General features: G+C 40.8%; 1 pseudogene; it reads right to left on the reverse strand.

The window, feature by feature from the left end:
- Positions 1 to 5,635: 5,635 nt before the first annotated feature.
- On the reverse strand, positions 5,636 to 57,517 carry LOC145879456 (uncharacterized; annotated as a pseudogene).
- Between the last annotated feature and the right edge of the window lie 14,572 nt (positions 57,518 to 72,089).

Raw genomic sequence — 72,089 nt, forward strand, 5'->3', positions numbered from 1 at the left:
ATCAAGGTGTGCATAATTATTAGGCAGCCTCATTACCTCAGGTAAAATGGGCCAAAAAAGAAATTTAACTGACACTGAAAAGCCAAAAATGTAAAATGCCTTTCAGACGGATGCGACACTCTTTAAATAGCTAAACTATTGAGGTGTGACCACCGGACATTCAAACATTTTGTTGCGAATAGTCAACTGGGGCGCAAAAAAACGCATGGGGAAGAAAAGGCGCAAATGAACTGCAAAAGACTAGAGAAGAATTAATCGTCAAACTACCCGGAACCCATTATCCTCCAGTGCCACCGTATTCCAGAACTGCAACCTACCTGGAGTGTTCAGAAGTACAAGGTGTCAAGTGCTCAGAGACATGGCCATGGTCAAGAAGACTGAAACAAGACCACCACTGAATAAGACTCACAAGTTGAAGCGTCAAGATTGGGCAAAGAAATACCTGAAGACAGATTTTTCAAAGGTTTTATGGACAGATGAAATGAAAGTGACTCTTGATGGACCAAATGGATGGGCCCGTGGCTGGATCAGTAATGGATACAGGGCACCACTTTGAGCCAGGTGCCAGCAAGGTGAAGGAGGGGTACTGGTATGGGCTGCTATCATTGAGGATGAGGTAGTTGGACCTTTTCGGGTTGAAGATGGACTGAAACTCAACTCCCAAACCTACTGCCAGTTTCTGGAAGATTCTTTCGTCAAACAGTGGTACAGGAAGAAGTCCTCAGCATTCTAGAAGGCCATGATCTTTATGCAGGACAATGCTCCATCACATGCATCCAAGTACTCCACTGCTTGGCTAGCGAGCAAGGGCCTCAAAGAGCCTGAATAATGACCTGCCCCCCTTCCTCACCTGACTTAAATCCTATTGAGAACTTGTGGGCCCTTCTCAAACGTGAGATTTACAGTGATGGAAGACAATATAACTTTTTGAACAGCATTTGAGAGGCTGTGGTTGCTACTTCAGTGAAAATTGCTTGTGAACAGATCAAGAAACTGACAGACCTCCATGGATGGAAGGCTCATGGCAGTTATTGAAAATAAGGGTGGGTATATTGGTCACTGAATATTTTTGAAAGGACAAAAATGTTATATAATTGTCAATTTGTGTTACTTATCTGTTACTTACTCTAAATATTGCGAATAAACAAGTGAGTTGAGAGATTATTTTTGTAATTTAGTTGCCTAATAATTCTGCACACTAATAGTTGCCAAATAATTGTGCACACTTATATATTTCCCTGAGAAAGACAAAACTCACTTTTCCTTTGTTAAACATTCAGGTTTGAGGTTCAATAACATTTTGGATTGACTGAGAACATTGTGTTTGTTCAACAATAAAATGAATCCCGAGGGATACAATTTGCCTAATAATTGTGCACGCAGTGTAATAGCTTGGCTAGGTGTGAAAAAAATCCCCCAATTTGTATCCCAGTTTAGGCTACTGATAGATGCTGCGTTCAGTCAGAGTTAAGTCCTATTGTAAAGTGTAGCCTAATGGCCAAAAACGCAATATATTCGAGGTGTTAGTCCTCTAATGTTTTACATTTCTAACTCAATATCACAGACCTACAAATCAACCCCTACAAATATTTCAATTTATTATAATCCACATAATTCAAACGAAATGAGCTGTAGCGAGAGAGAGATTCCGTATGCTAAAGACGATCCAAAAGAATGTCATTAACCCTGCATTATAGTGTAACTTATTTTGAACGAAAGCCACGAATTTGTGAGTCACTCATCCCTATGCTGAAGAATTTTGCTGTCCACGGTGCTGAAACACAAGTTTTGTGCGCCATTGAATTGGCGCCTGTTGCTGTGTGCATAATAAATTAACCAGCATATTGGTGTTGAGAACAATGCAGCGGAGGCAGCAGCGGAGTGAGGAGAGAGGAATCGCCAACTTAATTAGGTTTATAGTCAGTAGCCTAACTGTTTAACGTACCTGGCTTTATAAATTATCCATATACTGTATATCTACAGAAATAAGACAGATCCTGCTTATGTTGCCCGTTTGTGGTTTGTGGTAGCCTACTGATTCCGTGAGCAACCGCAAAATATTGGATAAATCAATTTCACAAATACGGCTGTTTTTAATCTGTGCTATAATAAAGGCTTAACCATTTTATTTTTGTTAGAACAGACTCTCTGATTTAACTTAATTTATTTAGTTGTTTACATTGTTCCAAATGGGCATGAAAATAATATTGCAATCTAACAGCACCAGCTCTCACACCTATACCCTCTTTTTTCTTTATATCTTTCTTGTTATCATTACAAATGTTATTATGATCTTCATTATAATAAGTAATATTATTATTAGTAGGCTTCTTATATTAGTAGCCTTGTATAACCAACATCAAGCTGTACGCCGAAGAGTGCATCCTGTTTAGTCCTAATACTGTAACTTGCTATGCATGAAGCCTCTTCAGTCATAAGAGTTCCACATAGTCCACAGATATTTAGGAGACCTGATGAGCTGTCCTAACATTTAACTGTCCTAACACCAGCACGTGTCTTGATTATAGAAAAAGGCAATGAGTCAGTGGTTTCTGCGCCATAGAGAGGCAATTGCTTTGTTAAGATATTTCTATATGATCAACCCATAAATAGTCTAGACCTAAATGCAACAGTATTTGTTGCCCTTTTGAAAATGATTTTACATGAGGCCTAATTCACATATAACCAGTAGGCTAATAAATAATCACATTTTTCTTTCAATTATTTTATGAACTATTATTTCATTAACTATTATTTAAAGGTATCCATTTGGAGTGCATGCAAAAGTAATTTAGAGTTGTTGAACTGGAATGACGAGTGTGTTGATATAACGGTAATATTATGAACATTCCGCTTTCAACCGGCATAATACTGTATGATTCAGTGCAATACCTATCACATCATTCAAAATATCAGAATTGGTTAAATTTACATTATGCATGCCAACGTATAAGGCAAGAATTAAGAGAAGGCAAAGTTATCGTGTCAGGCAAAAATTATAGTTATCAAATGTTATCATATGCACCCTGGTTGTCTGAAGCGTGTTGTAGAGTTCACAGCTGGCAATGCCTCATGAAGATTGGTTATTATATTGGTTACAACTCAAATGTCTTTCAAAGAGTCTTCTAATAACCTAATGAAAGCCTATAGCCGATGTAACGAAACAAGATATTTACAATCAATATCGTTTAGCTAATATTTGTTTTATTGAAACTTAAATAAACAATTCCCAAAATGAAATATAGGCTGCAAAAATCCTACGTTTTATTTAATTTGCAAAAATATTTCATTCATCACTTGAATGAAAAGCCTCAATTAGCCGACAAATAAAGCTAAAACAATGTAAGGCACAAGTATCGTATTTTTAGAAAATCAAATGTAATTTCACCATTGTATTTACCCATGTTCTCTTTCATGACCACCCACCAGCTGATTTTGTTGCCTGATGCAGGACTCGATAGCGCGAAAGGAGAGAGACTCTTGGACAGAAACATTCACACTCCCATTAATTTACAAAAGGATAGTCTGTTTGGCTAGGTGTGAATGCTATGGTCAATCATCTGAGCGAGGGAAGGAGCAGAGACTAATCTCTAGAAATAGATTTAGATTTGTGCCACTGCAGTTCTCAATGCACTAGCAAGCTGCAAGAATACTGATAATAGCTTGTCATTTTTTTTATATTTTGTTTAAAGCCTTCCCCAAACCATAACCCTAACCTTAACCACTAAACTATTAGCCTTTTGAGCTTTTTCTGTTTTAACCCTGTAACCAACACGGAATTAACCCTGTAAATATAAGGACACAAGGCGAGACCCAAATGCAGACAAAGGAAGCAGATGGTTGTGCTCCGATATTTATTAATCCAAAGGGTGGGCAAAAGGTAGGTCGGGGACAGGCGAGAGTTCATTAACAGTACCAGACGAAGGGCAGTCTCGAGGTCAGGACAGGCAGGGGTTCAGTAACCAGATCTGGGTCCAAACAGTACAAGGGGATAGGCATGCTTGAAGACAGAACAGGCAGAGTGGTCAGGCAGGCGGGTTCAGAGTCAGGACAGGCAAGGGTCGAAACCAGGGGGACTAGAACCAAAAGAGACCGGGAAAAAATAGGAGCAAGGAAAACCGCTGGTTGACTTGGCAAACAAGAATGACAGCAAACTGGCACAGCAAGACAGGGATATACACCGCGGATAATAAGCGACACCTGGAGGGGTGGGAGACAATCACAAGGACAGGTGAAACAGATCAGGGTGTGACAGTAAAGATAAGGAAATAAAGAAGGCGCTTTTTATGATTTATATGTATATATTTAATTATTTATTTTAGTTGCTGTGAGACTGGAATGTTACCGAATAGATAAAAGCACTAGAAAAAAAAATAATAATTAAAACTGGCGCATGCATTCGTGATTGGAATTGCTTCAGCCAACATGTTGCAGTTCATTTATTGTTTAATTATTCAAGGCTCCCTTTGTTATTTATTTTTATAAGTAAAATGCTTGAACTAAAATTGTCAGACCAAAGCTGTCAGTTCACCTGACACAAGACTAAAGTTTGACATTTCTAACTCATTATCACAGACCTGATTTGCCCTAATGTATCAACCCCCTACACATATGTAAATCTATTATATTCCTCATAATATCAAAATCTTTTAATAGGTAATGATTTATACACTGTATATCTAATAGAAATAAGGACATACAGTATTTGTTCATCAACATCTTTGTTATTATTAAAAAGACGAGATCGAGTAGATGTGCTGAAAGATGCCCTCTGGTGGTTCAAATGAGCATTAACGGCATGCACTGCAACTCAAGGCATACCACAGCATACCTCACACTATACTCCAGTATGACGCAACTTTTAAATGAGGAACCACTGTAGGTAAACCATGTGTTGCCTCAGATTAATTCATCAAAGAGGAAGAGAGGTGAGAGAGTCGCTGTCAGAAACATCGGGAATCAGATTTATTTCACTCCTGTTCCTATATTGTGGAATTAATATGCAGTTATCTAAAACAAATTCTCAATGCATGAGTTAACACGCTCTATTGTGTATACTGATCTCATCTCTGGAATCAAAAAAACATTTCTTTGCTCTCTCATGCCTTCTAGTTTAATGTGACTTTTATTTATTTTTCCTCAGTTCTTTAATTGACACCGTTGTTCAGTGAAGGAAGCCCATTTGATGTGTTGTGGCCTTCAGAGCTTTCAGCAGACACTGGGAGTTATCAGCTCTGCATTCAGCCTGATGTTTTCTGGCCAGACAGCATTACTGCATTTAGCATAACATTTCATATTGGACAGCAACTGTGCATTTAGTATAGTGTTTTCAGATCAGACAGCGGCATTTAGTATAGTACCGGTATACTTGAATAGCATAGTGTTTTCTGTGTGCTCTCTTCTAAACCTGATAGAGGAACTCAGCCCTAATTCATAAGTCAAATGTTCATCGCTTTAGTGCCTGTAACCCCGGACTAAACAACGGTAGAAATTGGCAAACCCCAGAAAATGTTGCAGCTGCGCTCTGGATGTTGGTTGAGGCAAATCCACCACCGCTCTCACCTTGTCAGGTTCCATCTGAATATTTCCTGCAGTGATGACGTATCCTAGGAAAGAGATGGTGGAGCGATGGAACTCACATTTCTCCGGCCTTTACGAAAAGCTGATTCTCCAGGAGATGCTGGAGGACCTGTCGGACATGGAGGACATGCTCCTGAACTGACCGGGAATAGATGAGGATGTCGTTGAGGTAGACAAACACAAATCGGTTCAACATGTCTCGGAGCACATCATTGACCAGGCCCTGGAACACTGTAGGAGCGTTGGTCAGTCCAAACTGCATCACCAGGTACTCGTAGTGCCAACTAGCTGTGTTAAAGGCAGTCTTCCGTTCATCTTCTTCCCGTATCCAAACCAGATGGTAGGCGTTATGAAGGTCCAACCTGGAGAAGATGATCGCCCCCTGGAGATGCTCAAAAGCTGATGAGATGAGTGGTAGTAACTGGTAGTAACTGGTAGTAACCAGTTTAAATCGGGTATGTTTTTTATCCGGCCGTGCAAATACTGCCCCCTAGCCCCAACAGGTTTTAATAATGAATGCAAATTAGTTAAAGTTAAGACGTTGTCAGCTATATGATATGGTCATTATTTGAACTACGCCAATAGACGTAGTCTAAACCAGCATTTTGTCTTGGAATCTTTCGTTGTTTAGTACACTAGCATACTCACGCTGTTTAGCACATGGCCTAATGTGAATCCTTAAAGAGATGGTTGAGGCTAAGGCTTAAGAGTGTGTGAATGCTACTGGATGGGTGTAGAAAAAGAAGAGCTCTCCAGTAGATGTACCAAAACATTCAAGTCCCATTTTCTCAAAAGAGGGATTATACTGGTTTATCAACTTCCAAAGCACAATTCCTTTCCTATTGTTCCTCAACTGTAGTGTATGATATACAATTTTCTAGCTCTGAGTCTCTACTTTTATCCATTGTAAAAGACACAATTTCAAATGTTGCTACATGATACAAAATTGAGCCAGTTGGTATGCTACGATAAATATTACCACACTACACATGCATTTGATTCAAACACATCACGTCTGGTACCAAAAGGCTCCTTAACCTCTCTGGGAAATGTGGGACACTAGCGAACCACCCGCGGGACAAACTATTCAACAGCCAGTGAAATAGCAGGGCACCTAATTCAAAACAACAAAAATCTCATAATTCAAATTCCTCAAACATACAACTATTATATCCCATTTTAAAGATACACTTCTCGTTAACCTGTTAGGGCTAGGGGGCAGCATTTGCACGTCTGGATAAAAAAAATGTACCCGATTTAATCTGGTTACTAATCCTACCCAGTAACTAGAATATGCATATACTTATTATATATGGATAGAAAACACTCTAAAGTTTCTAAAACTGTTTGAATGGTGTCTGTGAGTATAACAGAACTCATTTGGCAGGCAAAACCCTGAGACATTTTCTGACAGGAAGTGGATACCTGATGTGTTGTATTGACTTTAAACCTATCCCATTGAAAAACACAGGGGCTGAGGAATATTTTGGCACTTCCTATTGCTTCCACTAGATGTCACCAGCCTTCACAAAGTGTTTTGAGTCTTCTGGAGGGAGATCTGACCGAACAAGAGCCTTGGAACGATGATGTCCCATTAGACACCTGGCGCGCGAGTTCATGTTGGGTACCCTTGTTCCAATACGTTATAAAAGAGTATGCATTCGTCCACCTTGAATATTATTCATGTTCTGGTTAAAAAAGGCCCTAATGATTTATGCTATACAACGTTTGACATGTTTGAACGAACGTAAATATATTTTTTCCCCTCGTTCATGACGAGAAGTCCGGCTGGCTTAGATCATGTGCTAACAAGACGGAGATTTTTGGACATAAATGATGAGCTTTTTTGAACAAAACTACATTCGTTATGGACCTGTGATACCTGGAAGTGACATCTGATGAAGAGAATCAAAGGTAATGGATTATTTACATAGTATTTTCGATTTTAGATCTCCCCAACATGACGTCTAGTCTGTATCGCAACGCGTATTTTTCTGGGCGCAGTGCTCAGATTATTGCAAAGTGTGATTTCCCAGTAAGGTTATTTTTAAATCTGGCAAGTTGATTGCGTTCAAGAGATGTAAATCTATAATTCTTTAAATGACAATATAATATTTTACCAATGTTTTCTAATTTTAATTATTTAATTTGTGACGCTGACTTGACTGCCGGTTATTGGAGGGAAACGATTTCCTCAACATCAATGCCATAGTAAAACGCTGTTTTTGGATATAAATATGAACTTGATAGAACTAAAAATGCATGCATTGTCTAACATAATGTCCTGGGAGTGTCATCTGATGGAGATTGTAAAAGGTTAGTGCATCATTTTAGCTGGTTTTATGGTTTTGGTGACCCTGTCTTTGACTTGACAAAACATTACACACAACTCTTGTAAATGTACTGTCCTAACATACTCTAAATTTATGCTTTCGCCGTAAAACCTTTTTGAAATCGTAAAATGTGGTTAGATTAAGGAGATGTTTATCTTTCAAAGGGTGTAAAATAGTTGTATGTTTGAAAAATTTGAATTTTGACATTTATTTGGATTCAAATTTGCCGCTCTTGAAATGCACCTGCTGTTGATGGAGTGCACCACGGGTGGCACGCTAGCGTCCCACCTAGCCCATAGAGGTTAATCCAACCACATTGTCCGATTTCAAAAAGGCTTTACGGCGAAAGCATAACATTAGATTATGTTAGGACAGCGCCGAGACATGAAAAACCACACAGCCATTTTCCAAGCAAGGAGAGGCGTCACAAAAAACAGAAATACAGCTAAAATGAATCACTAACCTTTGATGATCTTCATCAGATGGCACTCATAGGACTTCATGTTACACAATACATGTATGTTTTGCTAGATAAAGTTCACATTTATATCCCAAAACCCCATTTTACATTGGCGTATAATGTTCAGAAATGTTTTGCCCCCCAAAACCTCCGGTGAATGAGCACATCAATTTACAGAAATACTCATCATAAACGTTGATAAAATATTAAACTGTTATTCAAAGAATTACAGATACACTTCTCATTAATGCAACTGCTGTGTCAGATTTAAAAAAAAAAACGTTACAGCGAAAGCACACTGCAATAATCTGAGTACAGCACTCAGACAACAACAACAAGCAATACAGATACCCGCCATTTTGGAGTCAACTAAAATCATAAATAGCATTATAAATATTCACTTACCTTTGATGATCTTCATCAGAATGCACTCCCAGGAATCCCAGTTTCACAATAAATGTTTGTGTTGTTCGATAAATTCCATCATTTATGTCCAAATACCTCCTTTTTGTTTGCGCGTTTATTCCACTACTCCAAATGCAGGAAGCGTGCGCAAAATGTCACGACGAAAAGTCAAAAAAAGTTATATTTACGTTCGTAGAAACATGTCAAACGATGTATAGCATCAATCTTTAGGATGTTTTTATCATAAATCTAAAGTAATATTCCAACCGGACAATTCCAATGTCTTCAGAAAAGAAAAGGAACACAGCTAACTCTCACGGGAGTGCGCGCCACTGAACTCATGTCATTCTCTCAGTCATCTGACTCCATATGCTCTTATTCTCTCCCCAGTCACAGTGGAAGCATGAAACAACGTTCTAAAGACTGTTGACATCTAGTGGAATCCTTAGGAAGTGCAAAATGACCCCACAGACACTGTATACTCGATAGGGAATCACTTGAAAAACTTCAAACCACTTCCTGGTTGGATTTTTTTCTCAGGTTTTTGCCTGCCATATGAGTTCTGTTATACTCACAGACATCATTCAAACAGTTTTAGAAACTTAAGAGTGTTTTCGATCCAAATCTAATAATATGCATATCCTACCTTCTGGGCCCGAGTAGCAGGCAGTTTAATTTGGGCACGTTATTCATCTGAATTTCCGAATACTGCCCCCTGTCACCAAGAAGTTAACAGCGTCTACCCCCAAGCCCCCAAGTTAATCAAATGGCTACCTGGACTATTTGCATTGACCCCTTTTATTTTATTCGTATTTATTTAAAACTCTTGCACAGGCTCGATGTACACTCACTGGACACTAACCACACTAACACATTGTTAGAGGGTGCGTGACTGACTGCAGGGAAGTCAGGCGCAGGAGAGCAAAACTGGGTAAAAACCGGAGCAGTTTAATAAGAAAAACCAACGGCACCCAGAACAACAATATATAGGTACAAAATCACCCGTCACGAACCAGTCAAAGTGCACAAACACTTTACAACAAACAATTTCACACACAGACATGGGGGGAACAGAGGGTTATATACATGACAAATAATGAGGGAATGTAAACCAGGTGTGTGGGAAAACAAGACAAAACAAATGGAAAATGAAAGGTGGATCGGCGATGGCTAGAAAACCGGTGACGTCGACCGCCGAACTCCGCCCAAACAAGGAGAGGAACCGACTTCGGCGGAAGTCGTGACACACATACTACACTGACACACACACATAGTCTTGTATAACTAAACTTGTGGGGATACACAATTCAGTCCCATTCAAAATCCTATTTTCCCTAACTCTTACCCTAAACCTAATATTTACCCAATTAACCCCAACCTTAACCCAAGCTGCTAACCCTAAACCTACAACTAATCCTAGCTCCTAAACCTAATTCTAACCTTAACGCTAAACCCCCTAGAAAAAGAATTTGACCTTGTGGGTCAGTTAGTAAAATTGTTGATGGTTTACTACTTTTGTGGGTCCAAGAAGTATAGTTAAACAGGTACACACTTTGTGTTACGTTATGGTAGTCTATCGTATCCGATGATTACTTGCACTTTGAGATAACGGTGAATACTTTGGTGACTGTAGGGTCCAATCCGAGATCCACAAACTTTATTGCAGATGGGGCATGTGCAGTCTGTGTTGGCGAGGGCAGTCAAGGTTGAACAGTGCATTCGGAAAGTATTCAGACCCTTTGACTTTTTCCACATTTTGTTATGTTACAGCCTTATTCTAAAATGGATTACATTTGTTATTTTCCTCATCTACATACAATACCCCATAATGAGAAAGCAATAAAAGGTTTTTAGACATTTTTGCAAATGTATTAAAAAAAACGGAAATATCACAATTACAAGTATTCAGACCCTATACTCAGTACTTTGTTGAAGCATGTTTGGCAGTAATTACTGCGCCTTCCTGGCTATGACACTACAAGCTTGGCACACCTGTATTTGGGGATATCTCCCATTCTTCTCTGTAGATCCTCTCAAGCTCTGTCAGGTTAGATGGGGAGCTTCACTGCACAGCTATTTTCAGGTCTCTCCAGCGATGTTAGATTGGGTACAAGTCCCGGCTCTGGCTGGGCCACTCAAGGACATCAGAAACTTGTCCCGAAGCCACTCCTGCCTTGTCTTGGCTGTGTGCTTAAGGTCGTTGTTCTGTTGGAAGGTGAAACTTCGTCCTAGTCTGAGGTCCTGAGCGCTCTGGAGAAGGTTTTCCTCATGGATCTCTCTGTACTTTGCTCCATTCGTCTGTTTTTTTGTATTGGATGCGTCTCAATCCACCGCATTCACCTATGTAACAATTCTGCATCTGCTGTGAAAGGTGACAGAGCTAGAACAGTGTTTGTCAGACCATGAGACATCCCAAAAAATGGTATTCTCACAAAATCGTCTGTAGCGTCCGAATGGATTGGCATAAAACTATTATGACCCCTGTTAAAGGAATTTTGTATCCTAATGATAATAATTAACAATCATTAAACTTTGACTAATCCCCAAGGTTTGTAAGACAATGGGTTAATAATTAGACAAAGACTCAGCATCTGCAAATGTTCATTCGGCTTTATTCAGAGAACGTTCTGAGGTCCAAATAACAAAACATCATTATATACCATGCTCCTCATTTGCGCACACTCCTCCACACAAACCGTAGTTAACCTACACACATACATACACACAAATATTAGATGTATGTTTCACTCCCCGGATTTCTCACAACCGGTAATCAGTATCCAGCGCTGCCCGTTACTTTCCCCCGAGATTAGAGAAATCTTGGAGGTACCTCCCGGTTTTCTCCAAAGTCTCTCCAAGTTTCTAGGTCGGGTAAAACAGAGGTCTACTGTTCTCTTATCTCCCCGCTAAAACACCCCTTCTTAAAACACACACGTCTACAGCTCCCTTAGTCCCACTAAATACACACACACATTTCTCTCCCTCTCTAGCCTCTACTAGACTTTATGTGCCTGTCAATTGATACTTTAATTATTCATTATTCATGCTACATTAACTACTAATTAATAATGGAACACTAGTCACTTTAATAATGTTTACATATTTTGCATTACTCATCTCATATGTGTATATATACTCATCTCATCTCATATGCATATACTGTATTCTATTCTATTCTACTGTATTTTAGTCTATGCTGTGCCGACATTGCTCATCCAAATATTTATATATTTTTAATTCCATTCGTTTACTTTAGATTTGTGTGTATTGTTGTGAAATTGTTAGATATTACTTGTTAGATATTACTGCACTGTTGGAGCTAGAAACACAATTATTTTGCTACACTCACAATAACATCTGCTAAATGTGTATGTGACGAATACAATTTGGTTTGATTTGATTTGTTTTACTAATTTTAGCTTTTCATTTAGTGGAATTCGCTGCAGACTTTTCTAGAATTTCACAGCCACAATGCATTAGAAGAGGGGTGCTGCGAGTTTTGATAGCTAGAGCTCTTCAAGTACACAACAAAACAACTTGGAAGATGATGTGTAGTGTCTTAGCTCTTATTACTTATTTATATAATAAGAGACTCTGAATACAAGGAATTTAACTGGAGCTTCACATTTACTAAAATGAGTTAGTACCAGAATAACACAGAACAACACTGCGCATGACCAAGGGTGCTCCATTCTTAAAGGGGACATCAGTAATTAACAGAACATAAAATTCCTTCTCTTATGCAATCAGTTACTTTTACCAAACCACAACTGAAGCATTTCCCAGAACTTGTTGTAGTTATTTTGCATCTTTTTATTTGAACTTGAACAGTTAGTTTTTGTTTGTTTGGTTATCCAGTCTGTCTGGTGGCCGCTGCCGTCGTTCTGGGTAGCGCCTTGGATTGTCTGGAGGCTCCTGAACATCCTCAGTGTGTCCTTGCTCCATTATAGCTGCGGCTATAGCAGCACCTTCATCAACATGTTCTCAGCTTTCAGCCTGGGGTCTCTTTACTGCCCCACCGTCCTCTACAGTTCTGGCCATTTGGAATGGGCATCAACTATAACAAGAAACATGTGCTTTTCAAAGGGACCAGCGTAGTCCACATTCTCTGCCGTGGCTCTGTGGGCCATTCCCATGGGTGGACTGGGACAGAAGCAGGCATGTGAAGGGTTTCCAAACATCCGCTACAGTTCTTCGCCATGTTTTCTATCTGTTGATCCAGACCGGGCCACCAGAGGTGGCTCCTTGCGAGCAGCGTCATTTTGACAATTCCAACATGACCTTTATGTAGTTGCTGCAAAACCTGATGTATCATGACTCTCATTCCCCACATCAAACATCCTTGGTAGAGTCAGCTCCTTTCTGCCTGTCGCTGGCCATCCTGACATGGTGTAGGTGTATATTTTTGACAAGGTCACATGTTTCCTTGTCTCCCGTTTGATAACTGTGCTTGTGACAGGTAGTGCCTCGAGCTGAGCGGTATGGAAAATGTCCACTGCATCCACACTCCTTTGTCTTTATCTTGTACATGGCAGTCTGGATAATCCATCTGCATTTGTGTGGAGAGACGACGGCTTAAACTCAATGTCGTACATATGACTGGCAAGGAACAAGGCGTATCGCTGTAACCTGGCTGCTGTCATTGCCTTAATGCGTTTCTTTGGACTGAAAATGGAAAGCAACGGCTGGTAACCAGTGTGAAACGCTTGCCATATAGGTATGCGTGGAATTTCTTGACGCCCCACACTAGCGCCAGGGCTTCTTTGTTGATTTGTGAGTATTTTTTCTCTGCATTATTCAATGTTTGTGACGCAAATGCAACTGGCGTCTCTGACCCATCTTTCAGTGTGTGTGAAAGGAATGCCCTTAACCTCTTGGGGCTAGGTGGGACGCTAGCGTGCCACCCGTGGTGCACTCCATCAACAGCAGGTGCATTTCAAGAGCGGCAAATTTGAATCCAAATAAATGTCAAAATTCAAATTTTTCAAAAATACAACTATTTTACACCATTTGAAAGATAAACATCTCCTTAATCTAACCACGTTTTACGATTTCAAAAAGGTTTTACGGCGAAAGCATAAATTTAGAGTATGTTAGGACAGTACATTTACAAGAGTTGTGTGTAATGTTTTGTCAAGTCAAAGACAGGGTCACCAAAACCATAAAACCAGCTAAAATGATGCACTAACCTTTTACAATCTCCATCAGATGACACTCCTAGGACATTATGTTAGACAATGCATGCATTTTTAGTTCTATCAAGTTCATATTTATATCCAAAAACAGCGTTTTACTATGGCATTGATGTTGAGGAAATCGTTTCCCTCCAATAACCGGCAGTCAAGTCAGCGTCACAAATTAAATAATTAAAATTAGAAAACATTGGTAAAATATTATATTGTCATTTAAAGAATTATAGATTTACATCTCTTGAACGCAATCAACTTGCCAGATTTAAAAATAACCTTACTGGGAAATCACACTTTGCAATAATCTGAGCACTGCGCCCAGAAAAATACGCGTTGCGATACAGACTAGACGTCATGTTGGGGAGATCTAAAATCGAAAATACTATGTAAATAATCCATTACCTTTGATTCTCTTCATCAGATGTCACTTCCAGGTATCACAGGTCCATAACGAATGTAGTTTTGTTCAAAAAAGCTCATCATTTATGTCCAAAAATCTCCGTCTCGTTAGCACATGATGTAAGCCAGCCGGACTTCTCGTCATGAACGAGGGGAAAAAATATATTTCCGTTCGTTCAAACATGTCAAACGTTGTATAGCATAAATCATTAGGGCCTTTTTTAACCAGAACATGAATAATATTCAAGGTGGACGAATGCATACTCTTTTATAACGTATTGGAACGAGGGTACCCAACATGAACTCGCGCGCCAGGTGTCTAATGGGACATCATCATTCCATGGCTCTTGTTCGGTCAGATCTCCCTCCAGAAGACTCAAAACACTTTGTAAAGGCTGGTGACATCTAGTGGAAGCAATAGGAAGTGCCAAAATATTCCTAAACCCCTGTGTTTTTCAATGGGATAGGTTTAAAGTCAATACAACACATCAGGTATCCACTTCCTGTCAGAAAATGTCTCAGGGTTTTGCCTGCCAAATGAGTTCTGTTATACTCACAGACACCATTCAAACAGTTTTGGAAACTTTAGAGTGTTTTCTATCCATATATAATAAGTATATGCATATTCTAGTTACTGGGTAGGATTAGTAACCAGATTAAATCGGGTACATTTTTTTTATCCAGACGTGCAAATGCTGCCCCCTAGACCCAACAGGTTAACCTCTTACATCTAGACGTTCCGCTAGCGGAAAACCTGCTCCAATATCCAATGATAGGCGTGGCGCGAATTACAAATTCCTCAAAAATACAAAAACTTCAATTCTTCAAACATATGACTATTTTACACCATTTTAAAGACAAGACTCTCATTAATCTAACCACACTGTCCGATTTCAAAAAGGCTTTACAACGAAAGCAAAACATTAGATTATGTCAGCAGAGTACCAAGCCAGAAATAATCAGACACCCATTTTTCAAGCTAGCATATAATGTCACAAAAACCCAGAAGACAGCTAAATGCAGCACTCACCTTTGATGATCTTCATCAGATGACAACCCTAGGACATTATGTTATACAATACATGCATGTTTTGTTCAATCAAGTTCATATTTATATCAAAAACCAGCTTTTTACATTAGCATGTGACGTTCAGAACTAGCATACTTCCGGGGAATTCGCTAACATTTTACTAAATTACTCACGATAAACGTTCACAAAAAGCATAACAATTATTTTAAGAATTATAGATACAGACCTCCTCTATGCACTCGATATGTCCGATTTTAAAATAGCTTTTTGGTGAAAGCACATTTTGCAATATTCTAAGTACATAGCCCAGGCATCACGGGCTAGCTATTTAGACACCCGGCAAGTTTAGCACTCACCATAATCATATTTACTATTATAAAAGTTTGATTACCTTTTGTTGTCTTCGTCAGAATGCACACCCAGGACTGCTACTTCAATAACAAATGTTGGTTTGGTCCAAAATAATGCATCGTTATATCCGTATAGCGGCGTTTTGTTCGTGCGTTCCAGACACTATCCGAAATAGTAAAGAAGTGTCGCGCGCATGGCGCAATTTGTGACAATAAAATTCTAAATATTCCATTACCGTACTTCGAAGCATGTCAACCGCTGTTTAAAATCAATTTTTACGCCATTTTTCTCGTAGAAAAGCGATAATATTATATATTATATATATATATGTATATATATATAATATAATATATATATTATATATATATATATATATATATATATATATATATACATATTTATATATATATATTATATATATATACCCTCGACAACTACTATGATTATTATTATTTGACCATGCTGGTCATTTATGAACATTTTAACATTTTAACATCTTGACCATGTTCTGTTATAATATCCACCCTGCACAGCCAGAAGAGGACTGGCCACCCCTCATAGCCTGGTTCCTCTCTAGGTTTCTTCCTAGGTTTTTGGCCTTTCTAGGGAGTTTTTCCTAGGGAGTTTTTCCTAGCCACCGTGCTTCTTTCACATGCTTTGCTTGCTGTTTGGGGTTTTAGGCTGGGTTTCTGTACAGCACTTTGAGATATCAGCTGATGTACGAAGGGCTATATAAATACATTTGATTTGATTTGATATGTTTGAAAAATTGACGTTTTGGGATTTTTGAGGATTTGTAATTAGCGCCATGCCCTATCATTGGATATTGGAGCGGTGTTCCGCTAGCGGAACATCTAGATGTAAGATTAATTCTTAGGGCTAGGGGTCCCGCCAGCGGGACAACTTCCGGTGAAACTGGAGTGTGTGCAATTAAAAAAGATAATCATAAATATACTGCTCATAAAAATAAAGGGAACACTTAAACAACACATCCTAGATCTGAATGAAAGAAATAATCTTATTAAATACTTTTTTCTTTACATAGTTGAATGCGCTGACAACAAAATCACACAAAAATAATCAATGGAAATCCAATTCATCAACCCATGGAGGTCGGGATTTGGAGTCACACTCAAAATTAAAGTGGAAAACCACACTACAGGCTGATCCAACTTTGATGTAATGTCTTTAACCTCTTACATCTAGACGTTCCGCAAGCGGAACACCTGCTCCAATATCCAATGATGGGCGTGGCGCGAAATACAAACTCCTCTAAAATCCGAAAACTTAAATTTTTCAAACATATGACTATTTTACAGCATTTTAAAGACAAGACTCTCGTTAATCTAACCACACTGTCCGATTTCAAAAAGGCTTTACAGCGAAAGCAAAGCATTAGATTATGTCAGCAGAGTACCCAGCCAGAAATAATCAGACACCCATTTTTCAAGCTAGCATATAATGTCACAAAAAACAAAACCACAGCTAAATGCAGCACTAACCTTTGATGATCTTCATCAGATGACAACCCTAGGACATTATGTTCTACAATGCATGCATGTTTTGTTCAATCACAGCAAAAACATGCCATGCATTGTTTGAGGACGGCGCGCCATATCAAAATATTTTTCCACTGGCACAGGTTTCATACATTCACATACGATAAAATATTCACTTTCTTTTCGAAAATATTCCTCTGATTTGTCATCCAAAGGGTCCCAGCTATAACATGTAGTGTCGTTTTGTTAGATAACATCCTTTTTATATCCCAAAAAGTCAGTTTAGTTGGCGCCATCGATTTGAGTAATCCACTCGTTCAACTTGCAGGGAAAGGAATCTGGAAATCTACCCCTAAACTTTGTTTCAACAAGTCAAAATATGTTTCTATTTACTCCTCAGATACCCTAAAACGTAATAAAACTGTACTATTTCTTTCAGAAAAAAAGTATGTTCAATAGGAAACCAATTTTTGCGGGTGTGTAATGTCTTCATGGTGCACGTAAACACAAATTTCCAAGACTGTGTCCCTGTACTAAAACTGATATTTTTTATTCGCTTTTGAACTTACAAGCCTGAAACCTTGAACATAGACTGCTGACAACCTGTGGAAGCCATAGGAATTGCACACAGGGAGCTAATTTTCAATATGACCTTTCTCTTGCCTTTGAAAGAGGATGTTTTCTCTCAAAAAAGAAAAATCTGGTTTCTTTTACTTTGGATTTTCTCCTACCATATCTATTGTATTATATTCTCCTACATTATTTTAACATTTCTACAAACTTCAAAGTGTTTTCCTTCCAATGGTACCGATTATACACATATCCTGGCTTCAGGGCCTGCGCTACTGGCAGTTTACTTTGTGCATGTCATTAAGGCAGGAAGTGGAGAAAAAATATTATTATTTACAAGGACAGTCTACTCCTTCCTCCCCATTGGGGAATTGAACCACGGTCTTCCGCGTGCCCCCACCAACACGGGGATTCTTTAGCTAAATAGCCAAGTACTGTAGCCTACTCCCGACCGTCACGTTGTACAGTGCTATATTTTCTGTTCCATCCTAACGAAACCCAGAGGGTTTTTCATGAATAGAAACAGCATAATAATCAAATTAAAAAGCAAAATTCTTAAAATTAGTCCCATGTACTGTGTTTTTACAAAAAAAGGTTTTTAATTATCTAGTACAGGCACTATTGAAGATATGAAATGCTTCTTCAAGATTTCCTCTGGTGGTCAAACTAGCGCTAATGGTACCAGTGGTTGGCACTTGCAGAGGCTTGCGGAAGTATTCACCATCCTTGGCATTTTTCCTATTTTGTTGCCTTACAACCTGGAATTAAAATAGATTTTTTGGTGGGGTTTGTATCATTTGATTTACACAACAACCTTGAAGATGCAAAATATTTTTTCTTGTAAAACAAACAAGAAATAAAACAAAAAACATTTTAAAACTTGAGCGTGCATAACTATTCACCCCCCTAAAGTCAATACTTTGTAGAGCCACCTTTTGCAGCAATTACACCTGCAAGTCTCTTGGGGTATGTCTCTATAAGCTTGGCACGTCTAGCCACTGGGATTTTTGCCCATTGTTCAAGGCAAAACTGCTCCAGATCCTTCAAGTTGGATGAGTTCCGCTGGTTTACAGCAATCTTTCAGTCATACCACAGATTTACAATTGGATTGAGGTCTGGGCTTTGACTAGGGTATTCCAAGACATTTAAATGTTTTCCCTTAAACCACTCGAGTGTTACTTTAGCAGTATGCTTAGGGTCATTGTCCTGCTGGAAGGTGAACCTCTGTCCCAGTCTCAAATCTCTGGAAGACTGAAACAGGTTTCCCTCAAGAATTTCCCTGTATTTAGTGCCATCCATCATTCCTTGAATTCTGACCAGTTTCCGAGTCCCTGCCGATGGAAAAACATCCACACAGCATGATGCTACCACCACCATGCTTCACTGTGCGGATGGTATTCTCGGGGTGATGTGAGGTGTTGGGTTTGTGCCAGACATAGCATTTTCCTTAATGGCCAAAAAGCCCAATTTTAGTCTCATCTGACCAGAGTACCTTTTTCCATATGTTTGGGTAGTCTCCCACATGCCTTCTGGTGAACACCAAACGTGTTAGCTAATTTTTTTCTTAAAGCAATGGCTTTTTTCTGGCCACTCTTCCGTAAAGCCTGGCTCTGTGGAGTGTACGGCTTAAAGTGTCCTATGGACAGATACTCCAATCTCCACTGTGGAGCTTTGCAGCTGCTTCAGGGTTATCTTTGGTCTCTTTGTTGCCTCTGATTAATGCCTTCCTTGCCTGGCACGTGAGTTTTGGTGGGCTGCCCTATCTTGACAGGTTTGTTGTGATGCCATATTTTTTCATTTTTTTAATAATGGATTTAATGGTGCTCCGTGGGATGTTCAAAGTTTCAGATATTTTTTATAACCCAACCCTGATCGGTGCTTCTCCACAACTTTGTCCCTGACCTGTCTGGAGAGCTCTTTGGTCTTCATAGTGCCACTTGCTTGTTGGTGCCCCTTGCTTAGTGGTGTTGCAGACTCTGGGGCCTTTCAGAACAGGTGTATATATACTGAGATCATGTGACAGATCATATGACACTTAGATTGCACACAGGTGGAGTTTATTTAACCTCTTGACAGCGCATTTTGAAAAAGATTTGTCCCCATTTTAAACGGCATACTACTCAAACTCAGAAGCTAGGATATGCATATAATTAATACTTGTGGATAGAAAACACCCTAAAGTTTCTAAAACTGTTTGAATGGTGTCTGTGAGTATAACAGAACTCATATGGCAGTCAAAACCCGAGACAGATCGAAACAGGAAGTGGAATTCTGAAATGCGGACTCAACTTCATCACGTTGCCTATTAATCACACCGTGAGCTATGGTTCATTGAGCACTTCCTATTGCTTCCACTAGATGTCCCCAGTCTTTACAAAGTGATTTGAGTCTCCTACTGTGAAAACTGACAGAATGACACGCTGTGGAACGTAGTCACACGGAGAGGGCCATCACCATTATGACGCCGGTGCCCCTGGCTACCCTCCCCTTTCGAAACGTTTATAAAGACAATGCAATCGTCCCCCTTGAATCTTATTGGAGCTCTGGTTGAAAAAGGCCCTAAAGATTTATGTTATACAACGTTTGACATGTTTGAACGAACCTAAATAAGAAAAAAATGAATTTTGTTGAAAGAATAGTCCCGCGGCCACGGAGGTTTTGGTGCAGCCTTCAGAACGCGCTAACAACAACAAGCTAATGGAACATAAAGGATGAACTTTTTCGAACGAAAATACATTTGTTGTGGACCTGGGATTCCTGGAAGTGCCTAAGGATGAAGATAATCAAAGGTAAGGGATTATTGACAATAGTATACAAGACTAGATTTGATATGCGATTGTTCCAAGATGGCGCTGACCTGTATTGCTAGCCTATTTTTCTGAGTATCGCATCCCCTTTTATCGCAAAGTGTGATTACCCAGTAAAGTTATTTTTAAATCTGGCATTACAGGTGCTTTCAAGAGATATTCATCTATAAATCTTAGAATGACAATATTACATTTTAAAAATGTTTTCGAATAGTAATTTAGTAAATTGTAGCGCTGTTTCATCGGATGCATTTGAGGGAAAATAGTTAGTCAACGTTACGCACCGATGTAAAATGTTGTTTTTATATATAAATATGAACTTTATCGAACAAAAGAATGCATGTATTGTGTAACATGATGTCCTAGTTGTGTCATCTGATGAAGATTGTCAAAGGTTACTGCTGCATTTAGCTGTTTTTTGGTTATTTGTGATGCATGTGGTTGGTCGGAAAATGGCTATGTGGCTACTTTTACGATATACTCCTCTAACATAATCTAATGTTTTGCTTTTGCTGTAAAGCCTTTTTGAAATCGGACAACGTGGTTCGATTCAGGAGAGGTGTATCTATAAAACGATATAATTTGAAAAAAAAAATGAAAAAAAAATAATTACATTTTGTTATGCTAATGGCGATAGGATTTTTCGCTGGATGTCCGTCCCGTATGCCGCACAGGGGTTAACCTCTATGGGCTAGGTGGGACGCAAGTGTCCCACCCGTGGTGCACTCCATCAACAGCAGGTGCATTTCAAGAGCGGCAAATTTGAATCCAAATAAATGTCAAAATTCAAATTTTTCAAACATACAACTATTTTACACCCTTTGAAAGATAAACATCTCCTTAATCTAACCACGTTTTACGATTTCAAAAAGGTTTTACGGCGAAAGCATAAATTTAGAGTATGTTAGGACAGTACATTTACAAGAGTTGTGTGTAATGTTGTGCCAATTCAAAGACAGGCGTCACCAAAACCATAAAATCAGCTAAAATGATGCACTAACCTTTTACAATCTCCAACAGATGACACTCCTAGGACATTGTGTTAGACAATGCATGCATTTTTAGTTCTATCAAGTTCATATTTATATCCAAAAACAGCGTTTTACTGTGGCGTTGATGTTCAGGAAATCGTTTCCCTCCAATAACCGGCATTCAAGTCAGCACCACAAATTAAATAATTAAAATTAGAAAACATTGGTAAAATATTATATTGTCATTTAAAGAATTATAGATTTACATCTCTTGAACGCAATCAACTTGCCAGATTTAAAAATAACCTTACTGGGAAATCACACTTTGCAATAATCTGAGCACTGCGCCCAGAAAAATACGCGTTGCGATACAGACTAGCCGCCATGTTGGGGAGATCTAAAATCGAAAATACTATGTAAATAATCCATTACCTTTGATTCTCTTCATCAGATGTCACTTCCTGGTATCACAGGTCCATAACGAATGTAGTTTTGTTCAAAAAAGCTCATCATTTATGTCCAAAAATCTCCGTCTTGTTACTAAGCCCGCCGGACTTCACTTCATGGACGAGGGGAAAAAATATATTTACGTTCGTTCAAACATGTCAAACGTTGTATAGCATAAATCATTAGGGCCTTTTTTAACCAGAACATGAATAATATTCAAGGTGGACGAATGCATTCTCTTTTATAACGTATTGGAACGAGGGTACCCAACATGAACTCGCGCGCCAGGTGTCTAATGGGACATCATCGTTCCATGGCTCTTGTTCGGTCAGATCTCCCTCCAGAAGACTCAAAACACTTTGTAAAGGCTGGTGACATCTAGTGGAAGCAATAGGAAGTGCCAAAATATTCCTCAGCCCCTGTGTTTTTCAATGGCATAGGTTTAAAGGTAATACAACACATCAGATATCCACTTCCTGTCAGAATCTGTCTCAGGTTTTTGCCTGCCAAATTAGTTCTGTTATACTCACAGACACCATTCAAACAGTTTTAGAAACTTTAGGGTGTTTTCTATCCATATATAATAAGTATATGCATATTCTAGTTACTGGGTAGGATTAGTAACCAGATTAAATCGGGTACATATTTTTTATCCAGCCGTGCAAATACTGCCCCCTAGCCCTAACAGGATAATGCAACTGCTGTGTCAGATTTCAAAAAAGCTTTACGGCGAAAGCACACTTTGCAATAATCTGAGTACAGCGCTCAGTCATCAAAACAAGCCATACATATACCCGCCATGTTGTGGAGTCAACAAAAGTCAGAAATAGCATTATAAATATTCACTTACCTTTGATGATCTTCATCGGAATGCACTCCCAGGAATCCCAGTTCCACAATAAATGTTCAGGTTTTTTCAATAAAGTCCATATTTATTTCCAAATACCTCCTTTTTGTTCGCGCGTTTAGTCCAGCATTCCAAATTCACAAGAGTGCGCGTTTAGTCCAGACGAAAAGTCAAAATAGTTACATTACAGTTCGTAGAAACATGTCAAACGATGTATATAATCAATCTTTAGGATGTTATCATAAATCTTAAATAATATTCCAACCGGACAATTCCTTTGTCTTCATAAAGGAAAGAGAAGGGATCTCGTGCTCATGCCCACGCGCATGACTGAGTAGATGGCATTTTGCCAGACACCTGATTCCAATAGCTCTCATTCTCTTCCCATTCACAGTAGAAGCCTGAAACAATGTTCTAAAGACTGTTGACATCTAGTGGAAGCCTTAGGAAGCGCAATATGACGCCACAGACACTGTATATTGGATAGGCAATCACTTAAAAAACTACAAACCTCAGATTTCCCACTTCCTGGTTGGATTTTTTCTCAGGTTTTTGCCTGCCATATGAGTTCTGTTATACTCACAGACATCATTCAGTTTTAGAAACAGTTTTAGAAACTTCAGACTGTTTTCTATCCAAATCTACTAATTATATGCATATTCTAGCTTTTGGGCCTGAGTAGCAGGCAGTTTACTCTGGGCACTTCATTCATCCAAGCTACTCAATACTGACCCCCTTTCCTAAAGAAGTTAATCAATCGCTAATCTAATTAGATTCCGTCCTTGCCACTGCAAATAATGTGTGGAAAACACCCTGGCAAAAATCATCTGCTGTCTGTCATTGAATAGCAGTATGTGTGGTACCTGCTAATGCAGACGTTATTAGTGCAGTATGAGCTGATCTTTTTAAAGTAATATATGTGCAATTACACTGTTGTGTTCACGTGAGACTCTAAATCTGGAACTGTGTAACAACACAAGGCAGGGAGCTTTTTTTCTAGGACAAGTGAGTAATAATTAATTTTGATTTAATTTATCCAGCACATTTCCCATGCTCAATGAGCATAAGGTATAAAACAAAACAAAAAACAGCATAAATACATCAAGAAGTGGAAACAATCACAATACATCAAAACATGACCTACTTATGCAAAAAAATAGACTTTAACCTCTATGGGCTAGGTGGGACGCAGGCGTCCCCCCCCGTGGTGCACTCCATCAACAGCAGGTGCATTTCAAGAGCGGCAAATTTGAATCCAAATAAATGTCAAAATTCAAATTTTTCAAAAATACAACTATTTTACACCCTTTGAAAGATAAACATCTCCTTAATCTAACCACGTTTTACGATTTCAAAAAGGTTTTATGGCGAAAGCATAAATTTAGAGTATGTTAGGACAGTACATTTACAAGAGTTGTGTGTAATGTTTTGTCAATTCAAAGACAGGGTCACCAAAACCATAAAACCAGCTAAAATGATGCACTAACCTTTTACAATCTCCATCAGATGACACTCCTAGGACATTATGTTAGACAATGCATGCATTTTTAGTTCTATCAAGTTCATATTTATATCCAAAAACAGCGTTTTACTATGGCATTGATGTTGAGGAAATCGTTTCCCTCCAATAACCGGCAGTCAAGTCAGCATCACAAATTAAATAATTAAAATTAGAAAACATTGGTAAAATATTATATTGTCATTTAAAGAATTATAGATTTACATCTCTTGAACGCAATCAACTTGCCAGATTTAAAAATAACCTTACTGGGAAATCACACTTTGCAATAATCTGAGCACTGCGCCCAGAAAAATACGCGTTGCGATACAGACTAGTCGTCATGTTGGGGAGATCTAAAATCGAAAATACTATGTAAATAATCCATTACCTTTGATTCTCTTCATCAGATGTCACTTCCAGGTATCACAGGTCCATAACGAATGTAGTTTTGTTCAAAAAAGCTCATCATTTATGTCCAAAAATCTCCGTCTTGTTAGCACATGATCTAAGCCAGCCGGACTTCTCGTCATGAACGAGGGGAAAAAATATATTTACGTTCGTTCAAACATGTCAAACATTGTATAGCATAAATCATTAGGGCCTTTTTTAACCAGAACATGAATAATATTCAAGGTGGACGAATGCATACTCTTTTATAACGTATTGGAACAAGGGTACCCAACATGAACTCGCGCGCCAGGTGTCTAATGGGCCATCATCGTTCCATGGCTCTTGTTCGGTCAGATCTCCCTCCAGAAGACTCAAAACACTTTGTAAAGGCTGGTGACATCTAGTGGAAGCCATAGGAAGTGCCAAAATATTCCTCAGCCCCTGTGTTTTTCAATGGCATAGGTTTAAAGGTAATACAACACATCAGGTATCCACTTCCTGTCAGAAAATGTCTCAGGGTTTTGCCTGCCAAATGAGTTCTGTTATACTCACAGACACCATTCAAACAGTTTTAGAAACTTTAGAGTGTTTTCTATCCATATATAATAAGTATATGCATATTCTAGTTACTGGGTAGGATTAGTAACCAGATTAAATCGGGTACATTTTTTTTATCCAGCCGTGCAAATACTGCCCCCTAGCCCTAACAGGTTAAGCTAATAAGCGTTCAACCATCAAAACCTAGCTTAAATAGGCATGTCTTAAGTTGATTTTCAAATGAGCTGCCTTATAACATGTACAGGTAGAATGTTCCAGAGCTGAGGGACCAGAGCTGAGTGTTCCAGAGCTGAGGCCCTGTCACCAATGCTGAGCAGCGTTGTCGCTGGTATGGCTGTTTGGGTCTGATGATCGTATGGTGCGTGCAGGGGAATAGTGCTCTAGAAGTTGATACCCTTGAGGGCCTTAATAGTGCATCATGTAAATGTGCACCTAAATAGACCTACCAAAAAGTTAGTATTTTTCATTAGATGGCATATAAACAAAACTGGTAATGCTGCGTAGTTTTAGACAGGTCTGGAACTCAACTTTCTGGTATAAATAATTATAAATTGCTGAGATGTACTCACTTGAGGACACAAGCTCAAATACATAGCACAAATATTAAGAAAATAATTTTTATTTATTTATTATTCAACAAAAGTGAGTCAATAGGGCTTAAAATGACATATTTTCTGTCCAAATACAAAGGAACCAGTCAAAAGTTTTGACATACCTACTCATTCAGGGGTTTTTCTTTATTTTTACTATTTTCTACATTGTAGAATAATAGTGAAAACATCAAAAATATGAAATAACACACATGGAATCATGTAGTAACCAAAAAAGTGTTAAACAAATCAAACTGTTTTATATTTGAGATTCTTCAAAGTAGCCACCCTCAACCAGCTTCATGAGGTAGTCAACTGTAATGCATTTCAATTAACAGGTGTGCCTTGTTAAAAGTTAATTTGTGAAATTTCTTTCCTTAATGTGTTTTAGCCAATCAGTTGTGGCGGTATACAGTAGATAGCCCTTTTTGGTAAAAGACCAAGTCCATATTAAGGCAAGAACAGCTCATTACTTTAACACATGACGGTCAGTCAATCCGGAAAATTGAACATTTCTTTAAGTGCAGTTGCAAAAACCATCAAGCGCTACGATGAAACTGGCTCTCATGAGGACCGCCACAGGAAAGGAAGACCCAGAGTTACCTCTACTGCATTTACATTTACATTTAAGACATTTAGCAGACGCTCTTATCCAGAGCGACTTACAAATTGGTGCATTCACCTTATAATATCCAGTTGAACAACCACTTTACAATAGTGCATCTAAATCTTTTAAGGGGGGGGGGGTTAAAAGGATTACTTTATCCTATCCCAGGTATTCCTTAAAGAGGTGGGGTTTCAGGTGTCTCCGGAAGGTGGTGATTGACTCCGCTGTCCTGGCGTCGTGAGGGAGCTTGTTCCACCATTGGGGTGCCAGAGCAGCGAACAGTTTTGACTGGGCTGAGCGGGAACTGTGCTTCCTCAGAGGTAGGGAGGCGAGCAGGCCAGAGGTGGATGAACGCAGTGCCCTTGTTTGGGTGTAGGTCCTGATCAGAGCCTGAAGGTACGGAGGTGCCGTTCCCCTCACAGCTCCGTAGGCAAGCACCATGGTCTTGTAGCGGATGCGAGCTTCAACTGGAAGCCAGTGGAGAGAGCGGAGGAGCGGGGTGACGTGAGAGAACTTGGGAAGGTTGAACACCAGACGGGCTGCGGCGTTCTGGATGAGTTGTAGGGGTTTAGTGGCACAGGCAGGGAGCCCAGCCAACAGCGAGTTGCAGTAATCCAGGCGGGAGATGACAAGTGCCTGGATTAGGACCTGCGCCGCTTCCTGTGTGAGGCAGGGTCGTACTCTGCGAATGTTGTAGAGCATGAACCTACAGGATCGGGTCACCGCCTTGATGTTAGTGGAGAACGACAGGGTGTTGTCCAGGGTCACGCCGAGGCTCTTAGCACTCTGGGAGGAGGACACAAGGGAGTTGTCAACCGTGATGGCGAGATCATGGAACGGGCAGTCCTTCCCCGGGAGGAAGAGCAGCTCCGTCTTGCCGAGGTTCAGCTTGAGGTGGTGATCCGTCATCCACACTGATATGTCTGCCAGACATGCAGAGATGCGATTCGCCACCTGGTTGTCAGAAGGGGGAAAGGAGAAGATTAATTGTGTGTCGTCTGCATAGCAATGATAGGAGAGACCATGTGAGGATATGACAGAGCCAAGAGACTTGGTGTATAGCGAGAATAGGAGAGGGCCTAGAACAGAGCCCTGGGGGACACCAGTGGTGAGAGCACGTGGTGCGGAGACAGATTCTCGCCACGCTACCTGGTAGGAGCGACCTGTCAGGTAGGACGCAATCCAAGCGTGGGCCGCGCCGGAGATGCCCAGCTCGGAGAGGGTGGAGAGGAGGATCTGATGGTTCACAGTATCAAAGGCAGCAGATAGGTCTAGAAGGATGAGAGCAGAGGAGGGAGAGTTAGCTTTAGCATTGCGGAGAGCCTCCGTGACACAGAGAAGAGCAGTCTCAGTTGAATGCCCAGTCTTGAAACCTGACTGATTAGGATCAAGAAGGTCATTCTGAGAGAGATAGCAAGAGAGCTGGCCAAGGACGGCACGTTCAAGAGTTTTGGAGAGAAAAGAAAGAAGGGATACTGGTCTGTAGTTGTTGACATCAGAGGGATCGAGTGTAGGTTTTTTCAGAAGGGGTGCAACGCTCGCTCTCTTGAAGACGGAAGGGACGTAGCCAGCGGTCAAGGATGAGTTGATGAGCGAGGTGAGGTAGGGGAGAAGGTCTCCGGAAATGGTCTGGAGAAGAGAGGAGGGGATAGGGTCAAGTGGGCAGGTTGTTGGGCGGCCGGCCGTCACAAGACGCGAGATTTCATCTGGAGAGAGAGGGGAGAAAGAGGTCAAAGCACAGGGTAGGGCAGTGTGAGCAGGACCAGCGGTGTCGTTTGACTTAGCAAACGAGGATCGGATGTCGTCAACCTTCTTTTCAAAATGGTTGACGAAGTCATCCGCAGAGAGGGAGGAGGGGGGGGAGGGGGAGGAGGATTCAGGAGGGAGGAGAAGGTAGCAAAGAGCTTCCTAGGGTTAGAGGCAGATGCTTGGAATTTAGAATGGTAGAAAGTGGCTTTAGCAGCAGAGACAGAAGAGGAAAATGTAGAGAGGAGGGAGTGAAAGGATGCCAGGTCCGCAGGGAGGCGAGTTTTCCTCCATTTCCGCTCGGCTGCCCGGAGCCCTGTTCTGTGAGCTCGCAGTGAGTCGTCGAGCCACAGAGCAGGCGGGGAGGACCGAGCCGGCCTGGAGGATAGGGGACAGAGAAAATCAAAGGATGCAGAGAGGGAGGAGAGGAGGGTTGATGAGGCAGAATCCGGAGATAGGTTGGAGAAGGTTTGAGCAGAGGGAAGAGATGATAGGATGGAAGAGGAGAGAGTAGCGGGAGAGAGAGAGCGAAGGTTGGGACGGCGCAATACCATCCGAGTAGGGGCAGAGTGAGAAGTGTTGGATGAGAGCGAGAGGGAAAAGGATACAAGGTAGTGGTCAGAGACTTGGAGGGGAGTTGCAATGAGATTAGTGGAAGAACAGCATCTAGTAAAGATGAGGTCAAGCGTATTGCCTGCCTTGTGAGTAGGGGGGAAGGTGAGAGGGTGAGGTCAAAAGAGGAGAGGAGTGGAAAGAAGGAGGCAGAGAGGAATGAGTCAAAGGTAGACGTGGGGACCTCTTGAGCATCTGATCCCGTTAGCGGGATCAAAATCCAGCGAAAAATCATATCGCCAATTAGCATTAAAAAATTATCATAATTTTTTACAAAAATAAAAAATATATATATTTTTTTTTTTATAGATACACCTCTCCTGAATCGACCCACGTCGTCCGATTTCAAAAAGGTTTTACAGGAAAAGCAAATCATTAGATTATATTAGATGAGTCCATCGTAAAAAGCAGCTTCATAGCCATTTTCCGACCAACCACTTCCATCACATATAATCAATAAACAGCTAAATGTAGCACTAACCTTTTACAAACTTCATCAGATGGCACCCCTAGGACATCATGTTATACAATGCATGCATTCTTTTGTTCAATAAAGGTCATATTTATATATAAAAACAGCATTTTACATCTCTGTCTGACGTTGACTACCTAATTTCCCCTCAAAAGCGTCCCGGTAAACAATGCTACGTTTCAATAAATTGCTATACTATAACGATTTTTTAAATGTATATTGTCAATCTAACATTTATAGATGAATATCTCTTGAGAACACCCGTCATACCAGATTTTAAATTAACTTTACTGGGTAATCACACTTTGCGATAAAAGGAGATGCGATACTCAGAAAATTAGCTAATATACAGAGCTCGGCGCCATCTTGGAAACAATCGCATGTCACATCTCATCTTGTATAATATTGTCAATAATCGCCTACCTTTAGTTGTCTTCATCAGAAAGCATCCCAGGTCCACAACAGATGTATTTTCGGTCAAAAAGTCCATACTTCACGTTCCATTAGCCTGATGTTGGTAGCGCGTCCTATGGCTCTCTCCAAGCGCAGGGCTGAAGTTCCGGATAAAATGCAATGCTCCCGCATGTAGGTTCGTTCAAACATGTCAAACGTTGTATAACATAAATCTTCAGGGCCTGTAACACCAAGAGAGCCAATAAGATTCGAGGGGGATGATGTCATGGCCTTTAAAACCGTATCCAAAGGTGGGGGCAGACATGGCCGCCGGCGTCATAATGGTGATGGCCCATCCCCTGTGACCAATTTCAAACTCGTGTCATTCACTGAGTTTTGACTCTATAAGGCTCAAACCACTGTGAAAGGACTGGCGACATCTAGTGGAAGCAATAGGAAGTGCTCACTGAACCATTGTTAACGGTGTGATTAATAAGGAAAGATGAGAAGTCGAGTCCACAATTCAGAATTCCACTTCCTGTTTCAATCGGTCTCGGGGTTTTGACTGCCATTTGAGTTCTGTTATACTCACAGACACCATTCAAACAGTTTTAGAAACTTTAGAGTGTTTTCTATCCATATATAATAAGTATATGCATGCCCTAGCTTCTGAGTTTGATTAGTAGGCCGTTGAAAATGGGAACGATTTTTTTCAAAATGCGCTGTGGCGCCCCCTATCCTACGGTATCCTCAAGAGGTTAAAATGTGTGGCTAGATTCTCTCTCTGTGCTTTGGCCTCAACAATAAGTACCTCGGTCTTGTCTTGATTTAGCTGGATGAAGTTGTGAGCCATCCAAGTATTTAAATCACTAGTACAGTCTAATAATTTATCTGTGGAGCTAAGATCCTCTGGTGACACAGAAATACAACATTGAGTATTGTCTGCGTAGCAATGATAATCAGTGCTGTTGTGGTGGAAAAATTGCATTTAGACATAATATGCTGTTTTTACTTAGAGTATTGTCCATTGCTTTAAGTGACCGACCGCCTTGATTCAGTCTTATGTAATAAAATTTGAAATTGTGTGTTTTACATTGAATAAAATGCGGAGACACAGAGCTACAAAACGGTATATCATACCCTGCGTTTGAAGAACAACTTCTGCTTTGAAGTTAATCAACTTGTAACCTAAATTTTGACAAAATGGCCTTAGAATGTTTTGGTACCTACTAGAGAGCTCTTCTTTGTCTTTATCCATTCAGCACCGTTCACACCCTCTTAAGCTTTAGCCCCAACCATCTCTTTAAGGGTTGATCGCAGCGTTCTGTCCTAGTCAAGCACCCAAGCTAACTCACTAGCATTGGCTAGCTTACTAGCTACTTCCAGCCACAAATGAGCTGGTTAGGCTATTTTTATGTTATCCAGGGCGTTGGTGACTATAACTGTGCTTCTGACAACAATTTACACATTTTTGCCAACGTTTACTGACACTGGCCATATTCCATGGGTGTTGAGCGTCGTGAATTAGTCAGTTATTCTGCACTCTGGGACTGCTCTGAAATCAGAGTAGATAGCCACAGCGAGTTTACCAGCTACTTCTATCAACAGTTGTCACAGTGATATCCTATTGAAATGGTTACTTGCATAGTGGAGTCTTTTGTTAACCATAATCTCAACTCATGATGTTACTACCCTGCATGCATATGCAGGTAGCTAACCAACCAGGTTCAATGTTAGCTAGTTAACATTAGGCTATTAATAGCAAAGCAAATGGCTCTGACATACGAATAATACGATCATACACTTAACGTTAGCTAGCAAGCCAGAAAGTGGAGAGCAACACTTATGCAGATAAACTATGCAATATATTGTTTAAGCCGTGTTAGACAGGATTACCTACACATACTGACCAGCTCAAATAGACAGAAGCGTGCTATATGCCAGACCAATCCGAACTCATCTCTTGGCATGTCCAGCCCACTCATTATCTCAGTCAATAATGTTTCTGTGGCTAAACCAACTAGGCTTGTAATTTAACAATTGTATTCATATTTACAGATGGGATACACATTTGTTATTAAGGCACATGAAAGTTCACATGTTTCAGAAGGCATTTCTGCCAAAAACCGCATTTCGATTTAAAAAAAACGTTACGCTCAAATGGCTCTCCTGTGACCCGTGACATACGCCTAGTTTCCTGAAACGAGTCACATGTGGTAGTGTTTTTTTGCTGATGGAGGCTTGTCTTGTGTGAGAGCCGGGTGCGATCGCAGTATTTGACATCCCATTTGTACTATCTGCAGGAACTAATCTGTGTGGAAACTTGCAGGAAGGAACAGAGGAATAGTTTGAGCTGTGTGGAAACTTGCTGGAAGGAACAGAATAGTGTGAGCTGTGGTAAAGTCAGCTGTATTAATATGCACAGACAAGCTAAATGCGTTTTATACACTATGTTCCCCACATCTGCTAACTGCCACATAGATAAAGAGGTTGGACTTTTCTATAAAAGCTGAGACCCAACTCTGTTCATTGGACTCTTAACTCTGCAATGTTGAGTGGATTGTTAACTGCTCCAGGTTTGCAGAATCGACAGTCTCTCTTCCTTTTGGTTAGAATTTCCACCACAATTCTTAGCAATGAGGATGGGATGGCTAACTTCGCTTGCTGATCCTTCCTAGGGAACCCAAGGTTAACAGAGGCCACATTAGGCGTGGCATAGTGAACCCACACTCCAATCAAAGGAGAAGGGACACGCCTCGGACCCGGCAGGGAGCATCAGTGGACGGATACACCATCCCGAACGGACAAAATAAATTAAGGGTGAGACTGATTTATCAAACATCATAGAAAATCCTGCTCTGGGAACAGGTTGTGCACATTAGGTCTTTGTTGGAGTGAAGACACCCATAGTTAGAAACTATGTTGGAGCAGAGTTATTTCTGTTAGGGTATGTCCTTGAATCTTTAATCAGGAACTCTGTTGACATACCCACATCTAATTGCCTGTAGCTCAGGACTTGAAGTAAGGCCATGCATATTCTTGATGCCATTTGAAAGGAAACACTGCCGCTGCCACTGCCGCTGAAAAACATCCCCACAGCATGATGCTGCCACCACCATGCTTCACCATAGGGATGGTGGCAGGTTTCCTCCAGACGTGATGCTTGGCATTCAGGCCAAAGAGTTCAATCTTGGTTTCATCAGACCAGAGAATCTTGTTGTTTAGGTGCTTTTGGCAAACTCCAAGAAAGCTGTCGTGCCTTTTACTGAGGAGTGGCTTCCATCTGGCCACTACCATAAACGCCTGATTGGTGGAGTGCTGCAGAGATGGTTGTCCTTCTGGAAGGCTCTCCCATCTCCACAGAGGAACTCTGGAGCTCTGTCAGAGTGACTCGTGGGTTCTTGGTCACCTCCCTAACCAAGGCCCTTCTCCCCTGATTGCTCAGTTTGGCTGGATGGCCAGCTCTTGGAAGAGTCTTGGTGGTTCCAAACTTCATCAATTTAAGAATAATGGAGGCCACTGTGTTCTTGGGGACCTTCAACATTGCAGACATTTTTTGGTTCCCTTCCCAGATCTGTACCTCGACACAATCCTGTCTCGGAGCTCTACAGACAATTTGTTCGACATCATGCCTGGTCAACTGTGGGACCTTATATAGCCAGGTGTGTGCCTTTCCAAATCATATCCAATCAATTGAATTTACCATAGGTGGACTCCATTCAAGTTGTAGAAACATCTCAAGGATAATCAATGGAAACAGGATGTACCTGAGCTAAATTTAGCGGCTCATAGCAAATGTTCTGAAAACGTATGTAAATAAGGTGTTGCTGTTTTTTTATTTTTAATACATTAACTGTTTTTGCTTTGTCATTATGGGGTATTGTGTGTAGTTTGATGAGGGGTCTGAATACTTTCCGAATGCACTGCATATGTTACCAATTCATAGCATTATCAAAAAGCACAGTGTCGTGGAAATTCTAACCAAAAGGAAGAGAGACTGTAGATTCTTCAAACTCAGTTTATTATAAGATTTGCAGTTAACCAGTTAACCAGCAGTTATATTTTCAGTGATATTGTAAACAAACAAGCCCTCATAAATAAAAGACTTGGCCAAAGCTTATTATATGGTAGACCATTCCATTCTTGTGGGCCTGCTAAGGAGTATTGGGGTCTTTGGCCTGGTTTGCTAACTACCTCTCTCAAAGAGTGCAGTGTATAATGTCAGAACATCTGCTTTCTCAGCCACTGCCTGTCACCAAGTGTGTAACCTAAGGCTCAATCCTTGGCCCCATGCTCTTCTCAATTTACATCAACAACATAGCTCAAGCAGTAGAAAGCTATCTCACTCATTCATATGCAGATGATACAGTCTTATACTCAGCTGGCACCTCCCCAGATTTTGTGTTAACCGCTCTTCAACAAAGATTTCTTAGTGTCGAACAAGCTTCCTCTGCCCTTAACCTTGTTCTGAACACCTCCAAAACAAAGGTCATATGGTTTAGAGAAAAGAATGCCCCTCTCCCCAAAGGTGTGATTACTACCGCTGAGGGTTTAGAGCTTGAGGTAGTCACCTCATACAAGTACTTGGGAGTATGGCTCGATGGTACACTGTCCTTCTCTCATCACATATCAAAGCTGCAGGCTAAAGTTAAATCTAGACTTGGTTTCCTCTATTGTAATCTCTCCTCTTCCACCCCAGCTGCTAAACTAACCCTGATTCAGATGACCATCCTACCCATGCTAGATTACAGAGACATAATTTATAGATTGGCAGGTAAGGGTGCTCTCGAGTGGCTAGATGATTCTTTACCATTCGGCCATCAGATTTGCCACCAATGCTTCTGATTGGACACATCACTGCACTCTATACTCCTCCATAAACTATGTATACCTGTCACAAGACCCACTGGTTGATGCTTATTTATAAATCCCTCTTAGGCCTCACTTCCCCCTATCTGAAATATCTACTGCAGCCCTCATTCTCCAGTCACATTCCGCTAAAGGTTCCCAAAGCACACATTCCTGGGCCCCTCGTCTTTTCAGTTCGCTGCAGCTAGTGACTGGAACGAGCTGCAACAATCACTCAAACCGGACAGTTTCATCTCAATCTCTTCATTCAAAGACTCCATCATGGACACTTTTACTGAAAGTTGTGGCTGGTTTGCGTGATGTATTGTAGTCTCTACCTTCTTGCCCTTTGTACTTTTGTCTGTGCCCAATAATGTCTGTACCCTGTGTTGCTGCAATGTTGTGTTGCTACCATGCTGTGTTGTCATGTTTTGCTGCCATGCTATGTTGTTGTCTTAGGTCTCTCTTTATGTAGTGTTGTCTCTCTTGTCGTGATGTGTGCATTGTCCTATACAGTGAGGGAAAAAAGTATTTGATCCCCTGCTGATTTTGTACGTTTGCCCACGGACAAAGAAATGATCAGTTTATAATTTTAATGGTAGTTTTATTTGAACAGTGAGAGACAGAATAACAACAAAAGGATCCAGAAAAACGCATGTCAACAATGTTATAAATTGATTTGCATTTTAATGAGGGAAATAGGTATTTGACCCCCTCTGCAAAACATGACTTAGTACTTGGTGGCAAAACCCTTCTTGGCAATCACAGAGGTCAGATGTTTCTTGTAGTTGGCCACCAGGTTTGCACACATCTCAGGAGGGATTTTGTCCCACTCCTCCTTGCAGATCTTCTCCAAGTCATTAACCTCTCTAGGCTAGGCGGGACGAATTCGTCCCACCTACGTAACAGCCACTGCTATCCTGTGGCGCGATTTTCAAAACCTTAAAAATCCTATTACTTCAATTTCTCAAACATATGACTATTTTACAGCCATTTAAAGACAAGACTCTCGTTAATCTAACCACACTGTCCGATTTCAAAAAGGCTTTACAACGAAAGCAAAACATTAGATTATGTCAGCAGAGTACCAAGCCAGAAATAATCAGACACCCATTTTTCAAGCCAGCATATAATGTCACCAAAACCCAGAAGACAGCTAAATGCAGCACTCACCTTTGATGATCTTCATCAGATGACAACCCTAGGACATTATGTTATACAATACATGCATGTTTTGTTCAATCAAGTTCATATTTATATCAAAAACCAGCTTTTTACATTAGCATGTGACGTTCAGAACTAGCATACCCCCCGCAAACTTCCGGGGAATTCGCTAACATTTTACTAAATTACTCACGATAAACGTTCACAAAAAGCATAACAATTATTTTAAGAATTATAGATACAGACCTCCTCTATGCACTCGATATGTCCGATTTTAAAATAGCTTTTTGGTGAAAGCACATTTTGCAATATTCTAAGTACATAGCCCAGGCATCACGGGCTCGCTATTTAGGCACCCGGCAAGTTTAGCACTCACCATAATCATATTTACTATTATAAAAGTGTCATTACCTTTTGTTGTCTTCGTCAGAATACACACCCAGGACTGCTACTTCAATAACAAATGTTGGTTTGGTCCAAAATAATCCATCGTTATATCAGAATAGCGCCATTTTGTTCGTGCGTTCCAGACACTATCCGAAATGGTAAAGAAGGGTCGCGCGCATGGCGCAATTCGTGACAAAAAAATTCTAAATATTCCATTACCGTACTTCGAAGCATGTCAACCGCTGTTTAAAATCAATTTTTACGCCATTTTTCTCATAGAAAAGCGATAATATTCCGACAGGGAATCTCTTTTTCGGCAAACAGAGGAAAAAAATCACAAAGGCGGGGGCGGTCGGGTCACGCGCCTAAGCCCAGAGTCCCTTGATCGGCCACTTGAGAAAGGCGATAATGTGTTTCAGCCTGGGGCTGGGATGACGACATTCAGGTTTTTCCCGGGCTCTGAGCGCCTATGGACGACGTAGGAAGTGTCACGTTAGAGCAGAGATCCTTAGTAAAAGATAGAGATGGAAAAGAAGTTCAAGAAATGGTCAGACAGGCCACTTCCTGTAAAGGAATCTCTCAGGTTTTGACCTGCCATTTGAGTTCTGTTATACTCACAGACACCATTCAAACAGTTTTAGAAACTTTAGGGTGTTTTCTATCCATATGTAATAAGTATATGCATATTCTAGTTACTGGGTAGGAGTGGTAACCAGATTAAATCGGGTATGTTTTTTATCCAGCCGTGTCAATACTGCCCCCTAGCGCTAACAGGTTAAAATCAATTTTTATGCCATTTTTCTCGTAGAAAAGCGATAATATTCCGACCGGGAATCTCCTTTTCGGCAAACAGAGGAAAAAATCACAAAGACGGGGGCGGTCAGGTCACGCGCCTAAGCCCAGAGTCCCTTGATCGGCCACTTGAGAAAGGCGATAATGTGTTTCAGCCTGGGGCTGGGATGACGACATTCAGGTTTTTCCCGGGCTCTGAGCGCCTATGGACGACGTAGGAAGTGTCACGTTAGAGCAGAGATCCTTAGTAAAAGATAGAGATGGCAAAGAAGTTCCAGAAATGGTCAGACATGCCACTTCCTGTAAAAGAATCTCTCAGGTTTTGACCTGCCATTTGAGTTCTGTTATACTCACAGACACCATTCAAACAGTTTTAGAAACTTTAGGGTGTTTTCTATCCATATGTAATAAGTATATGCATATTCTAGTTACTGGGTAGGAGTGGTAACCAGATTAAATCGGGTACGTTTTTTATCCAGCCGTGTCAATACTGCCCCCTAGCCCTAACAGGTTAACTTGGGAGAATCGTTTCGGGTAGACTTCCACAAGCTTCCCACAAGTTGTGTGAATTTTGACCCATTCCTCCTGACAGAGCTGGTGTAACCGAGTCAGTTTCGTAGGCCTCCTTGCTCGCACACACTTTTTCAGTTCTGCCCACACATTTTCTATAGGATTGAGGTCAGAGCTTTGTGATGGCCACTCCAATACCTTGACTTTGTTGTCCTTAACCCATTTCGCCACAACTTTGAAAGTATGCTTTGGGTCATTGTCCATTTGGAAGACACATTTGCGACCAATATTTAACTTCCTGACTGATGTCTTCAGATGTTGCTTCAATATATCCACATAATTTTCCTCCCTCATGATGTTATCTATTTTGTGAAGTGCACTAGACCCTCCTGCAGCAAAGCACCCCCACAACATGATGCTGCCAGCCCCGTGATTCCTGATTGGGTTGGTGTTCTTCCGCTTGCAAGCTTCCCCCTTTTTCCTCCAAACATAACAATGGTCATAATGGCCAAAAGGTTCTATATTTGTTTCATCAGACCAGAAGACATTTCTCCAAAAAGGACAATCTTTGTCCCCATGTGCAGTTGCAAACCGTAGTCTGGCTTTTTATGGCAGTTTTGGAGCAGTGGCTTCTTCCTTGCTGAGCGACCTTTCAGGTTATGTCGATATAGGACTCGTTTCACAGTGGATATAGATACTTTTGTACCTGTTTCCTCCAGCATCTTCACAAGGTCCTTTGCTGTTGTTCTGGGATTGATTTGCACTTTTCGCACCAAAGTACGTTCATCTCTAGGAGACAGAACGCATCTCCTTCCTGAGCGGTATGTCGGCTGCATTGTCCTGAGGTGTTTATACTTGCGTACTATTGTTTGTACAGATGAACATGGTACCTTCAGGCATTTGGAAATTGCTCCCAAGGATGAACCAGACTTGTGGTCTACAATTCTTTTCTGAGGTCTTGGCTGATTTATTTTGATTTTCGCATGATGTCAAGCAACGAGGCACTGATTTTGAAGTAAGCCTTGAAATACATCCACAGGTACACCTCCAATTGCCTCAAATTATGTCAATTAGCCTATCAGAATTTTCTAAAGCCATGACATCATTTTCTGGATTTTTTCAAGCTATTTAAAGGCACAGTAAACTTCTGACCCGCTGGAATTGTAATACAGTGAATTATAAGTGAAATAGTCTGTCTGTAAACATTTTTGGAAAAATGACTTGTGTCATGCACAAAGAAGATATCCTAACCGACTTGCAAAAACTATAGTTTGTTTATAATACATTTGTGGAGTGGTTGAAAAATGAGTTTTAATGACTCCAACCTAAGTGTATGTAAACTTCTGACTTCAACTATACATGTACCGTATCTTACAGGCCCTATATGTTCCTGTTAGGGCTGGCACAATAATCGTGTAACCATAAATTATGGACAATAAACGTGAACTAAGTAAAATAATCGTCATAAAGCATTCATTTTCGGACGGAGGGGGAATTCAAATTTATTTTGAAGTAGATGTACTGTAGTTTACCAAAGTTGGTCATTAGAAAGGCATGGTCAGGAGGAGAAGCTTTGTTTCCAAAAGTTCCAAGTGGACAAAACCTTTAGTTTTTGAGATAGATGTGTCACCAAGGCTGTGTTGTATTCATTAGGTGTGTCGTACAAATTCCTTGAACATTTCAAGCAATCTTTTTAAAATATGTTTGTTACAATTGTTTCTCAAAGTTCCATAATCGTTACAGCTCTAGTTTCTGTATACATACATAAAAGCTATATGAATGTACCGTTAAGTGGAATGCTGGACAGAACCATGGTGTTTTCCCTGAGGGAAAAGCTACATTTCTACTGCAGTAGGGGGCAATAAGCTACAGTGCCTTCAGAAAATATTCACACCCCTTCACTTTTTCCACATTTTGTGGGATTAAAATTGATCTAATAGTATTTTTTTCATGGTCATGGTCAGATTTTCCAGAAAGGAGGGCGGGGGAGGGCCTTGTATGCATTGCGGAAGTTAGAGTAACAGTGGTCGAGTGTGTTACTCACTCGTGTATTGCAATCGATCTGCTGATAGAATTTAGGTAGCCTAGTTCTCAGATTATCTTTGTTAAAATCCCCAGCTACAATAAATGCAGCCTCAGGATATATGGTTTCCAGTTTGCATAACGTCCAGTGAAGTTCCTTGATGGCTGTCTTGGTATCCGCTTGTGGATATGAGAACCAGAAATACTGTATGTAGGAGTTTGACTGATGGCCATTGCAGGGCTGACAGATGTTGTCTGCTTCCTCATTGATTACTCCCTCAGTGGTTCCTGTGACAGTCATAGCTGTGGTGTAGATTGGTTCTGGGTCGACAGATCCATGCCTCAAAAAGTGTTTCCCATCTCAACATGATTTCTCCAGACGTTCAGGGCTCCACGCTGACCTTTTTTACAAGGAGCACTTGTGCGCCAAAGTTGAAAAATGTAGGTGTGCACAGAGAAATGTAGGAGCACAATGCCAAATATTTGATGGAATAAAGCTAGAATCTTGAATTATTTTGGTACTAAATACAAATTCCAAGTCGCAAAACAAAATATTTAGGCACATATGCAAGTAAAATGGTTGTACTATAGAGCCCTGCAGACACTGTAGATAGAAGCAGGAGAGAAGAAAATAGGGTGGATCTGTCAAGTGCACCATTCTTTTAATCAGAGACAGGTAGCAGCAGGCCTCACTGCAATGCACATTTTAGTGATGATTTTCAATTAAATTAATGAAGATCTGGGAGAGTAAGGTAAATAAACCCTTCAAAAAGCAAGTGCACCGAATCTCACTGATCACAAGATCTACAGTAGAAAGGATATCGGGCTTCAGTCCAATTTAGGCACTTCACAACCATCCCCTCCCACCAAGGATGAAATAATGACTTTGAATAACAAGGACGAATCGGACAAAGCATGCCATGTCTATTATAGGCTATATAGCCCTGTCAGACAGGGTTGGATTTTCTCTTTGCCCAGCTGCATTACACATGCATCCGTTTGTCAAAACAACCTGAATATGTTCCGCCAAGCGGCCCCACCATAGACAGCCACCAGTGAGTGACCTTGTATGTTGTGGAGCATCATAGGAGCATTAGGAGCAGTAATGACTTGTGACACAGAGCTCCTGGAGGCCTCACCCCTGGTAATAGGCTAGTCTCAGGGGACCGACTCTTCTCCTCTCCCTCCCTCCTCTCCTTGCCATCCCTCAGTGAAACCGCCTCCATCTCCTCCACACAGAAGATTAACGCACCAATAAACCGCCGGTGCCGTGGCAGATTAACAGCAAGATTAAGGAGAAAATAAAAACATACAAGGCACGGAAGCAGGGGAGGGGATTTCCCCCTCCTCTCCTTTCCTCGGTCCCCAAGATTTCCCCTAAGGGAGATGGAATGAATAGTTGATATGTATGACCATGACGGGAAGGCTTTCATACAACATTTTAAATGACTGTATATATATATATATATATATATATATATATATATATATATATATATACACTGTATATATAAAGAATAGTCCCACACAAAATTAGTGCACTAGGCCTTTATTCCTCCTTTATGAGCGCACAAATACACCTAGTAGTTTGAATGGAAACTCATACTCAATCCATCTTGATGATTAAAACTTTAATAGACACTGTATTGGTTGAGATCACTCTAGTCATGCCTCGCTACTGCCCCATCCCTCCAACTCCCCGCCTCCATTGAAATGGAGGCAGTGTTATTGTTCAGGGAGATAAAGACTTTGCTCTGAATGCTCTCTGGATTTAATTTAACCTGTTGGGGCTACAGGTTAGCAATGAACCCCGAGTCGGGATTGCTAACAAGGCTGGAAATTCAAAACATCAAAAATCTAATAATTTCAATTTCTCAAACAATCAACTATTTTACACAATTTAAATGATAAACATCTCATTAATCTAACCACATTGTTCGATTTTCAAAGAGGCTTTACGGCAAAAGCATAAAGTTAGATTATGTTAGGACAGTACATAGCCACAAAAGTACAAACATCCATTTTCAATTCAAGGTCAGGCGTCACCAAAAGCAGAAACCAGCTAGAATTATGCACTAACTTTTGTCAATCTCCATCAGATGACACTCCTAACAGCATTTTACAGTAGCGTGAAATTCAGATTTTTTTCTTCTCTGAAATGCTTCCGGTGAACATAACAAAATTACTATTCGAAAACATTGGTAAATTATAATATTGTCATTCAAAGAATAATATATTATCATCTCGTAATTGCTAACGAATGGCCAGATCTCAAAATAACTTTACTGGGAAATCACATTTTGCAATAAACGGGGTGCTATGCTAAGAACAACAGGCTATGCTATACAGTTAGCATCATCTAAAATCGATAATAACATTGTAAATATCCCCTTACCTTTGATTATCTCCATCAGAAGGCAGGCATCCCAGGTCCGGAAGGCATCCCAGGTCCGGAACAAATGTGGTTTCTTTTGACAAAGTTCATAATTTATGTCCAAATAACACCAAGTACTTAGCGTTCATTATGCTCCCACAAAACGTGGTGGGGGGAGTGTAAAATCACGCCGAAAAGCTAAAAAAACCTAGTAAATAATCTATTTATGTTCGTTCAAACATGTCAAATGTTGTTTAGCATTAATCTTTTGGTCCATTTTTAACGTTAAACATCAGTAATATTTTCACACAACCTATCCTATGTCTAGATAAACAATGATGACAAACTCACGTTTCTCAGATTTATGCGCAGGCGCAAAAAAATGAAGTGATGACATGTCAACTTCCTTGGATTCTAATTTGCTCTCTGTTTATCATAGACGCTTCAAACAACTTTATAAAGATCGTTGACATCTAGTGGAAGCCGTAGGTGTTGCGAAATGAATCCTTTCTCACTATGGTATCTATAAAACAATGACACTAAATAGTACAGTCACAAAATTCACATTTTTTTTGATCTATTTTTCACAGGTTTTTGCCTGCAATATGAGTTTTGTTATACTTACAGACACCATTCAAACTGTTTTAGAAAATCCAGAGTGTTTTATTTTGGCACTTCCTATTGCTTCCACTAGATGTCACCAGCCTTTACAAAGTGTTTTGAGTCTTCTGGAGGGAGATCTGACCGAACAAGAGCCATGGAACGATGATGTCCCATTAGACACCTGGCGCGCGAGTTCATGTTGGGTACCCTCGTTCCAATACGTTATAAAAGAGTATGCATTCGTCCACCTTGAATATTATTCATGTTCTGGTTAAAAAAGGCCCTAATGATTTATGCTATACAACGTTTGACATGTTTGAACGAACGTAAAGATATTTTTTCCCCTCGTTCATGACGAGAAGTCCGGCTGGCTTAGATCATGTGCTAACAAGACGGAGATTTTTGGACATAAATGATGAGCTTTTTTGAACAAAACTACATTCGTTATGGACCTGTGATAACTGGAAGTGACATCTGATGAAGAGAATCAAAGGTAATGGATTATTTACATAGTATTTTCGATTTTAGATCTCCCCAACATGACGTCTAGTCTGTATCGCAACGCGTATTTTTCTGGGCGCAGTGCTCAGATTATTGCAAAGTGTGATTTCCCAGTAAGGTTATTTTTAAATCTGGCAAGTTGATTGCGTTCAAGAGATGTAAATCTATAATTCTTTAAATGACAATATAATATTTTACCAATGTTTTCTAATTTTAATTATTTAATTTGTGACGCTGACTTGACTGCCGGTTATTGGAGGGAAACGATTTCCTCAACATCAATGCCATAGTAAAACGCTGTTTTTGGATATAAATATGAACTTGATAGAACTAAAAATGCATGCATTGTCTAACATAATGTCCTAGGAGTGTCATCTGATGGAGATTGTAAAAGGTTAGTGCATCATTTTAGCTGGTTTTATGGTTTTGGTGACCCTGTCTTTGACTTGACAAAACATTACACACAACTCTTGTAAATGTACTGTCCTAACATACTCTAAATTTATGCTTTCGCCGTAAAACCTTTTTGAAATCGTAAAACGTGGTTAGATTAAGGAGATGTTTATCTTTCAAAGGGTGTAAAATAGTTGTATGTTTGAAAAATTTGAATTTTGACATTTATTTGGATTCAAATTTGCCGCTCTTGAAATGCACCTGCTGTTGATGGAGTGCACCACGGGTGGCACGCTAGCGTCCCACCTAGCCCATAGAGGTTAATGTACTATTGTAGCCCAAAACGGCTGATTCTTTATGGAATATCTACATAAGCGTACAGAGGCCCATTATCAGCAACCATCACTCCTGTGTTCCAATGGCACATTGTGTTAGTTAATCCAAGTTAATAATTTTAAAAGGCTAATTCATCATTAGAAACCAGTTTTGCAATTATGTTGGCACATCTGAAAACTGTTGCTCTGATTAACTTCTCTGGGATATGCTAGCGTCCCACCTCGACAACAGCCAGTGATATTGTAGGGTGCCAAATTCAAACAGAAATCTCATAATTAAAATTCCTCAAACATACAAGTATTATACATCATTTTAGAGATAAAGTTGTTGTTAACCTCTATGGGACCCCTTCCCGTTCTCATCCCGGTAACGGGATTGCTTGACAAGATAGCATGGCGCGAAATTCAAAACAGCAAAAATCTAATAATTTCAATTTCTCAAACAATCAACTATTTTACACCATTTGAAAGATAAACATCCCCTTAATCCAACCACATTGTCCGATTTCAGAGGCTTCACGGCAAAAGCATAAAGTTAGATTATGTTAGGACAGTACATAGACAAAAAAATTACACACAGCCATTTTCAATGCAAGGACAGGTGTCACCAAAAGCAGAAAACCTGCTAAAATTATGCACTAACCTTTGACAATCTTCATCAGATGACACTCCTAGGACATTATGTTAGACAATACATGCATGTTTTGTTCTATCAAGTTCATATTTATATTCAAAAACAGCATTTTACATTGGCGCGTGACTTTCAGAAAATGTATTTCCCCCAAAACCACCGATGAATCAGCACTACAATTTACAAAAATACTCGTCATAAACGTTGATAAAATATTAAACTGTTATTCAAAGAATTATAGATTAACATCTCCTGAATGCAACCGCATTGACAGATTTCAAAATAACTTTACTGGGAAAGCACACTTTGCAATAATCTGAGTACTGTGCTCAGAAAAATACACTACGCAATACAGATTGCCGCCATTTTGGAGTCATCTAAATGCATAAATAGCATTAGAAATATTCACTTACCTTTAATAATCTTCATCAGAAGGCACTTCCAGCAATCCCAGGTCCACAACAAATGTTGTTTTGTTCGATAAAGTTCATAATTTATGTCCAAATAACTCCATGTTGTTTGCACGTTCAGTAAGCTACTCAAAATGTAGGACGCGCAAGGAAAATGTCACGACGAAAAGTAAAAAAAAAAATCTATTTACGTTCGTTCAAACATGTCCAACGTTGTATAGCATCAATCTTTAGGGCCTTTATAACGTGAAACTTTAGTAATATTCCAACCGGACTCATGCATTGTCTTGAAAAACGTTTTGGCACAGAGCTACCTCTCGCGTGAATGCGCACCAATGAACTAACATCCTTCCCTGGGTAACCAACTTCCCAGCCTTCTCACTCGGTCTCTGTTCATCATAGACGCCTCAAACAAATTTCTAAAGACTGTTGACATCTAGTGGAAGCCATAGGAAGTGCAAAATGAATCCTTAGTCACTGTGTGTTCGATTGGCAATGACTTGAAAAACCTACAGGCACCAGATTTTTCATTTCCTGGTTGTATTTTTCTCAGGTTTTTGCCTGCAATATGAGTTCTGTTATACTCACAGACACCATTCAAACAGTTTTAGAAACTTCAAAGTGTTTTCTATCCAAATCTACTAATAATATGCAAATTCTAGTTTCTGGGACAGAGTAGTAACCTGTTTAATCCAACCACAGTGTCCGATTTCAAAAAGGCTTTACGGCAAAAGCAAACCATGCTATTATCTGAGGACAGCACCCCAAACAAACAAAGTCACATAATCAGAATTCAACCCGCCAGGCACAACACAAAAGTCAGAAATAACATACACTGCTCAAAAAAATAAAGGGAACACTTAAACAACACAATGTAACTACAAGTCAATCACACTTCGGTGACACACAGACCACTTCTCAGTTCCTATGCTTCCTGGCTGATGTTTTGGTCACTTTTGAATGCTGGCGGTGCTTTCATTCTAGTGGTAGCATGAGACGGAGTCTACAACCCACACAAGTAGCTCAGGTAGTGCAGCTCATCCAGGATGGCACATCAATGCGAGCTGTGGCAAGAAGGTTTGCTGTGTCTGTCAGTGTAGTGTCCAGAGCATGGAGGCGCTACCAGGAGACAGGCCAGTACATCAGGAGACGTGGAGGAGGCCGTAGGAGGGCAACAACTGAATCCAATTGAGCACATCTGGGACATCATGTCTCGCTCCATCCACCAACGCCACGTTGCACCACAGACTGTCCAGGAGTTGGCGGATGCTTTAGTCCAGTTCTGGGAGGAGATCCCTCAGGAGACCATCCGCCACCTCATCAGGAGCATGCCCAGGCATTGTAGGGAGGTCATACAGGCACGTGGAGGCCACACACACTACTGAGCCTCATTTTGACTTGTTTTAAGGACATTACCTCAAAGTATTACAAGTTAGATCAAATCAAAATCAAATCAAATTTATTTATATAGCCCTTCTCACATCAGCTGATATCACAAAGTGCTGTACAGAAACCCAGCCTAAAACCCCAAACAGCAAGCAATGCAGGTGTAGAAGCACGGTGGCTAGGAAAAACTCCCTAGAAAGGCCAAAACCTAGAGAGGAACCAGGCTATGAGGGGTGGCCAGTCCTCTTCTGGCTGTGCCGGGTGGAGATTATAACAGCACATGGCCTAGATGTTCAAATGTTCATAAATTACCAGCAATGTCAAATAATAATAATCATAGTAGTTGTCGAGGGTGCAACAAGTCAGTAACACAAGAGTAAGTGTCAGTTGGCTTTTTCATAGCCAATCTTTGAGAGTATCTCTACCGCTCCTGCTGTCTCTAGAGAGTTGAAAACAGCAGGTCTGGGACAGGTAGCACGTCCGGTGAATAGGTCAGGGTTCCAGCAGGTCTGGGACAACAGGTCTGGGACAGGTAGCACGTCCGGTGAACAGGTCAGGGTTCCATAGCTGCAGGCAGAACAGTTGGAACTGGAGCAGCAGCACGGCCAGGTGAACTGGGGACAGCAAGGAGTCATCAAGCCAGGTAGTCCTGAGGCATGGTCCTAGGCCTCAGGTCCTCCGAGAGAGAGATAGAAAGAAAGAAAAAGAGAGAATTAGAGAGAGCATATTTAAATTCACACAGGACACCGGAAAAGACAAGAGAAATACTCCAGATGTGACAGACTGACCCTAGCCCCCCGACACAAACTACTGCAGCATAAATACTGGGGCTGAGACAGGAGGGGTCAGGAGACACTGTGGCCCCATCCGATGAAACCCCCGGACTGGGCCAAACCGGTAGGATATAACCCCACCCACTTTGCCAAAGCACAGCCTCCACACCACTGGATCAGCCTGTAGTGTGGTTTTCTACTTTAATTTTGAGTGTGACTCCAAATCCAGACCTCCATGGGTTGATAAATTAGATTTCCATAGATTATTTTTCTGTGATTTTACTGCCAGCACATTCAACTATGTAAAGAAAAAAGTATTTAATAAGATTATTTCATTCATTCAGATCTAAGATGTGTTATTTTAGTGTTCCCTTTATTTTTTTTGAGCAGTGTATAATGCATGCCTTACCTTTGAAGATCTTCTTCTGTTGGCACTCCAATAAGTCCCATAATCATCACAAATGGTCCTTTTGTTCAATTAATTTCGTCATTATATTTCCAAAATATCAATTTATTTGGCTCGTTTGATCCAGAAAAACACCGGTTCCAACTCACGCCACATGACTACAAAATATCTCATAAGTTACCTGTAGTCTTTGTCCAAACATTTCAAACAACTTTCCTAAAATAACTTTAGGTATTTTTTAATCTGGTTACTACTCCTGCCCAGTAACTAGAATATGCATATAATTATTGGCTTTGGATAGAAAACACCCTAAAGTTTCTAAAACTGTTTGAATAGTGTCTGTGAGTATAACAGAACTCATATGGCAGGCCAAAACCTGAGAAGATTTCATGCAGGAAGTGGCCTGTCTGAGAAGTAGTGTTTCATCTTGGCTCTTTTTATTGAAGACTCAGGACCTGTGCAATAACGTGACACTTCCTACGGCTTCCATAGGCTCTCAGAGCCCGGGAAAAAGCTGAACGATATCGAGGCAGGCTCTGGCTGAAACACTTTATCGCTTTTGGCAAGTGGCCACTCAGAGTACTATGGGCTTAGGCGCGTGCCCGCGTCGACCGAATGCTTTCTTTTCCTTTGTCTGTTTACCTAAACGCAGATTCCCGGTCGGAATATTATCGCTTTTTTATGAGAAAAATGGCATAAAAATTGATTTTAAACAGCGGTTGACATGCTTCGAAGTACGGTAATTCTAAGCATTTCTAAGGTATTTGAATAACGCGCCACAGGATTCAACTGGCTGTTGAGTAGGTGGGACGCAACCTAGCCCATAGAGGTTAATACACACTGCAATATATAAAACGGGACCTGAGACTAAGCAGACTGGTGCGCCATAGCCAATCAGAGCTACAGTAGACCTTTATGCATGTCACGGCTGTCGAAAAGATCGGACCAAAGTGCAGCGTGTGTTTAGTTCCACATATTTATTTAATCCGTGAAAACCTAGGGGAGCGTCGCTGGAGGCTCCGGACCGGGGAGCGTCGCTGGAGGCTCCGGACCGGGGAGCGTCGCTGGAGGCTCCGGACCGGAGAGCGTCGCTGGAGGCTCCGGATGGTTATTTGAGCCTAGCAAGGGCGGAGCGCTGGCACAGGACAAACTGGGCTGTGCTGGTGAACGAGGGGTACCGTGCGAAGAGCAGGCGCAGGATAACCTGGGCCGAAGAGACGCACTGGAGACCAGATACGCTGAGCCGGCACACTTCTTCCTGGCTGCCGGCCAACTCTAGCATGGCAACGGTGAGGAGCTTGCACCGAGCGCTCCGGGCTGTGAGTGCGCTCTGGCGATAGTGCGCATCACCGCATAACCTCTGGACGGGCTCCGTCCCGTATGCGGGACAGACATCCAGCGAAAAATCCTATCGTCATTAGCATAACGAAATGTAATATATATTTTTTCAAATATAGGACTATGTTATATCGTTTTATAGATACACCTCTCCTGAATCGAACCACGTTGTCCGATTTCAAAAAGGCTTTACAACAAAAGCAAAACATTAGATTATGTTAGAGGAGTGTATCGTAAAAGTAGCCACATAGCCATTTTCCGACCAACCACATGCATCACAAATAACCAAAAAACAGCTAAATGCAGCACTAAACTTTGACAATCTTCATCAGATGACACTCCTAGGACATCATGTTACACAATACATGCATTATTTTGTTCGATAAAGTTCATATTTATATATAAAAACAGCATTTTACATCGGCGCGTGATGTTGACTAACTGGTCAGCGCCATCTTGGAACAATCGCATATCAAATCTACTCTTGTATACTATTGTCAATAATCCCTTACATACATGAAGGGAACATTTCGGCAATTGCTGTATGATTACTGAAAAAGTCCATATTGCAAATGTACGGTCCCTTACTAGACATCCGCGGACGGCGTTGGGCCGTGCACCAGAGCCGGATCTTCCGGGAAGTCATCGAACGGAGTTTCTCGGACATTCGGTTTCCGTTTAAATTTTTTTTCACATTTTGGTCATTTCTCACCTGTCCCGGATTATATCACAGGAGGGCGAATGGAATCATATTGCAAATGTAACAAACATCACCAATCACGACGTGGCCTTTTCTCCTAAACGGAAATGACTTCGAAGATGAAACTTGGTGAGCATTGGTTTGGCATAATGGGCAGTTGGCCCCGAACAAGATGGAGTCGAGGCCTCAACGCTTTTTGAGTTAAGGCCATTTTTCTGGGATTAAAAGTCAAAAATTAAAACAGAGCGCTAATTTGACCGCTTCACGTCAAAGTACATGAGCCTACGGTGTCAGGAAATAAAGAACCAGACATTTATCTATCGTCATTTAACCTGTTGGGGCTAGGGGGCAGTATTAGCACGGCCGTTTAAAAAACGTACCCGATTTAAACTGGTTACTACTCTTGCCCAGAAACGAAAATATGCAAACAGTTTTAGAAACTTTTGAGTGTTTTCTATCCAAATCTACTAATTATATGCATATTCTAGTTTCTGGGCAAAAAATGTACCCGATTTAATCTGGTTACTAATCCTACCCAGTAACTAGAATATGCATATACTTATTACATATGGATAGAAAACACCCTAAATTTTCTAAAACTGTTTGAATGGTGTCTGTGAGTATAACCTGTTAGGGCTAGGGGGCAGCATTGACACGGCTGGATAAAAAACATACCCGATTTAATCTGGTTACCACTCCTACTCAGTAACTAGAATATGCATATACTTATTACATATGGATAGAAAACACCCTAAATTTTCTAAAACTGTTTGAATGGTGTCTGTGAGTATAACAGAACTCAAATGGCAGGTCAAAACCTGAGAGATTCCTTTACAGGAAGTGGCCTGTCTGACCATTTCTGGAACTTCTTTGCCATCTCTATCATTTACTAAGGATCTCTGCTCTAACGTGACACTTCCCACGTCTTCCATAGGCTCTCAGAGCCCGGGAAAAAAGAGAATGTCGTCATTCCAGCCCCAGGCTGAAACACATTATCGCCTTTCTCAAGTGGCCCATCAAGAGACACTAGCTTATGCGCGTGACCCCGACCGCCCCCGCCTTTGGGATTTTTTCCTCTGTTTGCCGAAAAGGAGATTCCCTGTCGGAATATTATCGCTTTTCTACGAAAAAAATGACGTAAAAATTGATTTTAAACAGCGGTTGACATGCTTCGACGTACGGCAATGGAATACTTTGAATTTTATTGTCAGGAATTGCGCCAAGCGCGCGACACTTCTTTATTATTTCGGATAGTGTCTGGAACGCACAAACAAAACGCCGCTATTCGGATATAACGATGGATTATTTTGGACCAAACCAACATTTGTTATTGAAGTAGACGTCCTGGGTGTGCATTCTGACGAAGACAACAAAAGGTAATGACATTTTTATAATAGTAAATATGATTATGGTGAGTGCTAAACTTGCCGGGTGTCTAAATAGCGAGCCCGTGATGCCTGGGCTATGTACTTAGAATATTGCAAAATGTGCTTTCACCAAAAAGCTATTTTAAAATCGGACATATCGAGTGCATAGAGGAGGTCTGTATCTATAATTCTTAAAATAATTGTTATGCTTTTTGTGAACGTTTATCGTGAGTAATTTAGTAAAATGTTAGCGAATTCCCCGTAAGTTTGCGGGGGGTATGCTAGTTCTGAACGTCACATGCTAATGTAAAAAGCTGGTTTTTGATATAAATATGAACTTGATTGAACAAAACATGCATGTATTGTATAACATAATGTCCTAGGGTTGTCATCTGATGAAGATCATCAAAGGTGAGTGCTGCATTTAGCTGTCTTCTGGGATACAGACCTCCTCTATGCACTCGATATGTCCGATTTTAAAATAGCTTTTTGGTGAAAGCACATTTTGCAATATTCTAAGTACATAGCCCAGGCATCATGGGCTCGCTATTTAGACACCCGGCAAGTTTAGCACTCACCATAGTCATATTTACTATTATAAAAGTTTGATTACCTTTTGTTGTCTTCGTCAGAATGCACACCCAGGACTGCTACTTCAATAACAAATGTTGGTTTGGTCCAAAATAATCCATCGTTATATCCGAATAGCGGCGTTTTGTTCGTGCGTTCCAGACACTATCCGAAATAATAAAGAAGTGTCGCGCGCATGGCGCAATTCGTGACAATAAAATTCCAAATATTCCATTACCGTACTTCGAAGCATGTCAACCGCTGTTTAAAATCAATTTTTATGACATTTTTCTCGTAGAAAAGCGATAATATTCCGACAGGGAATCTCCTTTTCGGCAAACAGAGGAAAAAATCCCAAAGGCGGGGGCGGTCGGGGTCACGCGCATAAGCCCAGTGTCCCTTGATCGGCCACTTGAGAAAGGCGATAATGTGTTTCAGCCTGGGGCTGGAATGACGACATTCTGTTTTTTCCCGGGCTCTGAGCGCCCATGGACGACGTGGGAAGTGTCACGTTAGAGCAGAGATCCTTAGTAAATGATAGAGATGGAAAAGAAGTTCAAGAAATGGTCAGACATGCCACTTCCTGTAAAGGAATCTCTCAGGTTTTGACCTGCCATTTGAGTTCTGTTATACTCACAGACACCATTCAAACAGTTTTAGAAAATTAAGGGTGTTTTCTATCCATATGTAATAAGTATATGCATATTCTAGTTACTGGGTAGGAGTGGTAACCAGATTAAATCGGGTATGTTTTTTATCCAGCCGTGTCAATACTGCCCCCTAGCCCTAACAGGTTAATCAATTATTTGGTGACGTGAATATATTTAGTATTGTTTTATCTAAAAAGTATGACTTTTTCCATTTTTTTCCTCCATGTTTTACAATTTTTATTTTTATGAAATTCACCGAGGAGGATGGTCCTCCCCTTCCTCCTCTGAGGAGCCTCCACTGACTGAGTATACAAAACATTAAAAACATTTTATTTCCATGACATAGACTGACCAGGTGACTCCAGGTGAAAACTATGATCCCTTATTGATGTCACTTGTTAAATCCACTTCAATCCATGTAAATTAAGCAGAGGAGTAAGGATAACAAAGGATTTTTAAGCCTTAAGACAATTTAGACATGATTGTGTATGTGTGCCATTCAGAGGGTGAATGGGTAAGACAAAAGATTGAAGTGCCTTTGTGTCAAGAACTGCAATGCTGCTGGATTTTTCATGCCAACTTGACACAGCTGTGGGAAGCTTTGGAGTCAACATGGGCCAGCATCCCTGTGGTACGCTTTTGGCGCCTTATGGAGTTCATGCCCCGTCGAATTGAGGCTGTTCTGATGGAAACTCAATATTAGGAAGGTGTTTTTGGTATACTCATTGTAAATACACAGTTATTCTTGTCATGTAAAATGTGGAACTGGCATGCTAACAACAGTTCATTATCAAATGAAAAGTGTCAATGTGATGCAAAGTATGCTTTCCCAGATCAACACTAATTTGGGGAACAACCCCCTTGAGATCTGTCAACATTATATTCTTTCTCCCTGAATGGAATGCTTGGGGATATATGTTGTGATGGGGTTGATGATGGATAATTTGCCCTCTGTGCAGGTCAAAAAGTGAACTGCTCAATCCAACATTACAAACTGTGACTAGACTTGGGTTAGGCTACCCCAAGGGTAATTAACTAACAAGCATGTTTCTGTATTCTTACAACGAGTAGAACATCATTCAAAATGGAGCTAATATTTTCAAAATGATTTCACATAAATCCCCTAACAGTTAACCATCCTGTTGTCCTCATATCTGTATACACCCTGTGTGCTCCAGGTCAAACTGACCCGCCTTTACTAAACCCCCAATGAGCACATGTGTGACAGTATGCAGTGGAATAGAGAAGAGGTTAAGGTGGGATTCACACTGCCTTTCATCTCACACACAGGGAAAGCCTCTTATGGGATCTATCTGCAGAGCCAAGTGAATGGGGATGGCAACTCTGCTGCCTCAGTCAGAGCTGAAGACACCACTGACCCCTCATCCAGCTCACCTTCACGGTAACTCCAACAGAACCAAGCTCTCAGGAGTTCCTCTATCTCGACAGAGCCATTTCTCACAGTAGTGACTCCTTTTTGGTATCCTTTCAACTGCATGAAAAAAACGCAATTTCCAAATGCCTGAAGGTGTCATGTTGATCTGTACAAACAATAGTCCGCAAGTGTTAACACCATGGGACCACGCAGCCATCATACCGCTCAGGAAGGAGATGCGTTCTGTCTCCTAGAGAGGAATGTACTTTGGTGTGAAAAGTGCAAATCGATCCCAGAACAACAGCAAAGGACCTTGTGAAGATGCTGGAGGAAACAGGTACAAAGTATCTATATCCAAAGTAAAATGAGTCCTATATCGACAGAACCTGAAAGGACGCTCAGCAAGGAAGAAGCCACAGCTCCAAAACCGCCATAAGAATGCCTGACTACAGTTTGCAACTGCACATGGGGACAAAGATCGTACTTTTTGGAGAAATGTCCTCTGGTCTGATGAAACAAATATAGAACCTTTTGGCCATAATGACCATCGTTATGTTTGGAGAAAAAAGGGGGACGCTTGCAAGGCGAAGAACACCATCCCAGCTGTGAAGCACAGGGGTGGCAGCATCATGTTGTGGGGGCTCTTTGCTGCTGGAGAGACTGGTGCACTTCACAAAATAGATGGCATCATGAGGCAGGAAAATTATGTGCATATATTGAAGCAACATCTAAAGACATCAGTCAGGAAGTTAAAGCTTGGTCACAAATGTGTCTTCCAAATGGACAATGACCCCAAGCATACTTCCAAAGTTGCGCCAAAATGGATTACGGACAACAAAGTCAAGGTTTTGGAGTGGCCATCACAAAGAACTGACCTCAATCCTATAGAAAATATGTGGGCAGAACTGAAAAAGCATGTGCGAGCAAGGAGGTCTACAAACCTGATTCAGTTACTTCAGCTCTGTCAAGAGAAATGGGCCAAAATTCACCCAATTGTGGGAAGCTTGTGGAAGGCTACCGTTTCGGAAAAAAACATTTTTCTCCCATTTAGGTTCGTTCAAACATGTCAAACGTTGTATAACATAAATCTTCAGTGCGTTTTTCAACAAGAGAGCCAATAAGATTCGAGGGGGACGATTGCATTGTGTTTCAAAATGTTTCGAAAGGGAGGGTAACCAGGGGCGCCGGCGTCATAATGGTGATGGCCCTCTCCGTGTGATCACGTTCCACAGCGTCTTATTCATTCAGTTTTAACAGTAGAAGGCTCAAACCACTTTGTGAAGACTGGGGACATCTAGTGGAAGCAATAGGAAGTGCTCAATGAACCATAGCTCACGGTGTGATTAATAGGCAACGTGATGAAGTTGAGTTCGCAATTCAGAATTCCACTTCCTGTTTCCATCTGTCTCGGGGTTTTGACTGCCATATGAGTTTTGTTATACTCACAGACACCATTCAAACAGTTTTAGAAACTTTAGGGTGTTTTCTATCCACAAGTATTAATTATATGCATATCCTAGCTTCTGAGTTTGAGTAGGAGGCCATTTAAAATGGGCATGAATTTTTTTCAAAAATCGCTTTAGCGCCCCCTATCCTAGGGGATCGCCAAGAGGTTAATGGGACAATTGATAACTGCAACATTCAAAGTAGGGTAAAATAAAAACCTAAAATTCAATTTATCATTATTGTGATAATTCAGTCAATTTATCATGCGAGATTATGGATTTTTGTTAATATCACCTAGCTCTAGCTGATAAGCAATATTGATTCCCAAATGCGGCTTAGACAGTAGTCTACTGGTGATTTATGAACCAGCGCCTGGAGATGCAGAGGGGACTTTCAAATCCACGTTATCTACTCTATTCAGCCAATGCAGTTTGATTGATAATTACTGGATACAGACAGCAACCTCCAGCCAAGGTATTCAACTGACTTGTTTAGCTGAAGCAGCAAGTCACACAAAAGTAATGAGAAACTATCAACCAGAGATCCATTTCAATGTAAGTTAGAGTTATTACATTTTTTTAATTATGCTTTCTATTGCTCTGTGAACCTCAAGAACCCAGTTCTTGTTTTGTTTCTCCATCCATGTGCAACCAATGCCTATTCAGACTACACTCCCGGGTTTGAACCAATACCTCATGGTACTGTCAATAATTATGCCTTTCATTTACATGCAGAGCCTGATACCTATACATGTGGGTCCATAGCTCTGGAAAAGCTCTGCTACAACCCAATTCCTTTACCCCCTGAACATGTTCTCTGTGCCTGTGCCTGCCGCCACTGAATTGACATTTCAGCCCTTTGATGAGGAAACCCTTGGCCGTCCACAGTGTGTCCTCCATAACAACACTGTTGTTAACAAGAAGTCTGAGGGGGAGGGATACGGCTTCACCCAACTCAAGGTTTTTCAATCTGAGTGTAAATGTCTTCTAATTTCATATTTCATTAGAAGTATGACAAGATTGATGAAACCGGGCACATCAATCTGCCATATTCTCTAGAATATACAATACACACTAACTGATTGCTGTTCACCAAAATATTCACTGGTTCTTCATTTTTGTGAAATGTTGCCTGTAATACATGTTGCTATCACAGATGATGACATTGATTTGGTCGTCGATGTGACGGGGAGAGGGGTGGGCCTGGAAACAGGAGACAAAGAGGTGTGAGATGGGTTTGATCCTAGACACATGAAAATTGGGATGTGTACGGAGGGTACGGGGCAACAGAAGACGAACAGCAGAGGGGCTAATGAACTTGATAAACCGGGGGGAAAGTTTGCGGGACTCCACCCAGAGGAGAAGATCGCGGGTGGACTGCCATACCCTCTGCCCAGGACGATACCGGAGAGCAGGGGTCCGGTGGCGGTCCACTTGTCTTCAATATCTGGAGGTGGTCTTGAGAAGAGCCGACCGGGCTGTCTTCCAGGTACGACAGGGGTGGACAAACATCTGAGCTGAGGGTATGCCGACCCAGGGAACAATCAAAGGGTGAGAGAACCATGGCAGAGCAAGGAAGGGTGTTGCGGGCATATTCAACCCACACTAGTTGCTGGCTCCAGGTGGTGGGGTTGGCAGAGACCAGGCAGCAGAGAGTCATCTCCAGGTCTTGGTCAGCTCGCTCCAACTGGCCGTTGGACTGGGGGTGGAACCCGGAGGACAGGCTGGACGACGACCCAATGAGTGTGCAGAACACCTTCCATAACCGGTACGAGAACTGAGGACCCTGGTCGGAGACCATGTCCACTGGGAGTCCATGGACCCAGAAAGCGTGCTGCACCATGAGCTGGGACATCTCTTTGGCAGAGGGTAGCTTGGGGAGAGGAATGAAGTGGGCGGCTTTGGAAAACCGGTCCACTACTGTCAGGATGGCGGTGTTGCCATCAGACTGGGAGAGACCCGTGACAAATTCCAGGGAGATGTGAGACTAGGAACGGTGAGGAACAGGCAGAGGTTGAAGGAGACCAGCCGGAGCTTGCCGGTGAGTCGTGTTCTGCAGATCGTGCATGCAGCGACGAATGCAGAGCTGTCAGGAACCATGGTAGGCCACCAAAAGCAATTCTCACAATTCCCCACATCGTAGTTCCTCTCTGTGGCGATGTGAGAAGAAGGCACAGGGATGTAACTTGAGGTCCAAGGCAGAATGCTGGGACATGACAGCCTCACACCAACATTCGAAGCATTGGCCTCCACCACGAACTGGCGGGACAGGTCAGGGTGAACCAAGATGGGAGCTGTGGGGAAACATTTTTTGAGATCCTGGAATGACTGGTAAGCAACTGGGGACCACGTGAACGGAACCTTGCGAGAGGTGAGTGCAGCCAGGGGGAAGCCAGGGTGCTGTAACCCCGGATAAAGCGGTGATAAAAGTTGGTGAATCCCAGGAAACATTGCAGTTACACTCTGGACTTAGGCTGGGGACAATCCACCACTGCTCTCACCTTCCTGGGATACATCTGTACACCCCCTGCAGTGATGATGTAACCCAGGAAGGGGATGGTTGAGCGATGGAATTTTTACTTCTCTGCTTTCACCAAAATCTGTTTCTCCAGGAGGCGTTGGAGAACCTGTCGGATGTGGAGCACGTGTTCTTGGGCGGAGTGGGAGAAAATGAGGATGTCGTCGAGGTAGACATAAGCAAACCTGTTCAACATGTCGCGGAGAACATAATTCACCAGAGCCTGGAACACAGCAGGAGTGTTAGTAAGGCCACATGGCATGACCAGATACTCGTAGTGACCACTGGCCATGTTGAAGGCAGTCTTCCGCTCGTCCCCTTCCCGTATCTGCACAAGGTGGTAGGCATTCCATGGCACCCTGGAGCAGCTTGAAGGCCGAGGAGATGAGTGGTAATGGGTAGCGGTTCTTCACCGTGATGTTGTTGAGGCCCCGGTAGTCGACGCACGGGTGCAGGGTTTTGTCCTTCTACACAAAGGAGAACCCTGTGCCGGTGGGGGAGGCAGTAGGATGGATGAACCCTGCAGCTAGGAAGTACAGTCGTCCCCAGAGCAGAGTGGTGCCTGGGAGAAGGTCGATCCTGCAGTTATAGGGTGGGTGTGGCGGAAGCAAAGTGGCCCGGGCCTTACTGAACACCTCCCGGAGGTCCTGGTACTCCGCAGGAATGGCGGAGAGATCAGGGGCAACTTCCGAGCCCCCAGGAAGACGTTCCGGGGCAGGCTGAGCTGACTTCAGGCAATGAGCATGGCAGAATGGGCTCCAGACCATGATGGCACAGCCAGACCAATCAATAAGGGGATTGTGTCACTGGAGCGAAGACAATCCCAATACCACGAGAACCTGAGGAGCACCTCTTGGGGCTAGGTGGGACGCTAGCGTGCCACCCGTGGTGCACTCCATCAACAGCAGGTGCATTTCAAGAGCGGCAAATTTGAATCCAAATAAATGTCAAAATTCAAATTTTTCAAAAATACAACTATGTTACACCATTTGAAAGATAAACATCTCCTTAATCTAACCACGTTTTACGATTTCAAAAAGGTTTTACGGCGAAAGCATAAATTTAGAGTATGTTAGGACAGTACATTTACAAGAGTTGTGTGTAATGTTTTGTCAAGTCAAAGACAGGGTCACCAAAACCATAAAACCAGCTAAAATGATGCACTAACCTTTTACAATCTCCATCAGATGACACTCCTAGGACATTATGTTAGACAATGCATGCATTTTTAGTTCTATCAAGTTCATATTTATATACAAAAACAGCGTTTTACTATGGCATTGATGTTGAGGAAATCGTTTCCCTCCAATAACCGGCAGTCAAGTCAGCGTCAGAAATTAAATAATTCAAATTAGAAAACATTGGTAAAATATTATATTGTCATTTAAAGAATTATAGATTTACATCTCTTGAACGCAATCAACTTGCCAGATTTAAAAATAACCTTACTGGGAAATCACACTTTGCAATAATCTGAGCACTGCGCCCAGAAAAATACGCGTTGCGATACAGACTAGACGTCATGTTGGGGAGATCTAAAATCGAAAATACTATGTAAATAATCCATTACCTTTGATTCTCTTCATCAGATGTCACTTCCAGGTATCACAGGTCCATAACGAATGTAGTTTTGTTCAAAAAAGCTCATCATTTATGTCCAAAAATCTCCGTCTCGTTAGCACATGATGTAAGCCAGCCGGACTTCTCGTCATGAACGAGGGGAAAAAATATATTTCCGTTCGTTCAAACATGTCAAACGTTGTATAGCATAAATCATTAGGGCCTTTTTTAACCAGAACATGAATAATATTCAAGGTGGACGAATGCATACTCTTTTATAACGTATTGGAACGAGGGTACCCAACATGAACTAGCGCGCCAGGTGTCTAATGGGACATCACCGTTCCATGGCTCTTGTTCGGTCAGATCTCCCTCCAGAAGACTCAAAACACTTTGTAAAGGCTGGTGACATCTAGTGGAAGCAATAGGAAGTGCCAAAATATTCCTAAACCCCTGTGTTTTTCAATGGGATAGGTTTAAAGTCAATACAACACATCAGGTATCCACTTCCTGTCAGAAAATGTCTCAGGGTTTTGCCTGCCAAATGAGTTCTGTTATACTCACAGACACCATTCAAACAGTTTTGGAAACTTTAGAGTGTTTTCTATCCATATATAATAAGTATATGCATATTCTAGTTACTGGGTAGGATTAGTAACCAGATTAAATCGGGTACATTTTTTTTATCCAGACGTGCAAATGCTGCCCCCTAGACCCAACAGGTTAATAAACAGGAATTGGATCGTCTCGCTGTGGTTCCCTTAACGAGAGTCTTTTCTTTAAAATGCTGTAAAATAGTCATATGTTTGAGAAATTGAAGTAATAGTATTTCTAAGGTATTTGAAAATCGCGCCACGGGATTCAACTGGCTGTTGTGTAGGTGGGACGAATTCGTCCCGCCTAGCCCAGAGAGGTTAACCTCTAGGGATGCTCATTGCCTGCAAGGTTGGGGTGGGCACCATTGTCCTCAGACATCTCACGCTCACAGTCTAGAAGGTTGGAGGTATATGGATATTCCTCATCACTATCTGATTGATCCGACTCATTCTCATACACAGATTCTTCATCAGAATTACAAAATAATTATTATATCTCGTCATCACTGAGGCATTTCCTTTTGAAACCAGACTATCTCTATATTTAATGGCTATCAGTGTCTGTCAAGACTGGACTCACTTAGATTGTAACTATAGTTACTCAGGGTTGCCAGCTTATACTCCCTTTCCAGGGTTTTATTTTTATTCAGCTTCTAAACTTGTGTTGACCCCCCATTTATTGATAAATCCCACATCATAGTAATATTTCCTCGATCATATTCCCCCACGATATCGTCGCCCATGTCTACCCCCCATAGACTTGAAAACCCCCCATAAACCCCCCTCAAATGGTTTCACTAAATCTGGCAAACCTGTTTCGCTTTCGTGCTACGGCTAGGCTAGGCAGTAGGCTTGTATTTGGGTTGATAATCTGTGAGGTGATAACAATTTATTTGTTTTGTGATTTGTCAAAAGCTGTAAACAACTTGTCAAGTAATGTGCTACGCAGATTTGTAATATGCTGAAAAGTGGACAAACTATGTTGATCTTTTTCGGTCAATGGGCGCAGCGATCTTTGACTTTGACAAACATGGCTGCCATCATAAAGAATTTAGCCGCTGTTACCTTAGCTGACACAAATCTCTTTTCTAAACAATATCACATTTCTCTCTTGTTCTCACCAGAGATGTGGTGACATTCTAAACAACTCTACCTGTTATCAAATCAAATTTTATTGGCTAGCAGATGTTAATGCAAGTGTTGTGAAATGCTTATGCTTCTAGTTCCGACAGTGCAGTAATATCTTACAAGTACTCTAACAAATTCACAACGACTACATTATACACGCAAATGTAAAGGGATGAATAAGAATATGTACATATGAATATATGGATGAGCGATGGCCATGCGGCATAGGCAAGATGCAGTAGATGGTATTGAATACAGTATGTACATATGAGATGAATAATGTAGGATATGTTTTAAGCGACTAGTGATACCTTTATTAAATACATTTATTAATGTGGTGATTTGAGATTTGAATCTGTATGTTGGCAGCAGCCTCTATGTTAGTGATGGCTGTTTAACAGTCTGATGGCCTTGAGATAGAAGTTGTTTTTCAGTCTCTCGGTCTCAGCTTTGATGCACCTATACTGACCTCGCCTTCTGGATGATAGCGGGGTGAACAGGCAGTGGCTCAGGTGGTTTTTGTCGCTAACTTATTTTTTGTTTTATTGTCAGCGCAACCTGTTATTGAGACTGGTTTATGGAATGAGTTTGGCTGTGGATGTGTTCCGTGTGATGCTTGGATGATGAAGTTCCCATTTACTTTTACAATAAAATGTGAAACTGAGGAAGTTGAAGACCTTTATTTTCCATCAGTACAAAAAATTATTTATATGCTGTTCAGACAACAATGGTGTTTAGACGTATTTGTTGCATCATACATTATGTTGCTACTGTTCCAATCACAAATTTGCGATGGTACGCTGCAGTGACCACTCAACGAAGATCACAAATATGTGATCGTACGCGTCAAAGGGTTAACCTCTCTAGGCTAGGCGGGACGAATTCGTCCCACCTACGTAACAGCCACTGCTATCCTGTGGCGCGATTTTCAAAACCTTAAAAATCCTATTACTTAAATTTCTCAAACATATGACTATTTTACAGCCATTTAAAGACAAGACTCTCGTTAATCTAACCACACTGTCCGATTTCAAAAAGGCTTTACAACGAAAGCAAAACATTAGATTATGTCAGCAGAGTACCAAGCCAGAAATAATCAGACACCCATTTTTCAAGCCAGCATATAATGTCACCAAAACCCAGAAGACAGCTAAATGCAGCACTCACCTTTGATGATCTTCATCAGATGACAACCCTAGGACATTATGTTATACAATACATGCATGTTTTGTTCAATCAAGTTCATATTTATATCAAAAACCAGCTTTTTACATTAGCATGTGACGTTCAGAACTAGCATACCCCCCGCAAACTTCCGGGGAATTCGCTAACATTTTACTAAATTACTCACGATAAACGTTCACAAAAAGCATAACAATTATTTTAAGAATTATAGATACAGACCTCCTCTATGCACTCGATATGTCCGATTTTAAAATAGCTTTTTGGTGAAAGCACATTTTGCAATATTCTAAGTACATAGCCCAGGCATCACGGGCTCGCTATTTAGACACCCGGCAAGTTTAGCACTCACCATAATCATATTTACTATTATAAAAATTTCATTACCTTTTGTTGTCTTCGTCAGAATACACACCCAGGACAGCTACTTCAATAACAAATGTTGGTTTGGTCCAAAATAATCCATCGTTATATCCGAATAGCGGCGTTTTGTTCGTGCGTTCCAGACACTATCCGAAATAGTAAAGAAGTGTCACGCGCTTGGCGCAATTCGTGACAATAAAATTCTAAGTATTCCATTACCGTACATCGAAGCATGTCAACCGCTGTTTAAAATCAATTTTTACGACATTTTTCTCGTAGAAAAGCGATAATATTCCGACAGGGAATCTCCTTTTCGGCAAACAGAGGAAAAAATCCCAAAGGCGGGGGCGGTCGGGGTCACGCGCATAAGCTAGTGTCTCTTGATGGGCCACTTGAGAAAGGCGATAATGTGTTTCAGCCTGGGGCTGGAATGACGACATTCTGTTTTTTCCCGGACTCTGAGCGCCTATGGACGACGTGGGAAGTGTCACGTTAGAGCAGAGATCCTTAGTAAATGATAGAGATGGAAAAGAAGTTCAACAAATGGTCAGACAGGCCACTTCCTGTAAAGGAATCTCTCAGGTTTTGACCTGCCATTTGAGTTCTGTTATACTCACAGACACCATTCAAACAGTTTTAGAAAATTTAGGGTGTTTTCTATCCATATGTAATAAGTATATGCATATTCTAGTTACTGAGTAGGAGTGGTAACCAGATTAAATCGGGTATGTTTTTTATCCAGCCGTGTCAATGCTGCCCCCTAGCCCTAACAGGTTAATTTGTGACGCTGACTTGACTGACGGTTATTGGAGGGAAACGATTTCCTCAACATCAATGCCATAGTAAAACGCTGTTTTTGGATATAAATATGAACTTGATAGAACTAAAAATGCATGCATTGTCTAACATAATGTCCTAGGAGTGTCATCTGATGGAGATTGTAAAAGGTTAGTGCATCATTTTAGCTGGTTTTATGGTTTTGGTGACCCTGTCTTTGACTTGACAAAACATTACACACAACTCTTGTAAATGTACTGTCCTAACATACTCTAAATTTATGCTTTCGCCGTAAAACCTTTTTGAAATCGTAAAACGTGGTTAGATTAACCTCTTGGGGCTAGGTGGGACGCTAGCGTGCCACCCGTGGTGCACTCCATCAACAGCAGGTGCATTTCAAGAGCGACAAATTTGAATCCAAATAAATGTCAAAATTCAAATTTTTCAAAAATACAACTATGTTACACCATTTGAAAGATAAACATCTCCTTAATCTAACCACGTTTTACGATTTCAAAAAGGTTTTACGGCGAAAGCATAAATTTAGAGTATGTTAGGACAGTACATTTACAAGAGTTGTGTGTAATGTTTTGTCAAGTCAAAGACAGGGTCACCAAAACCATAAAACCAGCTAAAATGATGCACTAACCTTTTACAATCTCCATCAGATGACACTCCTAGGACATTATGTTAGACAATGCATGCATTTTTAGTTCTATCAAGTTGATATTTATATACAAAAACAGCGTTTTACTATGGCATTGATGTTGAGGAAATCGTTTCCCTCCAATAACCGGCAGTCAAGTCAGCGTCACAAATTAAATAATTAAAATTAGAAAACATTGGTAAAATATTATATTGTCATTTAAAGAATTATAGATTTACATCTTTTGAACGCAATCAACTTGCCAGATTTAAAAATAACCTTACTGGGAAATCACACTTTGCAATAATCTGAGCACTGTGCCCAGAAAAATACGCGTTGCGATACAGACTAGACGTCATGTTGGGGAGATCTAAAATCGAAAATACTATGTAAATAATCCATTACCTTTGATTCTCTTCATCAGATGTCACTTCCAGGTATCACAGGTCCATAACGAATGTAGTTTTGTTCAAAAAAGCTCATCATTTATGTCCAAAAATCTCCGTCTCGTTAGCACATGATGTAAGCCAGCCGGACTTCTCGTCATGAACGAGGGGAAAAAATATATTTCCGTTCGTTCAAAATGTCAAACGTTGTATAGCATAAATCATTAGGGCCTTTTTTAACCAGAACATGAATAATATTCAAGGTGGACGAATGCATAGTCTTTTATAACGTATTGGAACGAGGGTACCCAACATGAAGTAGCGCGCCAGGTGTCTAATGGGACATCACCGTTCCATGGCTCTTGTTCGGTCAGATCTCCCTCCAGAAGACTCAAAACACTTTGTAAAGGCTGGTGACATCTAGTGGAAGCAATAGGAAGTGCCAAAATATTCCTAAACCCCTGTGTTTTTCAATGGGATAGGTTTAAAGTCAATACAACACATCAGGTATCCACTTCCTGTCAGAAAATGTCTCAGGGTTTTGCCTGCCAAATGAGTTCTGTTATACTCACAGACACCATTCAAACAGTTTTGGAAACTTTAGAGTGTTTTCTATCCATATATAATAAGTATATGCATATTCTAGTTACTGGGTAGGATTAGTAACCAGATTAAATCGGGTACATTTTTTTTATCCAGACGTGCAAATGCTGCCCCCTAGACCCAACAGGTTAAGGAGATGTTTATCTTTCAAAGGGTGTAAAATAGTTGTATGTTTGAAAAATTTGAATTTTGACATTTATTTGGATTCAAATTTGCCGCTCTTGAAATGCACCTGCTGTTGATGGAGTGCACCACGGGTGGCACGCTAGCGTCCCACCTAGCCCATAGAGGATAAAGGAGAGTCTTGTCTTTAAAATGGTGTAAAATAGTCATATGTTTGAAAAATTGAAGTTTTGGGATTTTTGAGGAATTTGTAATTCGCGCCACGCCTATCATTGGATGTTGGAGCAGGTGTTCCGCTAGCGGAACGTCTAGATGTAAGAGGTTAATTTAACAAGATCTCTTTAGCAGAACAGAAATGTCACCCTGGAACTTGGGGGCACACAGGGCACTTGGGGCAAAATCTTACCAAACGTTAACTTGAAATATAACTGCACATAACTTGATCCCTTGTGAAAATCATTCAGATTTCAATGTGAGATTTGCATTCAAATGTAAAACTTGTTAGGGCTTGGGTCTAGTTTCCTGAATTTCAGCCTGACTGACATGCTCAAAGTAAACTGCCTGTTATTCAGAACCAGAAGCCAGGAAATGCATATAATTGGTAGCATTGGATAGAAAACACTCTGAAGTTTCTACAACTGTTAAAATAATGTCTGAGACTATAACAAAATTGATATGGAAGGTGAAAATCCAGAGAAAATATATATTTTTCAGCACCCAGGCTTATTATGGAAACCTATTGCTTCTATATATGTCCATCACCCAAATTACAATTCCTATGGCTTCCACTAGATGTCAACAGTCAAAGTTCAAGGTTTCAGGCTTCTTTTTTGAAAAACGAACACGTATTTGGAGTTTTTGTAAATAGGACCACCTGAACCAAATCAGACTTTCGGCGTGCGAGGGAGAAGGCACGCACTTACGAACTTCCCTTTCATATTGAACATAGTACTTTCCGTGTGAAACATTATAGTTTATTTACATTTTAGACTACCTGAGGATTACATAGAAATGTCATTTGACTTGTTTGGACGAAGTTTACCGGTAGCTTTTGGGACTCCTTTGTCTGCAGGTTGAACGAGTGAATTACTGAAATCAATGGTGCCAACTAAACAGACTTTTTAGGATATAAAGAAGGATTTTATTGAACAAAATGACCATTCATGTTGTAGCTGGGACCCTTCGGATTGCAAACAGAGGAAGATCTTCAAAGGTAAGTGATTTATTTAATTGTTATTTGTGATTTTGTGAAGACTGTGCTGGTTGAAAAATATGTTGATGTGGGGCGCTGTCCTCAGATGGTATGCTTTTGCCATAAATCATTTTTGAAATCTGACAACACAGTTGGATTAACAAGAAGTTAAGCTTTTAAATGATATAAGAAACTTGTATGTTCATGAATGTTTAATATTATGAATATTTATTTGAATTGTGCACACTGCAATTTCACTGGATGTTGTCGGCAGGTGTCCCGCTAGCCCTAAGAAGTTGGGGCTGGGATTAGACTTGGAGTACTATGTTCAATAGGAAAGGAACATTTGTAAGCACGCGCCTTCTAGCCCTAACAAGTTTTCAAACATCACACCGATCAAGGGTTTACATGTTTCTGCAATGATCTACAGCTGCTTGACGGTCAAAATGCTATGATCTTATCATAACAGAGTATAGAAATACCATGAACCCTTTTTTTTAATCAAGGACATAATATATTCACATAACAAAGTTGGCTCTATATTATTGTTTGTCATGAAGCCTCAACATTTTTGTGTGCAAGTATATCCAAACACATCAATGGCATCCTTGTATACATCGCTCAAGGCTGTCTTTGACATTTTATGAGACTTACAAATCCTTTCTATCCTGTCAGCCACTCAATAACGACAGGCCACAAAGGTAACCCTCGGGACCCAATCCTTACACAACATCATTAAGGTAAAGACTTCATATTCAGGATTCTGTTTATATATACCCCAAAGACAACGTGTATGGAGCAGGAGCTTCCTGTGACAACCGGAAGTTGTTAAAAACAGCCTAGAGCTATTGTCATATAACCTGCACATAGTGAAAATCAATCAACTCAACCATCTGTCATTCAGTCAATTCTTAAGGTAGAGACTTTATATTCAGGATTCTGTTTATGTCTACCCCAAAGACAATGTGTGTGGAGCAAGAGCTTCCTGTGACAACCGGAAGTTGTTAAAAACAGCCTAGAGCTATTGTCATATAAAACGCACATAGTGAAAATCACGCAACTCAACCATGTGCCATTCAGTCAATTCTTAAGGTAGAGACTTCATATTCAGGATTCTGTTTATGTCTACCCCAAAGACAACGTGTGTGGAGCAAGAGCTTCCTGTGACAACCGGAAGTTGTTAAAAACAGCCTAGAGCAATTGTAATATAAAACGCACATAGTGAAAATCACGCAACTCAACCATCTGTCATTCAGTCAATTCTTAAGGTAGAGACTTCATATTCAGGATTCTGTTTATGTCTACCCCAAAGACAACGTGTGTGGAGCAAGAGATTCCTGTGACAACCGGAAGTTGTTAAAAACATCCTAGAGCTATTGTCATATAAAACACACATAGTGAAAATCACGCAACACAAATAATGTGCCATTCAGTCAATTCTTAAGGTAGAGACTTCATATTCAGGATTCTGTTTATATAAACCCCAAAGACAACGTGTGTGGAGCAGGAGATTCCTGTGACAACCGGAAGTTGTTAAAAACAGCCTAGAGCTATTGTCATATAAAACGCACATAGTGAAAATCACGCAACTCAACCATGTGCCATTCAGTCAATTCTTAAGGTAGAGACTTCATATTCAGGATTCTGTTTATATATACCCCAAAGACAACGTGTGTGGAGCAGGAGCTTCCTGTGACAACCGGAAGTTGTTAAAAACAGCCTAGAGCTATTGTCATATAACCTGCACATAGTGAAAATCAATCAACTCAACCATCTGTCATTTAGTCAATTCTTAAGGTAGAGACTTCATATTCAGGATTCTGTTTATGTCTACCCCAAAGACAATGTGTGTGGAGCAAGAGCTTCCTGTGACAACCGGAAGTTGTTAAAAACAGCCTAGAGCTATTGTCATATAAAACGCACATAGTGAAAATCACGCAACTCAAACATGTGCCATTCAGTCAATTCTTAAGGTAGAGACGTCTTATTCAGGATTCTGTTTATATATACCCCAAAGACAACGTGTGTTGAGTAAGAACTTCCTGTGACAACCGGAAGTTGTTACAAACACACAAGAGCTATTGTCATATGGCCAACCAGCAGATAGTGAAATTCACGCAACTCAACCATGTGCCATTCAGTCAATTCTTAAGGTAGGGACTTCATATTCAGGATTCTGTTTATGTCTACCCCAAAGACAACGTGTGTGGAGCAAGAGCTTCCTGTGACAACCGGAAGTTGTTAAAAACAGCCTAGAGCAATTGTCATATGGCGAACCAGCAGATAGTGAAAATCACGCAACTCAACCATGTGCCATTCAGTCAATTCTTAACTTGTTGGGGCTAGGGGGCAGTATTTTCACTGCTGGATAAAAAACGTACCCGATTTAATCTGGTTACTAATCCTACCCAGTAACTACAATATGCATATACTTATTATATATGGATAGAAAACACCCTAAAGTTTCTAAAACTGTTTGAATGGTGTCTGTGAGTATAACAGAACTCATTTGGCAGGCAAAACCCTGAGACATTTTCTGACAGGAAGTGGATACCTGATGTGTTGAATTACCTTTAAGCCTATGCCATTGAAACACACAGGGGCTGATTAATGTTTTGGCACTTCCTATTGCTTCCACTAGATGTCACCAGCCTTTACAAAGTGTTTTGAGTCTTCTACTATGAGATCTGACCGAACAAGAGCCTTGGAACGGTGATGGCCGATTAGACTCTGGCGCGCGAGGTCATGTTGGGTACCCTCGTTCCAATACGTTTTAAAAGAGAATGCATTCGTCCACCTTGAATATTATTCATGTTCTGGTTAAAAAAGGCACTAATGATTTATGCTATACAACGTTTGACATGTTTGAACGAACGTAAATATATTTTTTCCCCTCGTTCATGAAGTGAAGTCCGGCGGGCTTAGATCATGTGCTAACAACACGGAGCTTTTTGGACATAAATGATGAGCTTTTTTGAACAAAACTACATTCGTTATGGACCTGGGATTCCTGGAAGTGACATCTGATGAAGAGAATCAAAGGTAATGGATTATTTACATAGTATTTTCGATTTTAGATCTCTCCAACATGTCCGTTTGTCTTTATCGCAAAGCGTATTTTTCTGGGCGCAGTGCTCAGATTATTGCAAAGTGTGATTTCCCAGTAAGGTTATTTTTAAATCTGGCAAGTCGATTGCGTTCAAGAGATGTAAATCTATAATTCTTTAAATGACAATATAATATTTTACCAATGTTTTCTAATTTTAATTATTTAATTTGTGGTGCTGACTTGACTGCCGGTTATTGAAGGGAAACGATTTCCTGAACATCAACGCCATAGTAAAACGCTGTTTTTGGATATAAATATGAACTTGATAGAACTAAAAATGCATGCATTGTCTAACATAATGTCCTAGGAGTGTCATCGGATGGAGATTGTCAAAGGTTAGTGCATCATTTTAGCTGGTTTTATGGTTTTGGTGACGCCTGTCTTTGAATTGACAAAACATTACACCAGCTATTGTCAATGTACTCTCCTAACATAATCTAACTTTATGCTTTCGCCGTAAAACCTTTTTGAAATCGGACAACGTGGTTAGATTAAGGAGATGTTTATCTTTCAAAGGGTGGAAGATAGTTGTATGTTTGAAAAATTTGAATTTTGACATTTATTTGGTTTCAAATTTTCCGCTCTTGAAATGCACCTGCTGTTGATAGGGTGCACCACGGGTGGCACGCTAGCGTCCCACATAGCCCCAAGAGGTAAAGGTAGAGACTTCATATTCAGGATATTGTTTATGTCTACCCCAAAGACAACGTGTGTGGAGCAAGAGCTTCCTGTGACAACCGGAAGTGTTTAAAAACAGCCTAGAGCCATTGTCATATGACCTCCACATTGTGAAAATCACGCAACTCAACCATGTGTCATTCAGTCAATTCTTAAGGTAGAGTCGTCTTATTCAGGATTCTGTTTATGTCTACACCAAAGACAACGTGTGTTGAGTAAGAACTTCCTGTGACAACCGGAAGTTGTAAAAAACACCCAAGAGCTATTGTCATATGGCCAACCAGCAGATAGTGAAATTCACGCAACTCAACCATGTGCCATTCAGTCAATTCTTAAGGTAGAGACTTCATAGTCAGGATTCTGTTTATGTATACCCCAAAGACAACGTGTGTGGAGCAAGAGCTTCCTGTGACAACCGGAAGTGGTTAAAAACAGCCTAGAGCTATTGTCATATAACCTGCAAATGTGAAAATCATGCAACTCAACCATGTTTCATTCAGTCAATTCTTAAGGTAGAGACTTCTTATTCAGGATTCTGTTTATGTCTACCCCAAAGACAACGTGTGTTGAGTAAGAACTTCCTGTGACAACCGGAAGTTGTTACAAACACACAAGAGCTATTGTCATATGGCCAACCAGCAGATAGTGAAAATCAAGCAACTCAACCATGTGCCATTCAGTCAATTCTTAAGGTAGAGACTTCATATTCAGGATTCAGTTTATGTATACCCCAAAGACAACGTGTGTGGAGCAAGAGCTTCCTGTGACAACCGGAAGTGGTTAAAAACAGCCTAGAGCTATTGTCATATAACCTGCAAATGTGAAAATCACGCAACTCAACCATGTTTCATTCAGTCAATTCTTAAGGTAGAGACTTCTTATACAGGATTCTGTTTATGTCTACCCCAAAGACAACGTGAGTTGAGTAAGAACTTCCTGTGACAACCGGAAGTTGTTAAAAACACCCAAGAGCTATTGTCATATGGCCAACCAGCAGATAGTGAAATTCACGCAACTCAACCATGTGCCATTCAGTCAATTCTTAAGGTAGGGACTTCATATTCAGGATTCTGTTTATGTCTACCCCAAAGACAACGTGTGTGGAGCAAGAGCTTCCTGTGACAACCGGAAGTTGTTAAAAACAGCCTAGAGCTATTGTCATATGGCCAACCAGCAGACAGTGAAAATCACGAAACTCAACCATGTGCCATTCAGTAAATTCTTAAGGTAGAGACTTCATATTCAGGATTCTGTTTATGTCTACCCCATAGACAACGTGTGTGAAGCAAGAGCTTCCTGTGACAACCGGAAGTTGTTAAAAACAGCCTAGAGCAATTGTCATATGGCGAACCAGCAGATAGTGAAATTCACGCAACTCAACCATTTGCCATTCAGTCAATTCTTAAGGTAGAGACTTCATATTCAGGATTCTGTTTATATATACCCCAAAGACAACGTGTATGGAGCAGGAGCTTCCTGTGACAACCGGAAGTTGTTAAAAACAGCCTAGAGCTATTGTCATATAACCTGCACATAGTGAAAATCAATCAACTCAACCATCTGTCATTCAGTCAATTCTTAAGGTAGAGACTTTATATTCAGGATTCTGTTTATGTCTACGCCAAAGACAACGTGTGTGGAGCAGGAGCTTCCTGTGACAACCGGAAGTTGTTAAAAACAGCCTACAGCAATTGTAATATAAAACGCACATAGTAAAAATCACACAACTCAACCATCTGTCATTCAGTCAATTCTTAAGGTAGAGACTTCATATTCAGGATTCAGTTTATGTATACCCCAAAGACAACGTGTGTGGAGCAAGAGCTTCCTGTGACAACCGGAAGTGGTTAAAAACAGCCTAGAGCTATTGTCATATAACCTGAAAATGTGAAAATCACGCAACTCAACCATGTTTCATTCAGTCAATTCTTAAGGTAGAGACTTCTTATACATGATTCTGTTTATGTCTACCCCAAAGACAACGTGAGTTGAGTAAGAACTTCCTGTGACAACCGGAAGTTGTTAAAAACACCCAAGAGCTATTGTCATATGGCCAACCAGCAGATAGTGAAATTCACGCAACTCAACCATGTGCCATTCAGTCAATTCTTAAGGTAGGGACTTCATATTCAGGATTCTGTTTATGTCTACCCCAAAGACAACGTGTGTGGAGCAAGAGCTTCCTGTGACAACCGGAAGTTGTTAAAAACAGCCTAGAGCTATTGTCATATGGCCAACCAGCAGACAGTGAAAATCACGCAACTCAACCATGTGCCATTCATTAAATTCTTAAGGTAGAGACTTCATATTCAGGATTCTGTTTATGTCTACCCCATAGACAACGTGTGTGAAGCAAGAGCTTCCTGTGACAACCGGAAGTTGTTAAAAACAGCCTAGAGCAATTGTCATATGGCGAACCAGCAGATAGTGAAATTCACGCAACTCAACCATGTGCCATTCAGTCAATTCTTAAGGTAGAGACTTCATATTC

This window comes from Salmo salar, chromosome 05 (assembly GCF_965601325.2).
Source record: "Salmo salar chromosome 05, fSalSal1, whole genome shotgun sequence".
NCBI classification, from domain to species: Eukaryota; Metazoa; Chordata; class Actinopteri; order Salmoniformes; family Salmonidae; genus Salmo; species Salmo salar.